The sequence below is a fragment of the Lampetra planeri genome, chromosome 40, assembly GCF_965212315.1.
Source record: "Lampetra planeri chromosome 40, kcLamPlan1.2.h2, whole genome shotgun sequence".
NCBI classification, from domain to species: Eukaryota; Metazoa; Chordata; class Hyperoartia; order Petromyzontiformes; family Petromyzontidae; genus Lampetra; species Lampetra planeri.
The window spans coordinates 3,557,584-3,629,672 of NC_136146.1; the positions used below are offsets into that span (position 1 = coordinate 3,557,584).

Here is a 72,089-nt window from a genome sequence, read left to right on the forward strand (position 1 = left end):
GGTCAAGCAACCCTCTCGTGACCGACACGGAAAGATTGCTGATAGAAGCTTGCAGCACGGCGCACGGCGGATGACTTCGCAGTGCGACTCGCGACCTCCTCTCGATGCCAAGATCCAGGACGGTCACCGGCTACGCCATCCCCTCTGCACATTGGCAGCATCGCCTTCATCGTCTTCTTCAAGAGACACTTCAAAAGTCAACTCTGCGACCCGACTTTCGAGTGACTCCAAACTTGGCTCCGCGCCTCTGAGTTGCGGCCGTTCTGTCCGCAAATTTGCGCCCGTTACAAATTGCATTATCGTCATTATTGTTGTTATTGACCTCACCGCGATTTGTTTTGCTGCTGTGGTGAACGTAGTGGCCTTCACACGAGCCAATAGCAGAACAATAACGACACGAAGGCATCGGTATTGCAGAGAATGAGCACAAAATAAGACTCAACAGTAGAATGCTCACTGGTGTTGTATATGTCGGATTATGAAATTTTGATAATAATAATTAAAAATGTAATAAAGATTGAAAAATGCGTAAATCGCGGAACTTATGCTAATTTATGTAAGTATATGCATTTATATGCATACATTATGATAATCATTGAGATACTCGTATTAATTTATGCACAGTAGGGCTGAATGATCTGGGGGAAATATCTAATTGCGATTTTTCTGACATTGCGATTTGATTTGCGATTAAATGTTTTAAAATTCAAGCTTCAGTTCAATATTCACTGTGCAATAGATTTAAAACATGTGATGGAGCATTTCCACATGATACCATCAAAATATGAACTGCTCTATATATTCTGATGCAAGGACAAGAACTTCAAAGATATTAATTGCTTCCAACATGTATTTATTAAAAAGTGTAATTAAAATAGAACAATCACACGTAGAACAATTGTAAAGTTAAATAAGTAAATGTTATAATAATAATAATAAAAAATAAAACTATTCCAATAATAAAGTAACCGGACTTTGCAAATCGCAGCCTTTGCGATTTGATAATCGCATTGTTTCAAATTACGATTTCGATTTGAAATCGATTAATCGTTCAGCCCTCGTGCACAGTCTGCCTCTGGCAACTATATACACAGTTCCCACTGCAACACTATCGGGCACATCTTTCCGCCACGATGGGTTTTGTTTCTCTCTCCTCATCTACAGATTGAATGAATTCATTCACAGATGACGGGGCGGTCCAAACTGCTCGTCTGGCTCGCATCTAATGCGATTCACAGCTCTGAGCTTTGGTGACGTAGGCAAGTGTGTAATGTTTAATAGATTTCTTGCGTGTGTATGTGTACGCTTCAAAGTAAGGTACACGTGACGGGCCTATGAGTGTGTTCACCTAGTATGCGTCGGTTTAAATAATTTAAGAGGCCGTCCATAAATGACGTCACGCACATAGGCGGGGGGGAGGTCAGACATTTGTGACGAAGTGTGACGAGGGGGGGGGGTGAGAAATGTGACGTCACATCAAAATGCGCAACTTTAAATAAATATAGACAACACGTTCTACTTAGTTAAATTTACTTTTTTATATAAATGTTTTCTCCTACAACATCAGAGTGCAGCACCACATTAAATACGCACTACAATGACAATAGTTTAAAGCGATTTGTAGCATGTTTTTTTTTTTTTGGGGGGGGCAAGTCTAACACGCTTACATAACACACCGCGTATTTGTCAATGTTCACTTGTGCTGTGCTGTAAAAAAAAATTGAAGTGCCTTGCGACAATTTCCTTGTGGAGGGAGCGAGGATACCGACCGAAGGTCAACCGATTGGTGCCTCTCTCCCGTCTACGTTCTCAAGGTGCTGCTCAGTTCCTCGTGATGCAGCCGTCTCGTCCATCCCCCCTCCCGTGGACGGCGCAGTTTGGTGCCGGTGGCTTGGTGGCTTGGTGTCTTTGGGATCGGTCTCTTTGGGTCTGTGGGATTGGAGTCTTTGGGATCGGTGTCTTTGTGTCTTTGGGATTGGGCTTAGCAACTGTTACAAATCAAAAAACACACACACACACAAAGTTGGCAGTTGTTGTTGCGTGCGCAAAGAATTGACTTAAAGCTTTCGTGACTGCAGGAATTCATATTCGTGGGTCTTTCGGTAAAGTCACGTAGATATGTTCAAAGAAAATAATACAAAATAAACCAAAACTACGACGTTTCGATCGCAACGTAAGCGGTCGTATTCTGCAAAAATATGCGCAAAGAATTGTGTCCAGTTTTTTTAAAATATAAAATATGAAGAAATAAAAAGACTCAAAGTGCAATTGTCAAAAAAACAATGCGGCCTTAAAAAGGGGGAAAAACAATTGTGGAGAGGCGACGTTACCGGCAATGTCCCTTCTTCGTAGCACACGCACTGACCCTCACGTTGCCAAGTATAGATTTTCCCTTTTAAGGCCCACAGTGTCATTGGCGAGCGTGTTGAGTTGTTAGTTTGGCAAGTCTCGTGCCTTGCGCGCCACGGCCAACGCAGCAAACAGCATCGCCAAAAGAAGTGTTCACGTTTTTAAGTAGACTGGCGTGTAGACTGGCGTGCCGCACCACATATTGTAGATGTTCAATGTCAGACAGCGTTCAGTGGTATCACGATCATCGACTTTCTATCTCTCTCTCTCTCTGCGAGCGTCGCTTCCTCGCTAAGTTCATCGCACTAATTATACACACGCTGCTCCTGCCCCATCCGGAAGCGTCCATCAGCAGATACCTCAAATTCCGACACCCCACACCCACAGCAGGAACTTAACGCGTGCTCTATTCGAACGCGTCTGAGACTATATTTAACGCCTTATGTAATGTATACCAACATCCGCTCGGCTTTTAAGTCACCGGGGCGGCAACCCCTAATAGGGACTCCCCCCCACTCTCGCCCCAGCCCCCCCAAACATCACAAGTCTACAAACTTCAGGGCTTCCAGTGCGCCTGCTGTTTAGACTGCACGCCTAATCCCTTTAGAAGGTGTCACAGTAGCTCGCTTCGTAGTCCCTGACATCATCTCTCCATTCTATTTAAACTATATTTTTTTTTCTAGATTTGAAGCTTTCGTGACTGCAAGGATTCATCCTCTTAGTTTTTTCGGTAAAGTCACGTAGGTAAAAAATGAAATTAGAATTAATAAAAGTAATAATAGAAATAAAACAATATTTTTTTTTCACCATTGGAACCTCATTTGTGCGCCTTTTGGCGTCATCTGGTCCAACACCATGTGAGACTAGGCTCTAAAGAAAGCTGTCTCGGGTGTGGACCAATCAATTTCAAGGACAGTGCATACATTATCAGAGTTGTGTTGTTTTTTGTTTGCATTCCGACTGCAGGTATTGTGGTCAATGCAAACATGACTCCTTGTAAAAAGGGTATCAGTTTTGTTGCCAGATAAAAGGGTAAAGAAACAATTATCATGTCCACTACATATATACAAAATAATCATTAGTGTCGTTGTGGAGAATGTAACTATTTTAACTATTTGTATTTTACCAGGTAAGGCCCACTGAGCTGTATAGCTAATTCAGAAGCAGTGGATTAAACCATGAAACCGGAGTGTACACCATTGCATGTTGGGCCAGCGATAGCTTGTTTTGCCCCTTGTTGAAGAGGTTCACGGTTCGAATCCCACAGGCAGCCCTGGTAATCCGTGAACCACGTGCCATCTGCTTTTTAGCAGAACGTTAAAGATCCCCTGATATCATTGGACACGATTTCGGCCAGCGTCATCTTGCAAAATTCTGCAGGCAACGTCTGTGACACATAGCACCTCCAATTAGCACGGTTGGCTACGTATGATGCAGCATAAGTTCAACATATATACACACGCGCCGCGCCTTCACCACAGCCTTGCGGCTATAATAATGGAGCGAGTACAACACGTGCCAAAATTATTCCTTATTAGCTCCTGCAAATCGCACGAAATAATCTGCAAAATGTATCGTACATTCGTTTGCCTTGCGCGCTTGGTCGTGTTATATCTTTGTAACAATACTCCATGCACTATATTCTTAGTTTTTTTTCGGTAAAGTCACGTAGGTAAAAAAAATGTAAATTAAAATTAATAAAAGTAAAATAAAATAAAATTAATAAAAGTAAAATAAAATAAAAATCACACTCTCGCTCGGCGACTTCTCCCCGCGTCTTTACCCCAACGCCAAATGGGATCGATTGGCCCGAGGCAGCGGTCCTCACTGCAAGGCCCAGCGGGCCACTGTCTGGCCCTGGTGGCCTTTAGTGTGGCCCCTGTCGTGCAGCCCCCCCCCCACCCCATCACCGTGCTGCTGTCAAACCCCCAATGGTCTTCAAACGCGCGGCGACCCTCACACTGATGATGTCTTATCCATGGGTGGAAGAAACCCGATTTTTTTTCCAGCGGCAGGCATCGGGTTTTTTTCTTTAATACAATTGAACCCGATTTCGGGGAATTAAAACCTGGTTTAATGAATACGAAACTCTGATCCAAGGCTTAGGCTGCTTCCTCGTCGGTGCTGCTATCATCGTACTCGGGGGGCCGTCGGGCACGGGGTAGTCGTAGAATGCGGCGGGCAGGTTGGTCGTGATGAACACGAGCTTCTCCTCCACAATCGTGGGCGCCAGTGAGTTCCTTCGCTTGGAATGGATGAAGCCCATCGTTGAAAAGTGCGGTTCTGCAATTAGAACCAATTAAACCGGATTTCTCCCAATCTCAGATGATCGGGTTTAATATAAAAAGACAATTAAACCCGATTGTAAAAAAAACCGACTGTGCCACCCTTGGTCTTATCGGCGAAAGTAACCCCCCCCCCATCTCTCTCTCTAAAAACGAGTGCACAACACTTCCCTAATGGGCTCTCGCCTCGTCTGAATGAATGTCACCTGTCCACAGAGCCACCTCTCGGGTGTTTGTACGAGAAATGAAGTCGGCTTTCGGCAAACTTCACTAAACTGTCTCAAGAACATTTGTTGGGATTTTCAAGAGTACACGGAGCATTGTGCGCGTGACGAACAATGGCTCTTGTTTGCGCAACGAACGTCTCTTGTTTGCGTGTACGTATGCCAAAAGGAAGCCTCGTTCCTTTTATTTTCGTGGCTTTGGTTTATATATTAATATGGTGCCAATGGACGGCGACGGAATGACCTTCCCGGTGTACGATAGCAGGAAAGTGAAACCTTCAATATTTTATGAGCGGTGAGAGCAATCAATCTCCCCTCAGGGCGGGCATTCAGAGTAGGCAGGATGCTTGCACAATAGGACAGTTTTTAGTGATCAGTTGAATCTGTTAATGCAGAATTCAATTCCCATATTGATTAAAGAAAGCTACAAATCAGAGGGATCCATTAAAGGGTGAATTATTTATCGTGTCCTCTGCTGCTGTTGTAAAAAAAATGTTGCATGACGTCATCCTCAGCTGACATTCTCCATCCGTAGCTGAATGATAAACAACCTCCTTAGTGCTTACGCAGGGCGTGGGAATTCTTCAAAGTGTTAACTGTTAGGTTTGGGGCAGTTTTGTCCAGGAAAAGGGCCTTATTGCCTCGTAAACTATTACAGAATTATCATGAAGCACTAGAAGCCCTCCGAAGTTTTCATAAAAAACATTACCACGTGATTTTTGTTCAGAGTCACTTCATGGAATGATATTAAAGATACAGAAATTCCAATAAATAAGCAGTCTATTTATCGTACAAGCCAAGATTAAAATTTAATCCAAAATCAACAATACTTCATGGGTTTCATGACATTAAAACAATGTGAGCATTCATATTCCTCCGTGATCGTAACATGCCACGTGTCATTCCACTGCTGGATGAAGGCCTAGCGATCTAACCCCCCAAAAAAATCTTGATTTAAAGCTTTCGTGACAGAAGGAATCCATACTCTTTTGTTCTTTCGATGAAGTCACGGAAGTAGAAATACAATAAAATAAAACAAATCACGACGTTGTTTTAATTTTCGATTCAAAGCTTTCGTGACTGCAGGGATTCATCTTCTTGGTTCTTTCGGTAAAGTCACGTAGAAGGGAAATAATAAAATAATAAATAAAGACAGCGTCTTTCAGACAGACCTGTTCTTCACCTGAGGACGGCTGCTTGCGTTGTGGCCGAAACGTCGTGATAATTATTATATTATGTTTTATTTTTATTATTTTATTATTTCCCTTCTACGTGACTTTACCGAAAGAACCAAAGAGTTTGAACCCCTGTGTTATGGACGAAGATCTCCCTCATGCTGGTTCAGTCATCGTGGTTTGTTTGACCGCACTGGTGCAGTGTGGGTGAGTGAATCACGTTGAGGTTTGAGAAAGGCTTCAGATACCAATCCGCCACTGATGTAAAGCCACGAACGGTAATCCAACTCAGGCCGCCAGCTTCATAGCGCGGTGCCCTAGTCTCGAGGTCAGCATCCCACCCTACCGTGTTAAAATCAATGTCGTGAAGAGCGCTACCGTGTGTTTTGTCTTATTTGTTTGCATGTGAACTCAATAATGAAACAATGAAAGGGTAATGCAACTAATCAGAAGGTTAAATTTCGATTTAAAGCTTTCGTGACTGCAGGGATTCATCTTCTTGGTTATTTCGGTAAAGTCACGTAGAAGGGAAATAATAAAATAAAATAAATAAAACATATTAAAATGAAATAATTATGTTTTATTTGTATTATTTTATTATTTCCCTTCCACGTGACTTTACCGAAAGAACCAAGAAGATAATTAGAAGGTTGCTTATGCGAAACGAACGCTCGTACTCGCAAACATGTATTGTATTCCTTCTTCTGAAATCAGACACTTTAGAATCAATGCCTGCAGAAGGGTGACGTGGTGGTCAGTCACTAATGGTGCGCGCTGCTGGACTCTGAGCTCAATTTGACCTCTATTGGGAATAGAATTGCGTAGACCGGTGAGATAATGGATTAAGTGGCATAAAAAAACTGCTTTAAAAGCTTTTCAAAAGGCAATATATAAAATAAACCTCCAAACTAAGATAACCATTACAGCTTCTCAAAATGCCACACAACATTGCGGCATAAATCACATAACTGCTTGGCGCGCTGAGCACTGCTTTAATTTTATCTGGTGTTTTACTAAATTGCATTTTTAAAATAACCATTCCTACACTTACACACGTGTCCTTGTCTGCGGCTCAAATAACGACAATTGATCTTTGGAAATATATTTTATTTTTTAAATCACAGTAGGCCAAGCAGAGCCCAGATACATTATTAGTCAAAGTGGCCAGTAACCATGTCGCGTTCAAAAAGGACGGAACCAGACCTGATAGGTAGGAACAACAGGTTCCACACTGCCCACCAGGGATTATTTGTCTGTCTGTCTGTCGTGCATATCCGGAATTCCGCCCACCCATGCCCCTCCCCACCGAACACCGAGCTACGCCGCGATTGGTTGACGATATCGGGGAGGGTGGGGGGTGGAAGGGTAAACACGCCCACTCATCCAACTGCCCCCCCTGAACGCCGCACTGCAGAGGTGTGGACTCGAGTCATGTGACTTGGACTCGAGTCAGACTCGAGTCATGAATTTGATGACTTGCGACTCGACTTGGACTTGCATAACAATGACTTTGTCCCACCTATGAGATGTGGACTCGAGTCATGTGACTTGGACTCGAGTCAGACTCGAGTCATGAATTTGATGACTTGCGACTCGACTTGGACTTGCATAACAATGACTTTGTCCCACCTATGAGATGTGGACTCGAGTCATGTGACTTGGACTCGAGTCAGACTCGAGTCATGAATTTGATGACTTGCGACTCGACTTGGACTTGCATAACAATGACTTTGTCCCACCTATGAGATGTGGACTCGAGTCATGTGACTTGGACTCGAGTCAGACTCGAGTCATGAATTTGATGACTTGCGACTCGACTTGGACTTGCATAACAATGACTTTGTCCCACCTCTGCCGCACTGTCCAACCAAGTTCCTACCTGCCCACTCCGAAGGAACGTGTTTGAGTCGTTTTTTGTTTTGTGATGCTGGGGGGATACCGTTGTGGTGCCATGGTCAGCACACTGGACTTGCACTGCAGAGGTAGCCGGTTTGATTTGATCTCCAGGCGCGGCAGTTAAATCTCCACCCCCCACCCCCCATCGCACCTCTGTCCACGAAGCAACATCAAATTGGTGCAACAGCAGCTAGTCGATCGGCAGGTGAGGTGGGTGGAGTAAATTGTGGGAACCTCCGATTGTCACGGTTGGCTACATACCGTGCGTAAGAAGTTGAAAGCACCATTGGAACCTCATTTGCCATTAAAAAATATGAGAATTGGTTTTTTAACCTTTTATCTGGCAACAAAACTGACACCCTTTTTTACAAGGAGTCATGTTTGCATAGACCACAATACCTGCAGTCATAATGCAAACAAAAAACATAACTCTGATAATGTATGCACTGTCCTTGAAGTTGATTGGTCCACACCAGAGACAGCTTTACTTAGAGCCTAGTCTCACATGGTGTTGGACCAGATGACGCCAAAAGGCGCACAACTCAAAGACAATGCACCATCAGAGTATGAGAGCTCGGGGTAAGCATTTACACCATTGGAACCTCATTTGCCAGTAAAAAATATGATAATTAGTTTTTTACCCTTTAATCTGGCAACAAAACTGACACCTTCTTTTTACAAGGAGTCATGTTTGCATAGACCACAATACCTGCGGTCGGAATGCAAACAAAAAACATAACTCTGATAATGATATGCACTGTCCTTGAAGTTGATTGGTCCACACCCGAGACCAGCTTTCCTTAGAGCTTAGTTTTTTGTTTGCATTATGACTGCAGGTATTGTGGTCATCAATTCTAAACAGGTGACTTTCAATCTAGATGATTTGAAAGTGCATAGTTCTCCGGGAGCTTCCTGAAGGAAGGAGCGTTCCAGACGGCCGCAGAAGCGCATCCGAAGGCGCCACGTCTTGATGCTGTGGACGTCTCGGTTCGACGGCTCGCCAAAAGGCCGCACGCTGCGATGATGACCGACGTTTTGCGTGATGGTTTATGCTCCTTGACGAGATCGCACATGGCACACGTGCTCATTGTGTCGATTATTTGACCCGTGAAAGGACAAATGGAGGACGACGATGCCTTTTGTTCAATGCTTTTCAAACACCTTGATGGAAAGTAGACGTCGGCACACCCTGCGAATGCGAGTCGAGCGGTGACCGAGAGATTCTACGTCCACCTGTGGCTACAATGTCATTTGTAAATAAACCAGGAACGTGCGTGTGAATTAAGAGGCATCAATACGCAACTATGCAAATAACCACGTGTGTATGTATATCAACTGCTGAGTGTGATGTTTAAATATCAGCATGCGCACTGATGAATCATCCACGATTCAGAGCGTAACATCTTGTACCTTCGAAGGCGAGCTGTTTTAATTCCGGGTGTTCTGATGATGCCGCTGCTATTGATGTTAATTATGACAATAATTGTCTCTTTGTTTCCTGATGCCCATTGGGCATATTTTAGCACCAAAACAAATCAACAGTGTTCTGTTTTACTGCCTTATTAAAACAAAAGTGGGTTTAGATTCCTTATTTGGTGCTGCATTTTCCCTCCACACTGACATTCCACGCTGTAATGGGGTGACCTATCCATGATGTTAGAACACGGTCCAGCACTTCTGTGTCCAATCGAAACTCTCACAGAGAAGTACAATCAGCCCTTGTTAGAGAACGTCTGACAGAAGCAGCTCTCACAGAACTGCTTCTGAGACCTATTCGCGATGTTTTAAAGTGTTTTATTTCCACTAGAGGGTGCTGCACTTTCCCACAATGCCCTGCTTCAGATAAATGTTCGTCACTCAGGTTTTTGTTTAAATTATCAGGGCTGGAATCTGTCCAAATTATGTTAAACCCCCAATATATTATGCTATAGTTTTCAGTGCAGTTGTTACGACTGGCTCAGAACAACATCTCACGATAATTGAGACATCAGTTCAATCAATGGCAGCTACAACCCAGAATCAGAATCAAAATATGCATTTATACCGGACGAATCCGATGAGTTATAAAGCTATGTTTCATAGATGTCCAGTAGGGATAGGTCAGAAAGTTACAACAACAAACAACACAAAAACACGATAAGAGCGCAAAGTATATCAAAGGTAAGGAAATCAGTAAAAAAATTAAAGTTTTTTTTTTACCAGGTAAAACCCACGGAGCTATTAGGTTGTTTTTCAGGAGTGCTCTGGCCACAAATTATAGATAAACGAAGTGTCTTATCACGTGGATATGTATAGCAGCCAAACAAATCTAAACAATATAAACGTGTGTTTGTAAATGTAGAGGGGGGGGGGGTGAATCTATATTCGAACTTAGCAACTCAAAGGCTCCAGCCACAACTGCTCCGATGCCTGATCCACCCGGTCATCTGCCAGACTCAGATCTTGATGACATCTCTGACACATCTCACCCTGGGACCTCCCTTGCCAGTATCATAATATAAGAATACGTTTTACCCGTTATGGCAATAACACAGGTGCTAAGATGTTAAAACACCAAACTGAAACCTTTTGCAAGGAATCATGTCTGCATTAACCACCACATACTTGTGGGGAACATGATGTAGCTACTCACCCCGAGCTCTCAATGTCCTGATAGTGGCATGGTCTTTGTGCTGTTCGCCTTTTGGCGTCCTCTGGTCTAACGCTGTTTGAGACGAGGCTCTAAAGAAAGCTGTCTCTGGTGTGGACCAATCAGTTTCAAAGGCAATGCATATACTACCAGAACATGATTATTTTTGTTTGTATGTTCACCACAAGTATATGTGGTTAATGCAGACATGATTCCTTGCAAAAGGTTTCAGTTTTGTATTTTAACATCTTAGCGCAATTGTTTTGTTGCCAGAGAGGGTAAAACCTATTCTTCTACATGTCACCTTGGCCGTTTGCAGCATTGTTGGTTGAGGTGCCGGGCAAATCATCATCATCATCATCATGTTTTACGCCAAACTGGAGAAAAAGTTGTCGTCTCCGACGCATGCATTGGGTGCAGCGTGTTTACGAACACGCGTGTGCGCGGATGCTGACAAGCCGCTGCAGGCGTTAATGCCACGTGTGTACACTCAGTGTCTATGGAAGAAGAAAACAAGTATAACCCGTAAAAACAAAGTTTTTCACTATAAATCCTTTAGATGCGTGGCGGCTAGAGTCCTCTCGTCCTCTGGCTTGAGATGGCTGCCACCTATGGGTCAGATGATTGCATTGCACCATTAAGCAATTGGTAATTAAATAAAATATTTTTGTCCTAAAAAGTGTAACATTTTGGAAAAAAAATTTCACGAACATTAATTGTCACGCACAACGAGTCTGTGTGGAAATGTCAGCTCTATTGGATCACGGGAAGTGGGTTAAAAAACGACCGAAAGATTTGCACGGTCGTAAGCAAGCAAGCGAACTTAATATAAAGGATTTAAAAACCCCGTAGCAATTCACACATAAAAATGTATTTACCTGTTTCTCCTAGAACCATTCATTTACTAATATCATCGCAGACCTCGCCATTAAGCACCCACCATTGTTGAGTTAACTTTAGCACAAATCCTGAAAATTAAGATTATAAAAATCCTTAAACCATTGCGTATTAACAATGCCCACTACGCATTGGAATTCTTGACACTTTTATATTGAATCATTCGAGGCGAGCCCAGAAGACTTAGTCTAATCCCATCTCATAAAGCTTTTACCTGCGGCCGTAATCCTAACCATTACATTAACTTTATTAAATAAACTGATTGATTTCAAGGCATAGGTGGTTGGTGGTCACTCAACCCACAGCAGTTGGTTCTCAGGGGCAGGTCAGGCTGGGGGATGTGCAACAAAAACAATAATGGGGTTGCCGTGGTGTAATGGTGAAAAATAGCTTCATAGCTCATCGGATTCCTCCAATATAAATAAATGTTCTGATGGACTTGCACTGCAGAGTTTCACCGGTTCGATAACATCTCCGGGCGCGGCAGTTGAAACAACGGTGCAGATTGAAAACTCCTTTCTTAAGAACTGCGTTTTGTGCTTAGTTTGTTGTGTCCTTCGCCCCGCACCTCCGCTTAGCATCGTTGGCAACGTACGGTGCGAACGAAGTTCAGCATACATACATCCAGCAGTGTAAAGTGTTGCACCAAAGTTAAGTCGACTGGCAGATCGCGTGTGGTGGGGTAAAGTGTGGGTACTCTGGCCTCTTCCAAGACGCATGTCCACAGTGGAAGAGTAGGCCAAAACACCCTCTAGCGGAGGCCCTTCTGCCTTCAGTGGCGTGAGCAAGCAATTGCAGCGCTCCCCCTAATAATATCGTAATGTGTATTTGATTAGTTTTTGTGACAGGACGCTATACAAAAGAAATAGTATTATAATGTGACTGTGTCACTCAGGGGGAATCATAATGGCTGTGTCAGAGCACTCAGCCAGCGCTGATTAATCCTGGTCCAGGATCTGGGTTTCAACACGAATATTTAAACTAGGTTCTCATAAATTGATCTCAGCCCAGTCGATAATTACTGAAATAAGCGTATAAATGCAGTATTTTAATTTAGTTTTTTACTTAATATCCCAAATTTTCGGGGTGAAAAAAAAACTATAATCGCATAATAATGGTTGATCGACATTCATGAAATAAAAAATAATCTTCACAAAGTACGGAGGAGCGTCGTCGTGCGATGTTGTTGGAGCCCTTTTGTAGTGAATCCAGCAGCGTTTCCGTGGTTTGATTTTCTCGGTAAGGTCCACGGGCACATGATACAATGTTCTATCGCCTTTGGAAATATCATAAGAGTCTTTTTGGTTCTTTCGGTAAAGTCACGTAGAAGGGAAGTAATAAAATAATAAAAATAAGACATAATAAAATAATTCTCACGACGTTTCGGCCACAACGCAAGCAGCCGTCCGTTTATTACTTCCCTTCTACGTGACTTTACCGAAAGAACCAAGAAGATGAATCCCTGTAGTCACGAAAGCTCTAAATCGAAATATCATAAGAATGTTTCATCATCTCATAACGCAAATATGACAGCACAGTGTTTGACACAGTTTACGATTAATACGTGTAGCATATGTAAACGTATTGATTCGTATAAAACTACATATTTATATTTTGGGAGGTTTTAACTACGTTAGTGCACAAGGAGGAGTGGTGGCACAGTGGTTAGCGCACTGCACCGCTGTCACCAATGGCAAGTGATGTGTATATATAAAACAGAGAAACATAACCCGTCCTTCAACAACTCACACTGACCATCATGGTGATGTATAATCAAACAACCCCAAGCGTGACCAACACCACATAGGGAGGCCTTCATCCAGCAGTGGATTTACAAAGGGTTGTGCATTTTTATTATTAATGAACAATCACAGTATGCGTTGGTTCGTAATGGCCTGGTTGTGCAGGCTGCGTTGACGGATGTACTAAGAGATCAACAACTTTAACAGGCGCATCGGACAGCAGTCTGTGAGCGGATGCTGTGTCGTGCTACCGCTCGGCATAAAGAGTGTGAAATGAGGCTTATTATAATTATATTATTATAATTATATTATTATAATCGAGGAATCAGGGGGCGACTGAGCTGCTGAAATACACCCACTGCCTTTTTGTTAATGATCCCACAGCTGCTCGAATTTATTACATATTATTTCCATGAAATATTTTTTGTTTTTTTTTACATGCATTTGCATGATGATGATGTTTCCTCAATTGTAATTGCTAATGAGATGTTACTCGTGTTATGAATGATATTTCACAACGTGCTTTTTTCCATTATACCTGTGCTGCATATGTGTAGACCATACAATTATGCATTTGTATCGACGTTCAGGCGTTACATATTTCGATGTCGTTCGGTATTATCATGTTAGGTTATCGTAAAATGAGGGTGGAAATACTCTGTTGATTAGAGACAAGAAAATATTGCATCTCTCAAATGTACGAAGGTGACGTTATACGGATGATCATCGATTATCCGGCTGCTTCAAACATTATCCGGTGGTCCTGAGCCGATTCCGGCGAAACCGGCGAAACCGCTCCAAGGGCTTGGGACACATTCCGGCGATCGGCGCCACATGCGTGACAAAAGAAGTAGCTTGGAATTTCTCTCACTTGATACAGCAATCGTGCTGTGACGGTTCCACCTGAAGACGGAAGCTTGTGTTGCCTCCGAAACGTCGTGATTTTTATTTTATTTTAATTGTACTTTTATTTATTTGTATTTTTATGTTTTACCTACGTGACTTTACCGAAAAAACCTAAGAATAAAAAAGAAGTAACCACGCTTCATTTCAGTGTCAAATATTGTATGGAGTGCATTATACACTACATACAACAACTCAGACAACGCGTATACATTTGTAATGACTAATCAAAGCACAAAATATATGCAATCGTCCAACACAAATTGTTGAAACAAGAGCAGTAGTCGTACATACATCACCCCATGTTCTTTCCTATTTGGATGTTTTTTATTCCAATTTCATATCGTTAAATAATTAACTAATTAAACATATACACAACACCTAAAACACAATGTTATGCAAGAATGTTACAGAAATAATCAGAAATAGTTTAAACAATTATTTTATTATCCGGTGTTTTTGAAGCCGCGGGATAATCGATTATCTACTGTATTTGGTAAATATCGTGCTCTATAGGTGTGCAAATTGTTACATAGCATTGAATGAAATGTGAAAGTTGTAAACTCTGCCCGGTTTCTCTGGGCTTCAGAATCACAATCTACGTGAGGGAATTCGTTCACATATTGTGGGGGATCACACATATATGTGTTGGCGAATAGCACGGCACTTGAAGCAATTTACAGCTTTAGGCTGACCATACCCTAAATGTACTGGAAAACCAATCAACTTCTAGGAAAGACCCAAATAATATGAATTCCTGCAGTCACGAAAGCTTTAAGTCAAGATGTAACTTGTAGGATGTATTTTTTGGGCCTACCTTTGACTATTTTGGTTTTTGGATTGTTATAAATGTAAGCATGCACTATACTACACAGTCTTTGTGTCAAGTATACGCTTGCCAGCTCCGGAATAAACATCAGGCATTCAATAACAATTGTCTATATATGGACAACATTGGAAGGGATGATGCATTGATGTAATGATTACCACACGCACTTAAAATCCTGAGGTCTCAAATAATTGGCACGTTTCTTAAATCCATCCCCCACCTCCCATTCCTCTTATCCACTCAGGAGTATAAATGGGTACAAGCAGAGCTATTCAATCTGCAGGTCACGTGAAGTGGGATAGAGTGTAGGTAACTCTCCCACGGCTGGCGAGTGTGGAATAGTAGGCAATACTACATCTAGAGGGCATCTCTAGACCTCGTCCACAAGTATTATTTTGTTGAGCAAACAATTTCTAGGCTGCACCTTTACCTTCGTCTTAAAATTAAAGATAATATGGGTCTCCAGACTGAATGTGAATGGTTGCAAATAGCCTATATTTTATCATGCTATGGAACGTAACGTCAAATCTGTTTCAGAGGTGGGAGCAGCGGAGGAGAATGAATGACCTCCCGTTGTGCGCAGAACGATGGAGGGTTGAGAGAGTAGGCGTGCGTGTGGGCATTGTTGGCCATGATTGGATTATGGAAAATGTTGCACCCTATGTAAAATGCTCGAGCTTTATAAACACCGATACAAAAAAAAAACTGTGAGCCTTGGATAAGGTCAGGGTTAGCGCTCGGGGTCCGTGAGTCATGGGTAAATCTGCCAATGAATGACTGCGAGGCCACCGTGTCAAATTCTATTTGTGCGTTTTTTTTCTTTCGATAATGAAGCTGTAATTTAAAGACGACTGTGATATGAATCAATTAGGGGGCCAAATGCGTACCGAAGCAGAAATTGTTGTTGTTGTTGTACTCGACAGATTCATGAATGACATTGCCTTTAAATGGAAAAATAGGTGACGTTATCGCTAAAGTCCCCTCTTAAAAGCAATGTGCAGCACTGCCAATGCGATATCACAAATCGTGTAAGTTACATTCTAAATGCTGACATTTGCTTCATGCTATCACTTTTGGATTGGGAGGGGCTGCTAATGTTGATGCAGTATATTAGTAACTGATTTAAATGTCACGTTTCTGATTCTGACCTATTCTAGATATGATTCTGTAACGTGGCAGTCAATTGGCCAGATTCATGAGTTTTTGTATGCATTTGTTCGTGAAAACGTTGTATGAGAGTTACAAATTACCAGTAAGCATATATAAATCAAATTGTAAGTTCGCTTCTTAGGTCTGATATTCATCAATGGGCCATCATTATGAGAGTAAAATGCGATCGGAATTGTAAGACTCCAACTCCAAATGTAAATGATCATGCTTCAAATGATGTGATAGTGCCACCTGCTGTCCGACTTTGAGCGCTGCATTCAATAGATGAGGCTTGATCACCACAAGCAAATTCCCACTTTCACAAATTCACGCCGTCACCGTCTCTCGCGGTCCAGTGCCGCACATGAATTGATCCATTTGCTCCAATTCCGCTGTTGGTCGTCTCGATCATCTGCTGTGTACGTGTGTGTGTTGAACTTCTTTCACACCGTACGTAGCCAACCGCGCCAGTTGAAGGTGCGGTGGAAGGACACGCGAAAACACAAAAGGTCACCCTCCCATCTAGCGGCGTGTAAATGCCCTATCCAGCCCGATGTATTATTCTTGAACAGCGAACGATGTCTCTTTCACTTGCGTATCTTCTCTAATCCACGTATTCCTCTCTCTGGCTCTCAGTGTAATTCCCAGCATTCGCATTCACTCCCCACGCTTCTGTTCTACAGCAGGCACCTTCCTCCATCAATGTCCATGATTCTGATCTATCTTCTTGGTTTTTTCGGTAAAGTCACGTAGAAGGGAAATAGTAAAATAATAAAAATAAAACATCATAAAATACAATTCTCACGACGTTTCGGCCACAACGCAAGCATCCGTCCTCAGGTGAAGAACATGTCTGTCGGAAAGACAGCGTCTGAATGAACACCACCAAGCTTGGCAGCGTATATTTAAGCTGGGTTAGGGGAGGAAGGGCGCCTTGACAAAGGAATTTGCATATCAACAGAGGAATTTAGCATATTTATGGAAAATGCTGCTTGCGTTGTGGCCGAAACGTCGTGAGAATTGTATTTTATTATGTTTTATTTTTATTATTTTATTATTTCCCTTCTACGTGACTTTACCGAAAGAACCAAGAAGATGAATCCCTGCAATCACGAAAGCTTTAAATCGGAAGATTCTGATCTAATACCAATCCACTGCTGTACGAGGCCCTCCCCCACGCCAATTGGGATAGTGGTGGTTGATTTGACCATACTTCACCGGGCTGGTCAGTGCAGGATGGTGAAGGCGTGGGGGGGGGGGGACCACTGCCCTTCCTCTGCTGAGCATCCACCGACCTTCACCAGCCACCTGGCTCTCGCTGACCGTCGTGGGGAAGTATGGCGAAATAGCCCCACACGTCTGATCAACCACAACGGGATGGGGAGGCTCTCACACGCAGCCGTGGAATGACAGCTGTATTGAGTGACTATTGATTGTCATGAGGTCTTTTGTATGTGTATGATGTAGAACTTCTTTCGCACCGTACGTTAGGAAAAAAGTGCTTATCGGAGGTGCGTGGGATGGACAGTGAACTTAGCGTAAAAAGCAGTTCTAAAGAAATTAGTTTTCAATCTACGTGTACGCACACTCGCACATATTTACATCCCGAAATTAACCCAGCTGCTGAAATTATGCACTCCCAATCATATATATTAAAATTATAGCTATGGTCTGGGGTATGAAGACCGAACGGGTTTATTTACTTCCACTTACCTTCTCTCTGTGATGATAATTTTCTTCGATTTGCTAAGTATTGTGGGGGGTTTTCTATTTACAAAATCTGTGTAAGGGACTTCCTAATTAATATGCAGCGTTGTGGGATGCAATTGCTGGTGTCAACTCCCTTTCATCAATCCTCTGTGTTGTTGTGTCCCTGAGTCATTTTGCTAATAAAAAATAAAAATACTTTCAGAAGAAAAAAAAGACGGCGGCGTTTGATTGACATCTCGCTTTGTTCTTTAGCCCTCCCCTATGTTGACTCAGCCTTAAATGCGTACCCGGTGCCAACACCAGTGGAGAGGGATATCTGAAACGGTGTTGGGCCTCGGTCAACTCAGCCTTCGACGAGTATCTCATACCTGTCGACCTCTGATCAGTGGCGAGCTAATTACACACCAATTCAGACCTTACTGGTCACCCCGTGGCCCTAATAAATCTCAACGTTCATCCTACAAAGTCCCATCACAAGGGAGACACACAAACAATTATACAACAAAAGTTTTTTGTTGCCCCGATTCAAACGTCTGTACGCCGCATGGAACTGAAACCTCAATTCCCCACGGTACAAGAATCCGGGGTGTAAACGGCACGGGTTTGACAGCCTGGTACATTTCACATTTATATATTGTTCATACTCTGTTTCTTAGGTTTTTTCGGTAAAGTCACGTAGGTAAAACATTAAAATTAATGAAAGTAAAATAAAACAAAATAAAAAATCACGACGTTTCGGAGGCAACACAAGTCTCCGTCATCAGGTGGGACCGTCACAGCCTGTTGCCTCCGAAACGTCGTGATTTTTATTTTTTATTTTGTCTTATTTTACTTTCATTAATTTTAATGTTTTAGCTACGTGACTTTACCGAAAAAACCTAATAATATGAATCATTGCAGTCACGAAAGCTTCAAATCTAGAATTCATACTCTTTGTTTTTTTTTCGGTAAAGTCACGTAGGTAAAAAATAAAATAAAATAAATGATAACAACTTCTTGGTTCTTTCGGTAAAGTCACGTAGAAGGGAAGTAATAAAATAATAAAAATAAAACATAATAAAACAATTCTCACGACGTTTCGGCCACAACGCAAGCAGCCGTCCTCAGGCGAAGAATGAGAACATTATCAAGCTAGGAGCTTATATAGGTGTAGCGAGGAGGAGCGCCTTAACAAAAGAATGTGCATATGCAGAGGAATTTAGCATACCAATGGACAATGCGTAGGGGGTGGGCGGAGGGGTTTCAAAGTCCCATTATGCCCATGCATTATGCAGGATCAACAGCACCACGGGGGTTGCGCAAGGAACAGCGTTAATAAAGGACAGGAATGTTAGTGATATGTAGCTGCATTTACCAAACAACCACGTAGAAAACCGAAGTGAAAACTACATAAAAAAAAAACTAAAATATAAACTGATACTTACTATACTCTACAATAAGCTGAGTTACTAACAACAAATAATAAAATTACAATTCTACGTCGTAAGAAGTATATAATATACTTCCATCTAAACTTTATTCTCTTAGCATATACAGTACTATATACTGCCATAGATAAACCCAACATTAAATTATATACTGTATTGCTGTAAACCACCCTATACTTTATACATTTTAATATAACACTATGTATTATTCAACTCACCCTAATGTGTATCGAAATGGTTTATTACGTCCTTCCAATGATTGCTAAGCCTGAATCCATCTTCTCGGTTAAAATTGTCTCTGTGTTTGTATATGTGGATCGCCTCATGAACGAATCTCTCATGATAGCCAGATGGCTTGCAGAGAACCTCCGTCTTGGAGAAGTCAATGTCATGTGAGCCCACTGAGTTGTAACAGTGGTCTGCCACGGCTGAGGTGTTTGTCCTACCGTGTTTTAGATCAGCTTTATGTTCACGAATGCGGTCTGAGACGTGTCGTTTGGTTTCCCCAATGTAACTGCTACCACAGAGGCAACTTAGTTTGTAGACTCCAAGACGGAGGTTCTCTGCAAGCCATCTGGCTATCATGAGAGATTCGTTCATGAGGCGATCCACATATACAAACACAGAGACAATTTTAACCGAGAAGATGGATTCAGGCTTAGCAATCATTGGAAGGACGTAATAAACCATTTCGATACACATTAGGGTGAGTTGAATAATACATAGTGTTATATTAAAATGTATAAAGTATAGGGTGGTTTACAGCAATACAGTATATAATTTAATGTTGGGTTTATCTATGGCAGTATATAGTACTGTATATGCTAAGAGAATAAAGTTTAGATGGAAGTATATTATATACTTCTTACGACGTAGAATTGTAATTGTATTATTTGTTGTTAGTAACTCAGCTTATTGTAGAGTATAGTAAGTATCAGTTTATATTTTAGTTTTTTTTTATGTAGTTTTCACTTCGGTTTTCTACGTGGTTGTTTGGTAATTGCAGCTACATATCACTAACATTCCTGTCCTTTATTAACGCTGTTCCTTGCGCCCCCCCGTGGTGCTGTTGATCCTGCATAATGCATGGGCATAATGGGACTTTGAAACCCCTCCGCCCACCCCCTACGCATTGTCCATTGGTATGCTAAATTCCTCTTCATATGCACATTCTTTTGTTAAGGCGCTCCTCCTCGCTACACCTATATAAGCTCCTAGCTTGATAATGTTCTCATTCTTCGCCTGAGGACGGCTGCTTGCGTTGTGGCCGAAACGTCGTGAGAATTGTTTTATTATGTTTTATTTTTATTATTTTATTACTTCCCTTCTACGTGACTTTACCGAAAGAACCAAGAAGATGAATCCCTGAAGTCAGGAAAGCTTTAAATCGAAATGATAACAACTAAAACATTTATTTTATTAGATTTTTTTTCCTACGTGACTTTACCGAAAAAACCCAAAGAGTATGAATCCTTGCAGTCACTAAAACTTAAAATCTATATTTATATATTGATCCACTAGAGTCGCTGTTTTTAAAATCGCGTTTTTTCATTTACCATTCTCTCCACCCCACCTCCACGTCGCTCGCCGTAGCCTCCCCGAACCGCCCCACAGTGCACCGCGGCGGCGTCTTCTCCTTTCTCTTCCGGCTTGCGAGCACGGTGAGTGGCGTCCGCGTTGAGCTCTCACCGCCTCGGCGCGTTGCAATCCGCCGGCATCGAAGCCTTTCCAGCGAAACATTTCCCCTCATTTGGCCGTCTTCGTCATCGCCGCGACCTCCACAACCACCACCACCAACCGTCTCGCGCCGTCAAGAAGGCGCGAGCGCGTTTTGCGGTAGTGTAGTTGCGGGGTCGCTCACGGCCATCACCGGTGGCGATTATCTGAGCCGGTCCTGGGCCTCCCCTAGGTCGGCTCTGCCTTGAAACGAGTACCCGGTGTGGTGGAGGAGTAAAACATCGCCACCCACCTCCCTCGTGCGTCGTGTCGGTCTTCGTTGTTGCACGCGAGCAGAACTTGCCCCAATATTCTTTAAGGGCTACGTGGGGGATCTTTGCTGGCCTAAACAGGGGCCATTCTATGTATGGGGGCTTGCTAATACCATACGGATCGCGTTTTTTTTATGTTTAAAAAGGGCCTACAGGTACGAATGAAAACTTTTAACTATCGTCAATAACGCTGCCATTACAAGAGGAGATATCCAGCAGGCGACGTTTCGGGCAATGGCCCTTTATTGGCATTGGATGCCTTACCTGTAACGTGAAAAAGTTAACGGGGATTCCACAGTTAAAAGTGAGCTATCCCACCATGTTTAATGAACACATCAAAGGTTACAGGTGGATAACCACCCACCACAAGCTGATTTGTTGTTAACGTGAGCAATTCGCTGAACTGAAATCGCCTGCAATGTTGTTTGCTTAGACTTCTGAGCCTTTGGCTTCGAAGAATCCAGCATGGCCAAGTCAAAGAACCACACCAACCACAACCAGTGTAAGTCTCCGCCGCACATCTCCATGAAGAGCAATGGACGTGTTGTCTTCAAAGACAACTTTTTCTGCATATTAATACGTTTCCGATGACCAAATAACGCAAAATGTGCGCCCAGATATGGGAAGTTAAGTTGGCATTGCTCCGGGCTTGTGCCACGAAAGTGCCTGGATGGGTGTCCACAATGAGCCCAAGACAGGTGGTTCATTATTGGCTTATTTTGGGTTATATCGTTAATTTTAGAGCCAATCATATCAAGTGGTCACATTGGCTGATGCCGCCGATTGATTGGGTGATCGGTTAAATCGCTTTTTCTGATCCGGTCCTTTTTTATATGTATAAGATAGTTTATATTCCCACATCCTCACAATCACACATTGCAACATCCTGACATTCTAGACAATTTACCAAGAGCATCGACAGTACCAGGCACAGCGGACTCTTATCTGAGCAGGGGGAGGAAGGGATTTTCTCTGGGTGGGGGATTGGAAAAGTCCACGCCGTTCTGGGCTCAGGTGTTTAAGATTGTTCTAAGGTTTAGGAATGGAACCCATGCACGTGCTGTGTTCTTCTTCCTTGTCTTTGAGCTCATAGCTCAGATGCTTTAGTGCTGAGATTGGGCCCTAATGAATACAGCTATTGAGTATGGGATGGGGGGGGTTACTGATTTCGCCACGTACTCAATATTGTTTATCTGGCTGCTGTATTGAAAGTGCTTAAGAAAATGTTCTCTTCTTGAGTCAGCCCCGCTCCTCTTAGGCCCCAGAGTAGTTTCCACACATTTTTACGATTGTATTACATCTTATTGATTACCCAGGTTATATCTTGATTTGATTAGATTTTTTCCGCCTGAGGACGACCGCTTGTGTTGCGATCGAAACGTGATTTATTTTATTTTATACCTAAGTAACTTTACCCAAAGAACCAAGGAGTATGGGCCACCGTTATGTTCATAGAACTCGGCAATAGGCCGATCCGGGTCCTTAAGTGGGGTGTCATGATGTCAGTGAAAATAGGCTTTACATTAGTGTTTTATGGTGTGTTCTGTTCGTAATAAAGCTGGAGTTATGCTAATGTGAGTCTTCTTAAGCATTGATTGGTTAATAGCCATGAGTTAAATTATGAGGAATTCGTGCAGGTTTGATTGAAAAGGTTTGTGTTACATATATAATAGGCTTACCTTCATATAATTAGATTCACTTCATTGCACTAATGCTGCCTGCCAATAACAACCAAATCAACCAGCAGGCAACTATAATTATTCAAATGGTTCACTTGCACGGCTGTACTGATGACATTGCACCTACCTTTAGAACCCAGACGATGAAGCTCTTTCACGCGAGAGCTGAGATTTCGTTTGCACCTGATGCTGCTCGTTGTATTATACTGCAAAACGTCGTACACATTTGTCAAAATATTTATTTTCATCATTTGGTATACCGAATCAATTGGAATATACATGACAACTTGATTTTATTGCCTCTGTTAGGTGGTGGTAGCTTATGATTAAACATTCACATTCCTACACGATCTTACCCAGTATCAACTAATTATGAATCATGTTGGCCATGAAAGCAGACATTTGTAAAATTGTGTAATGGTGTGTTGTAGATAATAATTGCACTCATAAGAGCAGTGCAGCAAAATCCATTTCGAACCTCCCCCCACCTTCAAACCACAGTCCCCAGCATGAAATAAGGTCATCTGTTAAAATGGGCTGTTGTCTTTGGGAAATAAACAGTGGTTAACTTACATGTAAATAAATATCGCTATCATCTAAATGTGAAGTTTGCAGGTCATAATCAATAGATTGTAATGACATATAAGCTGTATGTTATGAAGGGAACTTTAAGAGACAAAAATAACAGTTGTATTTAAATTTGTGCTGAAAAAGCCCACATGAATTTGGTGGCAAAGTCTTTTAATGACACTTTTTAAGCATTCCCTTTACATTGTCAGTGCAGACTAACTTCCTTTTGGCTGAGACTTCCGACTCATTCTTGAAATTAAATTGCTTCCACAATCGGTGACAAATTAATTCAGTTGATGAATGATGAGAATGAACGTGTTCTTTACCATTCTGTGTGGTGCAGCGCGCAAGTGGCACCGTAACGGCATCAAGAAACCAAAGACAAACCGTTTCGAGTCATTCAAGGGGGTGAGTGGCTCGTTGCTTGTCGCTGCTGTTCTATGATGAGAATGTTAATGCGACCGACACATTTGCTCTCTTTGGTGCAACGAGCTCTGCCATTCTCTTAAAGCCCACATGGGGTTAAGTAAGGAGGGCAGTGTTTCTGTAATACTGCAGGGGTCATCCTTGTGTTGGTATTATTTTCTCCGTTGCCCTGCTTGAATGTTTTATCTTTCTTGCTGGGAATCTGCATTGCTTTATCACGTAACTCGTGTCTTTTATCCTTGAAAAAAATCCTGAAGTCATACATTTGTATATGTTGCATGACTATATTTGTTTTCATTCTAATTTACATTCAATTTATTTTGTTTGCCATTTGTTTTGAACATGTTTGCCCCAATATTGTTCTATGATAATTTACCATAACTCACTTTTCATTATCTAACCTCAACATGTGAAAGCTGCATTAACAGCTTGGGGCAGGCAACTCAATCCTGACCCAGAAGTTTTCCAGTGGGAAATGTTAAGTAGCCACTGAAAGCACCTTCGTTTGTACACCTGAGAGAGGGATCATCTTTGTACCCATCTCATGAAGTAATCGTAAAAGCTGGGTCTCTGTCAAATACAAAATTACATTTCTTACAATATGGTCATTTATGATTGGCCAGAGACTAACATCTTGCTACATTCCAGAGCCCTGTTTAATCATACATTCGAGGGGCCTTGTGTCTTTTATTTGAATGGGGGCCCAGGATCTGAACCCAGGAGGTCTCAGCGGCACCGGCTCATTGCTCCAAAGCAATTGCTAAATGTAGCCTGCTCAGCCGTGACTTGCGCTAAGTTTGTCTTAAACCAATCCGTGCCTTGCGTCTTTGCCCAGGTGGACCCCAAATTCATGCGCAACCTGCGCTTCGCAAAGAAACACAACATCAAGGGCAGGAAAAAGATGCTGATCAACAACCAGAAGCACGCAGCAGCAAGGGTGGCAGCGGCTGCCCCAGTTCCCGCACCCGCCAAGAAGTGAACGGGAGACGCGCACATTGCGGGACGGGCAGGCGGTGCGGCGTGGATGCTGCGTTGCTCTTGCCTGCGTTCTTGCAATTAAACATGGACTCGATTGCACCGCGCTGTCGTGGATTCCAACGCAAGGGACGGGTTTGTGTCTTGGATGGTGTGCGTCAATAAACATCTTCATACGTTGTACACTCTTTTTTGCGTCGTCTGTTTTTGTGAGCGACGTCAGCTTAAATCTAATGGGCACAGATGTTTCGCCTGGAGGTATCGACGCAGATGAAAATGTTAATACGAGAATCGTGGCAAATGAGCAGCGTATAAATACAGGTGCTCCTGTTTATCTGCGGTTCAAATTTTCCGTGACACATTTGGGGCTGCGGAAATAAGTACATTTGGTGCCTATAGTCCATTGGCTAATTGTACTTTTGACTCATTCGATATCCTTAGGCCCAGAGGTCGGCAACCTGCAGCTCGCGGCTCTGTAAGGACTGCTTCGTGACGTTCTCAAGTACCACGGTCTAATATTCACCTCGCATTGCGGCTCTAAATATTGAGTTTTGCCGAATACCAAAAAAAATGCCCCTTGTTATTTTGGTTACCGAACCCCTTGCCTTGAGGCATTCAAGCAAAATCAAAGCGTTTGTCAGTTTCAGGTCGTGAGTCAAGCGTAGACAATTTATAACTCCCCCTTTTACTGTCGCATGTTTAATTTCCTGCACCGTTTTACAGTTTTTCTCCACAACATCTGCATGTCACGTACGTGTTAATATTTATCAAGAAATACTGCTCGCACTTGATTCAGGACATCGTCTACCTTCAAGCATTTAAATTTATCGATGCATGTTAAATGCCGAATGTTCTTCAAAGATTATTTTGTCCCACTGAGGGTAGGTTGCTAATTTTTACTTTATTTGCATAATTACTGTCAATGCCTCTGGTAGAAAGGTTGCCACTTTTCAACCCTTCCCCTTGCCAACCAACGCCAATGATCAATTTTATTTCGTTTCTGTCTCCAGTCTCCATCATTGTTGAATATTGTAAATGTGCAAAACTGGAAGTGTTCGTATCAAGTGTTTGTCTGAAAGGCCATCGGCAGAAAAACTATCGATGGCTATAAATAAAAGTTACCAATATTCAACGGTTGCTTGAAATACAATTCCACTTGTAACCCGAGAAACTAAAAGTTACTTGTGGCTGAATAGTTTGTCAAAAATATATAGATTTCTCCAAAGAAATAAAAAGTCCTTTTCAAATAGACCTGTCCTGGAGAGTGGGTAAATGTCTGTTTCAACCAGATACATATAAAGCGCGAGGATGATCCTTGATATCTTAGGCGGTCATGAGATACTGCCAAAGCCACCGTCTCATCCAGCATGGCGACTACGGGCTTCTGGGAATTCACGACACTTTAATTACGCTGCATCTCGCAACGTAATTAAGATGGTCAATTGTGTGCAATCGTTTTTTTTTGTAAAATGTAAATACGGGAGGCGGAGTGAATTGCAGAATTTTGTATGCAAGTTTGTTTGGCAGTTGTATTACGTTGAACTCTCTCACACCGTACGTAGTCAACTGCACTAATCGGATGTGCGGATAATTACATTAACAAAAAAGATATTTGTCCCTGGGTAGTAAGTGTTATTTCCCAATTGTTTATGCCTCAAAAGTACAGCAAATGCCTATTATTCCCCACAAACTTTGTTTTTGTAACCAGGGCACAAAAGCAAAGTTAATTATCCACTCCATTAATAACAGTAACAAATATTTTTTTTGTTCCTGGGTATTAAGTGTTAATTCCGAATTGCTTATGCCTCAAAAGTACAGAAAATGGCTATTCCTACAAACTTTGCTTTTGTGACCAGGACAATTGTATTTTGCAATTGACCTATTTTCAATGAGGAAACGTGTGCATTTGTGTCATTCCTTCACGTAAAGTCCTGGTCACAAAAGCAAAGTTTATGGGGAATAATAGCCATTTCGCTATACATTTTAGGCATAAGCAATACAAAATTAACACTACCCAGGGGGACAAAAATCGTGTTACACCGTGTTATCAGTTGTGCCCAAATGAGCGATTCGAAGTGAACGAGCACGCACGAAGCTTTGGCCAGCAGGCGGCAGTGTGGCACAAGGTCCGGCATTCCTGTGGACATTTGTTGATGATCTTGATGGTGGAGGAAGCGGTGGTGTAGCGGTTAGTGCTGCGCTACGAACCCGGCGACCCGAGTTCAATTCTCGCTCACGGCCAACACCGGTGACGATTTATCTGAACCGGTCCTGGGCCTCCTCTAGGTCGACTCAGCCTCAAATGAGTATCTGGTGCGGTGTGTAAACATCGCCACTGGGGGGACAACGGCGACCGGGCGTGGTGCTGGCCACTCATCTTCGTGTGCCTTGCCGGCCTTGATAGGTGCTCGCTAACATCACACGGGGGATATTTGTCTTTTGGTGGTGGACGTGTACAGTACAGCAGCTGAGAACAAAAAAATCTCAACGCATTAGGTCAATAGCACGGACTTAAACATCTATATACAATAATCCCTCGCCAACCGCGGGGGTTAGGTTCCCATCCCTGTCAACCCCTTATCAGTGCCCTACCTTATTACAGACCAATTCAGACCTTATTGGTCACCCCGTGCACCTTATTAATCTCAACGTTCATCCTGCAAAGTCCCATCACTTGGGAGAAACACAAACAAATAGACATTTTTTTCTGTGTTTTACTCAATTTCCATATACAAGAATACGGAGTAACCCGTGTGGGGTGACAGGTTTGCGTTCCTGAAAATTGCCGTGGTTGGCAAAAACCGCGGTTGGCAAGACTAAGAAGGCCTTGTGGGAAATATGGGGTGCGAGCAAGTTCAAGTTCATTTATTAGGTATAGCCCTGTGAGCCATTCGGCTCTTGAATCGGGTGCAACCGCAACAAACAAAAAACAAAAACATGAACAAGAAAACATCTTAATGTGACTGCGCAAACAGAAAATCCAAGGAAAGACAGCAAACTATTGCAGAAAAATCACTGTACACCAACGCTGTGTGCAAAAATCCCAGTGGGATGCAAGTCAAACAACAACAACCACAAGACAACTTAGATTAAGGCCATCAGTCTAACTCCGTACTACAACAAACACATGGCCAAGCGCAGTCGCACTCGTCAACACCGAATTAAGTTGCCTGTTTCTTCACTGAACACAACATGCACAATAACAAAATAACTTAAAATACACAACATAACAAAAAATTATAAATGTTCAAGTAACAAAAACAATACAATCGTGTTATTTACCTTTAAGTTCATGGCGATGACGATAACGTTGATGAGGATAAGGTGATGGGGTTGTTCGATGGTGGTGGTGGTGGGAAGGGAGCGGTGGTGGGAGCTGGCACATGGGACGACGATGATACACGGAGGGAATGGAGATGCGGTGTGTGTCTTGGAAGTCACGTGCCGGTCGCCCTGCTAAACCGCGGATACACAAAACTTCGTACTGCGGTTCGCAAATTGGTGTGTCGAAGGAAACCCGTGGATATGTAGACACCGCGGATGTCCTCAAAAATGCGTTTCGTGATGGATTGCCGCACCTCCGAATGGTACGGTGGGCTACGTACGGTGCGAAAGAAGTTCAACATACGTATCATGGGCAATAGCCCGTCTGCATGTGTGCTATGAATACGGACCATAGCCCGAAATGCTGCCTATTGTATACGTTTTATTTTAAGGTGACAGTGTTGTTGATGTATGGATTGGTTTTTATTCCTGAGCACGATCACGTTGCACACTGCAATGTGGCAATGCTATAATATAAGTTCCACGGTAAATTGTATCTGCTTTGCTAAATATCGTGTCCCATCAGAGTTACGCGTGTTGTATTGGGGTAGCTGAGCCGAGCAGTCCGCATGTTCCACCAGAGTATGCGTGTTGTACTAGGCAGTCATTGGTATGCCCCTGATGATGTGCACCTCGCAAAGATCCCCCGTATAGCATAAACAGATGCCTGGCCGGCTTTATCTCCCAAGTGGCGATGTTTACACATCGCACCGGGTACTGATTTGTGGCTGAGTCGACCTAGGGAGGCCCAGTACCGGTTCAGATAATCGTCACCGGTGTTGGCCGTGAGCGGGAATTGAACTCGTGATGATGGTTACAAACTGAGTAATCATTGGAAAGATGTGATTAACCATGCAAAAAAAGATTTAACTACACTTATTTGGCCAATCTTATTTGACAGACAACTATTACAGGTTATTGATAGACAGCCAGGCTTGTTTTACCATATTTAGTTGTTTCTTCTTTTTTCACACTATTGTTATGTAGGCCAGGTTTAGTCACAAACCGTACCTCTCCATAACAAAGGCTCACCCTCTTAAGCCTCACCTTACCATATTAATAAAAAGTGTGCCGTACTTGGTCCTTCCCCCCTCTCCAACCATTATATATACGGAGTGGTAGCTCTTGCAATCTCTCATTTACTTGATACAGCTGTCGTGGCTGTGACGGTTCCACCTGAAGACGGAAGCTTGTGTTGCCTCCGAAACGTCGTGATTTTTATTTTATTTTACTTTTATTAATTTTAATGTTTTACCTACGTGACTTTACCGAAAAAACCTAAGAATATGAACTCGGGTCTCCAGGTACACGCCCGCTTCCCCCTCTGACAGCATCACACATAGTTCGCTGCATCCTTAACTGAATGCTTACCAATGCTGTCATTCCTTCCAGTGCTAAATTGCATTTGAAACGGTGAGATTCCTGTAAAGAAAGAAAACGACTCTTGCAGTAGTTTATTGGAAACGATGCAGTCATTTTTATTCAGCTCACTTGCGTTTTCCTGAGGCTCCAAATGACATTTGGCAGGAAGTGTAAGAGCATGCTATACTTGCAATGGAAATGAATATGCACTGACCTTAAGTCTACTACCTCCATTACACCACTCTCCGTTGCCAACTTGATATAAGTTCCATCATGGACACATTACATCCAAGTGTAGCACATTTGTTCAGAAGTATATAAAATAAAGTTAGTCAATTGGAGTCCATCGTACGACTAATAACGTCTTAATATTAGCCGTATTTGCAGCATACCTGGGCTCCCGTTCCTCGTTCGTTCCTGCTCCGCTTTACAGAGCAGGCACGCTGCCACGGAGTAGCGGTCAGCACACTGGACTTGTCATTCGATCTCCGGGCGCGGCCGTTGAAACAATGATCAAGTTTCTTAAATGCTTCCACCTCTGTTCACCCGTACACCTCGGCTAGTCGTAGATCGCGTGTGGTGGGGTCAAGTGTGGCGACTCCCGCTTCCTTGAAGAGACCTAAACTAATCTGATCTTCTTGGTTCTTTCGGTAAAGTCACGTAGAATGGAAATAATAAAATAATAAAATAATAAAATAAAACATTATAAAATAATTCTCACGACGTTTCGGCCACAACGCAAGCAGCCGTCCTCAGGTGAAGACCAGGTCTGTCGGGGAGACAGACGTTGTGGCCAAACGTCGCGAGAATTATTTTATTATGTTTTATTTTATTATTTCCCTTCTACGTGACTTTACCGAAATAACCAAGAAGATGAATCCCTGCAGTCACGAAAGCTTTAAATCGAAATAAACTAAACTGTTTTAAAGTATTTTTTTTACCAGCTCAAGGCCCTCTGAGCTATATAGCATCTTTATCAGAAGCGACCTTGCCACGAATGAGAGTCCAACGAAGTGGATTATGGTGCGGAAATTTAGAGCCGATACAAACTCGAAACGCGTGACGTTGATTGTAAGTGTGGAGGGAACAACCGGAGGACCCGGAGAAGAAATCCATGCGACCACGGGGAGAACACGCGAACTTTAAATACACAACAAGCGTCAGGGTCGGAATCTAGCCCACGACCTCCTGTATAGCAGGTGAGGTAGTTAACATCTCGCTACCGTGGCACCCCTCGCCAGCGTGGAAGAGTTGGCAAATTACCCTCTGGTTCCCTGCGAGTGGAGACCCTTCTGCCAGTCGTGGTGTCAACAAGTCATTGCAGGGGCTGCATTCCATCTGTACCTATTCACAGGGTTGATTGTGTTTGCTTACTTAGGTTTAAAACAAAGAGTTATCTGCACCGGTTTCTCTGCTTTTAATGTTTCCCCCCCCCCCCCTCAGAAATTGTATCCCTGTATAACCTAGGGCTGCGTTCAGAAATATCCAAAGTTGTACTGTACTACAATGCTCCCATCGTTTGATTGTCGGTGGTGTCTGGATCAACACTCGACTCTTAAAATGTGTCCATTAATCCTTACACAGGCTCGAGCAATTGCAAACGGCAGGGGTAATTCCTAACAATGGACAAATGTTTTTGTCCTTCGGCTTGGGATTAAAATAGAATTTGTCCATTAAAGTTTTAGTGAGCCTCCAGACTTTGGGAAGGTTGACGCGCTGACACTTTTCGCACTGCTATTAACGAGTGGTAGGGGTATGGTGGGAGACTGCGAAATTGAGAAAAAAATTTCACACCCGAGGCCTTACACAGGCAGATTCAATAACACGTTTTGCTCAACGGCCAGCCTCGCGGTCCAGACGGTTAATTCCTTTCACAAATGTGAGTTTAATCCACCGACCCTCATCTCCAAACTGCTGGATTAAATGAGTCTTACACCAAGCCTGGCGAGCAGATGAATTCCTGCAGTTATTTATGTAAGAAAACAAGGTCGATTGAACAGCAGCCTTGTTGGTCTGGATAACTGCGCTTACAACACGTTCTCTGTGTTGTAGCAGTCCCGGCAAAGTTAAGACGACGTTATTTGATCGCTTTGAACGAGCACCGCAGACGCACAACACAATAACAATCAGGGATGTAACGTACGTTTATCAATGTTGTACTCAAGAGAGAGAGAGAGAAAACAGCAGCTTTCAAACGAAGCTTGGGGATGAGCGGTGTTCAAATAGTTTTTTGTTGTTATTACACTGGTCAACAAAAAAACAACATTTTTTTCTGGCCTGGACTTTTGCAGCTGTTTTAGACTAATTTCAGGGTGCTGATTCCAAATCTGATCTCAGATTTGCTCTATCACATCTCATTTTATTGCTATCGGCATACCCCATTTTCATTGATTTTACCCGAAATTAACTCTGTCACTTATGATTGCAAGTTGTTGCGAGTCAGTGACTGCTTTAGTGTTAAAATATGGTGCTGTATTTTTAGGATAGCGTGTTTATAATATCATCTTATTAATTTCCACATTTATTTAATATTTTTCTTCTGCTGTTTTTATTGAAAATGCAATATTTGATATCTCAAAAACCTGATGTGATGATATCTCAAAAACCTGATGTGATAGACAAAAACTGATGCCAGATTTGGAATCAGCACCCCAAAATCACCTTAAAACCGTTGGAATACCTTATGCCAGAAAAAGTGTGTTGACCAGTGTTATTGACGCGCTGGATTCGACTTTGCTCTCGGTGAATTGATGGCGCGGAGAGGCGCGGTAATGTGTGTTTCTCTTCCCCCCCCACCCCACACACCGTCCCCTCGTGGAGCGTGCCGACTACATCTTCGACGTCGTGAAGCAGGACGCGTCGGCCAAGTCGGCGTACGTGCGCGGGGCATTGTCGAGGAACGTTGAGAGTGGCTTTAGGAGGAGACATCCAAAAACCCCAGAGGGAACTTCTGACCAGCCGTGGGAAATAACAGCCGCCGTTATTTGGTACAGGCTCGGCCACCATCGAAAGGCACTACAAATTACTCGAGGTCACTTGTGTGCCGTGCCCATGCGTTCTTTCAACCGATTTTAATTTTTTTCTGGAATTTAAGTTTGTTTTAGATGAATATCCTGCATCGTGTTTTATTCCCAAGTGTCTGACAAGGTGGTGCTGTCTTAATTTTGGAGCTTTCGTGACTGCCGGAATTATTCTTTGGTTCTTTCGGTAAAGTCACGTATAAAGATAAAATAATAAATTAAATAATAGCATACTACGACGTTTCGATTGCAACACAAGCAATCATCATCAGGTATAAAAGAAATAGCAACACAAATCTAACCAGAAAACTATAGACAGACATATAAGCAGACAGATATCACAAAGATACACAGAGAGAGAACACGTATAGTTTTTTGGTTAGATTTTTGTTGCTATTTCTTTTATACCTGATGATGATTGCTTGTGTTGCAATCGAAACGTCGTAGTATGCTATTATTTAATTTATTATTTTATCTTTATACGTGACTTTACCGAAAGAACCAAAGAATAAAGTGGTGCTGTGCCTAGAGTGCTTGACTCAGGGTTTACATTGTGCACGTTCAAACCCTGGTTAGGGGTTTGAACCCATCGTTCCTCTGTGATCGACAACACGAGTACTAAATCTTGACTTAAAGCTTTCGTGACTGCAGGAATTCATATTCTTTGGGTCTTTCGGTAAATTCACGTAGATAGGTTCAATGAAAATTAACAAAAACTACGACGTTTCGATTGCAACACAAGACGATCGCTTGTGATCGAGACGTCGTAGTTTTTGTTTTAAATTTTCTTTGAACCTATCTACGTGATTTTACCGAAAGACTCAAAGAACATGAGTACTGTTCTGCGTGTGATGTCACCAGCGGTTGGCACGTGTGGTAATTTGGCCCCAACCATAGGAATGTGGAATTTCTATCACTGGCTCATGACTATGGAAAACGTGTCTTGATTTCGTTGTTTTCTGGAACCATTGTTACATCATATGTTGTGATTTTTGCGTGTTTTTTATATAGTTATATAGGATCTATAGACTAGTTTGTAGCAAGCATTTTTTTCCAAGGTGGTACATTGAAACCAATTTGATCGGGATTAAATTGAATCCGTGAATATCACGTAGGCAATGATTCTGATCCATGCCTGTTAATTTCACACAAGAATACTATCAGTCCAAACAATCGCAATGGGAAACGAACACCGATAGGAACGTCATATTTAGATGAGAAGACCATCATTTTCCAGTGTTGGACACATTTATGTAATTTATGTAATGTCCTGCAGTTACAAAGCAATTACCATTAATTGTATTGGTCTGTGCCTTACACAAATTGCTCATGTGTATAAAGTAATTTATTTTTAGCAAATGGTGCCCTAAATTTAACAACAATGTGAGGCTCTATCTGTGAGGCCCTCGTTAGGGTTTGTCTGAACCCATCATCCCTCCGGGGTTGGTGAAATCGGTTCAGTACCACTTTTTTACGGAGACGTCGTCAGCAGTTGTCTCGTGAATAGTCTCGGCCCGTCATAGGAATGTGGAACGTCCACCACTGGCTCAAGGCTGTAAGCAAGAGATGAGCACCTCCGATTAGCACGGTCGGCTACGTACGGTGCGAAAGAAGTTCAACATACATACATACGTACATTTGAGTGGGAACTCACTTTGACTTTTCTACTTATCAAATTCACAAAGCAATTGCCGGTTTGCTCTTCTATTATGGTACCGAAGAAGAATTGTCTACATTTGTACTTGTGTGTTTATTTGTATTCGAACGAGAGGCAATTCCACGGTGAGGTTTTTGGCATCGAACGCAATTCAGATGAGCGAGATTGCTAAATGTGGCACAATTTGGCCAATGCTGTGGTCACCCTCCCCCACCCCCCCCCCCCCCCCCGAATAAAAAAAAAACTAAATACGCATTTCTGTTAAGTGATAAAAGTTTCTGGAGCAATGTAATATTTCCTCATCCCTTTTGGAAAGAATAGTCGTGTGAAGTAAATGAAAAATAAACGTCATTCTCATAGAAATGTAACGGGTTTTTGCGAAGGTCATTGGAAATGTTTACGATGCTGTTCCAACAAAGTAGATTTTTTTTAAACGATTATTTCAAATGCCAAACACTTAGCGGTGTTTTTTGTGCACATGATATCGTAGTGTCTACGTTCATTTCATATAAAGAAATCCCTACTATTCTTTGGGTCTTTTGGTAAAGTCACGTATAAAAAAAGAAAAAAAAATAATAGCAATAAAATCATAAAAAATAAATTTCGATTTGAAGCTTTCGTGACTGCAGGGATTAATCTTCTTGGTTCTTTCGGTAAAGTCACGTAGAAGGGAAATAATAAGATAATAAATGCTTTATTTTTATTATTTCCCTTCTACGTGACTTTACCGAAAGAACCAAGAAAATAAAAATAAAGTGAATAAAATAATAATAAAAATAATAATAAAATTATCACGACGTTTCGATCGCAACACAAGCACTAACACAGCCGCCGTTGCTCGTGTCCTCGATGTGGTGGCGAATCTTACATTGACATGCTAATCTCTCACAATACAATGGCCACCTTCGCGCCCTCGTCGTGGAGGTCACTCTGCGATCTTACATTGACATGCAAATTTATCACATTAACATAACTAGCCCCACCCACTTCGTTCATGACCCTTGGGCTCCACCCATTTCAAACCTTTTAAACAGCCTGCGTCAGCAGCTTTCCCCCTCTTTTTAAATCCTTTATATTAAGTTCACTTGCTTGCTTGCGCGCTTACGACCGTGCAAGTCTTTTGGTAGTTTTTTAATCCACTTCCCGTGATCCGATCGAGCTGACATTTTGCACACAGACTCGTTGTGCGTGACAATTTATTTTCGTGAAAAAAAATTTCCATAACTTTACACTTTTTAGGAAAAAAGAAAATTATATTTAATTACCAATTGCTTAATGGTGGCAGGCAATCATCTGACCCATAGGTGGCAGCCATCTCAAGCCAGAGGACGAGAGGACTCTAGCCGCCACGCATATAAAGGATTTACAGTGAAAAACTTTGTTTTTACAGGTTAATTTTTTTCTCCTGATGACGATCGCTTGTGTTGCGATCGAATGTCGTGATATTTTTTTTAATTTTTATTAGTTTTTATTCACTTTTTTAATCTATGTGACTTTATCGAAAGACCCAAAGAATATGAATTCCTGCTTTCACGAAAGCTTTAAGTCAAGAAGAAATCCCTACTGTTGGACGTTATGTATTTTGACATTTTCCAAGTTGCAAAACTTGTTTTCATGAATACACAACACTTAATCATTAAACATGCACAGGAGGCAAACGTTGAGATACACAATTAGGAAACGAAAAGAAATGAACAAAAAATGTACCAACATTTTCCCAGTCTTGATCCTGTATTAATACTGCACAAGTTGCCATGCGCTCCAATTAAAACGTATGAATGATCATCAGCAGTGATCTATCCACTGTTGAACAGAGGTCCCACCGTATTGCAGAGGTCGCAACTGGGTACCCGATACCCGTACCCTACCCGATACCCGGCTACCCATACCCGGCCAGGTACGGGTACGTTTGCGACCCTGGTGCGGCCGGGTACGGGTACGGGTAGGCCGTGAGTCACTGGTGAGTAACCGTTTGTCACTCATTTCAGGTAGGGTACGGATAGGGTACGGGTTACCCATTTGCGACCCTGGTACGGGTAAAAAATCAAAACGCGTTTGCGACCTCTGCCGTATTGTCAGACTCCCTCGCGGTCCTGCCGTGCAACGCCCCTGCACATCAGCTGACCTCACTGCTCCCTCTCTGCTCAGTGGTCATCCACTCAGGCGCGTGTGCCTCCATTGGCTGTTGTGTAGTGTATTCTTAGGTTTTTTCGGTAAAGTCACGTAGGTAAAACATCAAAATTAATGATGCAGCTAATTCGGCTGTGACGGTCCCACCTGATGACGGAGACTTGTGTTGCCTCCGAAACGTCGTGATTTTTGTTTTATTTTATTTTATTTTCATTAATTTTGATGTTTTACCTACGTGACTTTACCGAAAAAACCTAAGAATATGAATCCTTGCAGTCACGAAAGCTTCAAATCTAGAATGTTGTGTAGTGTGTCGGTTGGCGCCCTGCGCTACGAACCCGGCGACCCGAGTTCGATTCCCGCTCTGGGCCAACACCGGTGACGATTATCTGAACCTGGTGTGATGTGTAAACATCGCCACTGGGGAGACAAAGGCGGCCCGGCGTGGTGTTGGCCACCCACCCTCTCGTGTGCTGTATAGGTGCTCGCTAACAGCCCCTGCCTCAACAGTCTCTTCAGGCTATACGGGGGATCTTTGTTTCGTGATACCATGATCAATGTCGTTCATCAGCCATCATCTCTGCTGGCGATGTGTTCTGGCCCAAGCTAACCAATGTTTCTTAACTTCAAAATGAAACAAACGAATTGGCGATTTTCACCGTGTTGTCAGTGCTCATCAAGCACCAAAAAAAAACCAACTCAAAACAATCGTCAAGAACGCTGTGAACTTAAAAGTTAGGCGACGTTTCGGGCATCGATCCTTGAACGTGCTCAGAAGACGGGCAATTTGCCTAAAATGTCTATTATATACTTTTAAGGCAGAGTTTTTCTCTCTTTTACAAATGTGTTGAGTTTGTTTGGGATCTGCGTTTATCCCAACTCGCCGTTGTGATGTCGCTGATTTGCACGTTGGCTGTCATATCAATTAGTGCCGGCGTAAAATAAGTGATCATACTCAACTAAACTGTGAACTATTTTGATTTTTAATATAACCAGGTCAGACCCCCCCCCCCCCCCCGATCTATACAGCTCTGTTCCAGAAGCGACCTAGCCTGAAGTGATCGCTCAACAAAAGTGGCTCACCGTGTGGGAATCTTTCGCAGCCAAAAACTCTAAAACGCTCGTTGCTAAATGTGGGAGAGAAAAAAAACCACGCGACCACGGGGAAAGAGATAGATGCAAACTCCAAATATACGACAGGCGTCAAGGGTCGCGATCGAACTCACGACCTCCTGCATACCGGGCGAGGTAGTTAACATCTCGCCAACGCACACACAACATCGATGACGGCGTCCAGGCGGCACGTATAGAACTGCAGTCGATGACGTCGGTGTTGCGTCATAGGTCGTGTGTGACGTCAGGTTCCCATCGTTCAGTAAGCGCCTGGAAAGCGTGTGCTTGTGACACATAGTGTGTTGCTGTCACAAGTCTGTACGAGGAGCAGGAAACAAACACATTCCTGCGGAGGGAGCTGGTAGGAACGTTGGTTGCTCGGTCAATGGCCATGGTCAACGGACACAAGCCGGCGTGAGTAGGTTAAACGTTGAGTTGTATAAGGGCACCACGAGGTGACTAGCCCCTCACCACCCAGCCCCACCCCTCCCACCCCCCACCCAGTCCCACCCTCCCCACCCAGCCCCTCCCCAACCTCCCCACCCACACTCACCCCTCCCACCCCCCACCCTCCCCACCCATCCCCTCCCCACCCTCCCCACCCAGCCTCTCCCCACCCTCCCCACCCAGCCCCTCCCCACCCACCCTCCCCACCCAGCCCCTCCCCACCCTCCCCTCTCCATACCAGCCCCTCCCTCCCCACCCAGCCCCTCCCTGCACGACGGACACAATAATCCCCTGTGGGCTGATGTAACCTGGAGGTTCCTACCAGTAAAAGGACTTGACTTACACGAGGGTGTCTGTAGTGTTCCAAGTGCATCGCACCTCAAGGGCTGCGAGATGGCCAGTGGATGTCAGAAGAGCAAATAGCTTTCTTAAATCTATCCGTGCGGAGCTATTTGAATGTTACCTCCTCAGCCCGTGTCATCACACGTCTGCCCAAACACCTTGGGCGAGAATCGGTCAAACGTCTTGATTGGTCAGAGACTTTAATGTAACAGAAATGGTCAAACATCTTACTGTGTCAAGACTCGTGGAAACGTATTGACACTCTGTGAGACTTTTATTCTTTAGAAAAAGGACATCACAATTATTTCGATTTAAAGCTTTCGTGACTGCAGGGATTCATCTTCTTGGTTCTTTCGGTAAAGTCACGTAGAATGGAAATAATCAAATAAAAAAAACATAATTATTTTATTATTTCCATTCTACGTGACTTTACCGAAAGAACCAAGAAGATGAATCACAATTATTATTATTGCTGTATTTCACACAAGTTCCCCCCGTTGGCTTCTGTGGTGCAAACCGTGACATGTCCTTTTGTTGCTCTAGTAAACAGTGCCACCGCGCACTTTTTTCCTTCGTCTTCTGCGCGAAATGTTCTGGGCGGCCTGCGCTGAGAGATTTGTTCAAACGCGTCTGCGCCGCCTACATCAACGACTGACAGTTCGACTCCTGCTGTAGCCGAGAGCCGGCAGTAATTTACGTGACCGATCGCCCAAGTTCCACGGTGCAACAAAAAAGAGAGCAATCTTGTGCCGGCGTCAAACCAAATTGAAAGTCTAAAATGTAAAATAAATCTCAAAGCCGCCACGATCATGACTCTGACCCTCAGCCAAAAACCCATTACCCTATCTTCCCCTACCCGATCCTACCTTACCCTCCACCAATCCCGCCTACCCAAACGGACACATTCTAGGGAATAATCAAAAGGAGACCGTTCTCTATGATGTCTGCAGGTGTATTGGTTCTGCTGTTACATTATTTAGAGAGAGAAAATCACTTAAACCATGACACGAACTGTAGTCATCCTCGCAGCGGCTTTGGCTATTCATCAAACAAAGACGGCCACCGCATCGCGCGCTTTCAGATGCGCTTCTGCGGCCGTCTGGAATGCTCTTCTGACATAGGAAGCTACGCAGTTTCAAATCTAGATTGAAAACTAATTTTTTTCTAACTGCTTTTTGTGTTTAGTTTGTTCTATTTCCCCCACTTCTCTCATTAGCACGGTTGGCTACGTACGACGTGAGAAAAGTTCAACATGCATGGCCTCTTAGAGGCGCCTTCTAGACCTCCTTCATCCCTCCAGCCGTGGCGTGAGCAAGCAAGCAATTGCAGGGCTGCACCTTTAACCTTTCAAATATGTTTGAAGTGTTCCAGAAAAGATTGGTTTGAAATAAAATATGCGAGCAGATAATTCGACCAAACATATATACGGCGGGAGTATTTTACCCACAGTTATAAAGCATCTTAAAATGCAGCCACATTTATGCGGTTTATAGACACAATCTACATCTTATAGATAATCTTACATAATAATAATCATCATAATGCCCTCCATTGATCGAGGAATGCCTCACTTAGTTTAAAGACCTTCTCAGGAGAGTTATGCATTGGGATGTTTGGACAAATTCCATTAATGAGTGTTTGGCATGTGGGAAGAAACTAAAGGACTTGGTAGAAAACCCGTGGAATACGAGGACGCAACACTCAAAGCTCCACACAGATAGGTTCACGAATCCAATTCTGTATTCCCACTTGGCCACCTCATATCACAAATGGCATCAATTGAAATGCATTTTTTTTTGCCATGTTTTTGCCCCGATGGACACCAACATTTTATCACCTCCAAACTCTAAATGGTCTTGGCTAGATGCTGTAGTTTAATGCTCCTGCGGATGTATTCATCTGGCGGGGCCCACGAGCTGTCTCAGAAAGTTGGTCTTGTCGTCTTATCGCAATCTAAACAGCCGCCAAAAATACACCAGCCGCCTCTTGGGATTTAGCAGATACGAACGCTGCCGGTTTAACCCACACCCACCGCTACCTCTCTCTGCCAAGCTTTATTTTTTGCCGGCGACCACCAATTTGCGAGGAGTCAAGTGGTTGTCGTACAGCGATACTGGGCTCCAACCCAGGAACGTGGAATGACCATCGTTATTTTGGGCTTATCCAGTACTCCGCAGGTTTAATCCACGCCCACCGTTACCGATCTCTGCCCACGCAGAGGTCGCAACCGGGTACCCGATACCCGTACCTTACCCGATACCCGGCTACGGGTACCCGTTTGCGACCCTGGTGCGGCCGGGTACGGGTAGGCCGTGAGTCACTGGTGAGTAACCGTTTGTCACTCATTTCCCAACGTCTTGTCTCTTCTCACAATTCAAGTTCCTAGAATCAACCCACCCGCGCCTGCAACATGGCTTCATCCCAGAGGTGGCAATCAGGTACCCGATACCCGTACCCTACCCGTACCCGGCCGGGTACGGATAGGGTACGGGTACGGCCGGGTCCTGTACCCGTTTGCGACCCTGGTGCAGCCGGGTACGGGTAAGGAATCAAAACCCGTTTGCGACCTCTGCTGCTCACGCCGCAATGTTTATTTGCCGGCGACCACCAATTTGCAACAAAGCCACCAGCGGTGGTCGTTGTACGGCGATACCGAGCCCCAATCCAGGAATGTGGAATGGCCATTTGCTGGTTTGACCTTCGGGGCTGCCAAAGCAGACGAGTGCTGTCCCACGCTCCCTTGAGCGTAGGAGGAGACGCTTCTGAGAGCTATTGCGTCCTTGCACTTCATCGCTCGGTGCTCACCCATGCACGCCAGGCTGTGATGGCTATTGGGAGGAATGGGTAAATGGGAGGCTGTGTGTGTGTGTGTGTGATTGTGATTTGACGTGGGTGGTTGTGGATGAGAGTTAAGGTGACTGGAGCGAGGGAAAGGGCCACGTGAGGTTGCTGCAAGAGTGGCTGAAATGTTTGATGATCTCAAGGGCAGTTTTCTTGATTTTTTTTTATTTGTGCCACTACCTGCTGTGCCGGAGCTTTTGTCTCGGCTTAAAAAAACACGAAATAAATATCGCCAAACAACTTTCTGTGAATGAAACGCAATATGTGTCATTGCTGTTATCCGTTGAGCTCCCGTGATGCGATTCTGCAAGTCGCAAAGTGAGAGAAATATTTTCAATTTAAGCCGGGCGTGTGCTTTTCGACGAGCAAAGTCAGTCATTTGTATGCCACGCAACTCCACATGTGCTGAGTCTATCGACGTCAATTCAAACTGATTGCACGCCAGCTTCCTTCAAACTTGCCGGTGCGTTTAATGCATCATGCTGTAAACTGCAGACACCAAACTGTAAGCCACTGTATCATTCTGACCTCCTTCTGCCTCTGCCAACGATGCGACTCCCTATCGTAAGACGCACTATTCTTTTCCCTGTATTTTAAATATAAAATTGGGGGGTGTTGTACGTCTTATAATCGGCAGATTGCATTGCCTTGTGGAAGACGCGTTCTCATATTCTCCATCGTGATCGGTGACCGCCCAGAGGGCAGACGAAAAATCAGCTACAAGACATCTCTCCGCTTTTTGAAAGAGCTCGCTCCGTTATCATCTTCTTAAAAGATGGCTCTACGGTAATAATACATTGTCTTCAACGTGACGTGCTTTCATCTCTTTGTTCGCAACAATCATGCAGAGGGCGTTTCTCCCCATTTTTAAACTGTGCGTTCATAATCATCTGCTCGATAACGGATCTCCATACTAACCAGTTACCGTTTACAATACGCTTGTTTTCAAAATGACCCCAGAGGATATGCTATGCAGACAGGTTTCTGATCATGAGAGGATGTTCATGATACAAATGGTGTGTGCCATGGTTTGTGCATGTGCACTGCTTCCATTGCCAGTTTCTTCATGTATTACTTTCAAATATTTTTTACAGATTTTTTTCGCTGGAGTTTTTTTTTTCTTTCTCAGATTTTATCACCAGTCTAACCCCATTTCCTCTGATAAAATTACCCGGAATTTACCCAATCCGATTTGGATCCCATAAGCTAAGCCGGTTTGAGCCTGGATAGTTTTCAGGCAGATAACTACTGTGGATCACAGAGTCGTTATAAGCCGTGGAACTGTAGGTGCGTCCGTAATACCAAGTCAGATTGTAGGAGGCTGCAGGAGGGGTCTTGAAGGTCGAATGTCGATTTTACAAGGAGGAGAGACGCTCTGGTGAGGTGTTTTAGCATTAGTCACGATGACCACTTTAATTTGTTACAAGGCCGAACAAATGTCCCTTCTACATCGCAGTCGGTTGAGCCTCATGTTTCACAAAAGGGAACGACCCCGACATTAATCCCCTTAATAAAAAAAAGGTTTGCAGTTGAATCTATCTGATGCAGTTGGCAAAATTAAATTATATCTGACAAAACATGTTCATGGCATCAACGATGGCACTGATAGAAAAAAAGACAAAATAATATATTTTGGTGGCATACTCATTAATTATCTTAACAAAAGGCCAGTCATTTTGGCATGTTTTGATGTTGTAAATTAGCTGATGCAATGGAATTGTATGGACTAACAGTGTGCAATTTAACAGTAAAAAAATGTAAGGGGACACAATGGCTGTGAGTGAGCTGCCGAGACATTGGAGGCAATGCCAGGCAAGCAGTTGCAACCAGCTGCAACCAGCTGCAACCAGTTGCGAGTTAACTGTGTATAATATGTACAAAATTACTGTGTATATATATAAAAAAAACACTAATTTAAGTCGCGAATTTAAGTCTGCATTTCTTAAGAGTTGAACAAATGTATAACTTTTTAAGGAATTAATCCTGACAAAATTACCATCACAACTTGCTAATCTCGCCAGGTTAAACATCCCTCATTTTATACTTTTTGGTTCTTTCGGTAAAGTCACAAAATAATAGATCACGACGTTTCGATCGCAACACAATCAATCGTCATCAGGTGGGACAACCACAGCAAGAAAAAAACACTTCGGCAGTTGACGATTGCTTGTGTTGCGATCGAAACGTCGTGATCTATTATTTTGTGACTTTACCGAAAGAACCAAAGAGTATGGATTGCTGCAGTCACGAAAGCTTCAAATCAAGATCCGTCGTTTTAGCAGACCATAACTGCAAACTAAAATCACCAACTTTTGTCACAAATTTATGTATTTTGTGGGTTAAATCGTGTAAATATAAATGTGTCGTGAAACACGCCACCACCCGACACAGCCAATTAGTACGTTTTTCACGTTAACAAAACGTATCAATGAGTTACTCCTTCAGCACACCGCTGTGTAGGAGAGTAAACCCACAACATTCCAACACACCGCTGTGTAGGAGAGTAAACACACAACATTCCAACACACCGCTGTGTAGGAGAGTAAACCCACAACATTCCAACACACCGCTGTGTAGGAGAGTAAACCCACAACATTCCAACACACCGCTGTGTAGGAGAGTAAACCCACAACATTCCAACACACCGGTGTGCCGAACTAGTAACTAATTGGTACGTTTTGTTAACGTGACAAACCTTACTAATTGGCTGTGTCGGGTGGTGGCGGGTTAAATGACACATTTATATTTACACATTAGAAGCTCCCTCGCCCCACAAAAAAACCCATTTAATGTGGATAATATTGTTTGCGAAAGCCTATGTGTTAAACTTTCACCACACATGCACGTCTGCATTCCTTGAGAGTTGAACAATCTATACAGTAGAGTACTTATTTTTTTTTTAAGAAATGAACCCTGGCAAAAAATTTTACCATCGCAACAAAATTCCCGCAAGCTTAAACACCCCCCAACCTCTCCGCGCTAATTTGACCAGAAAATGTGTTTGCTCAGAGGTTCCCAACGCAACAGCCTCGGCTCATTGCCGCCACGGTCACCGAAACCACAATGTGGGTGCCAACACAGCCACCCAAAACCACACACACCCCTTCCATTACAGTGGGGGAACACGGTGGAAGAACGGGGCTACCCGCCACCACCACCACCACTTACTCTCCTCCCTTCCTTGAACACCGCCAACAATATCGTTAAACAGCAGCAGCGGCAGCGGGCTCTGGCGAGCATTGGGTAAGCACGGCCCATGAACATACGCCGAGCCCAGATAAGAAAAAAGGGTCCGTGGTGGGTGTCGGGGGTGGTGCAGGGGGTGGGTGGATGGCGACTGCTATCAGCTGTGGGTAAAAAAGTCGCACAACCTCTAAACATTGCTGAGGACGAGGGTGCGAGTGAGTGAGTGAGAGGAGGGACTGGGGGTGCGGGGACATTTCTTTGTTACTGTGTGCTCGCCAAACGAACGTCGTTGTTTTGATTCGATTCATTTGTTTGTTTGGTCGCCCTGAATGGATCGGTGGGGCCGGATTTTGTAGCGAGGAGGCATTTGAATGAGTTCCCTCGATTTTTTAAAGGAGGAATTCTGTTAAGGCTTCAGGTAAGAATGTTTTTGTTGTTGTTGTGTGGATCGAATTTGTCGTGTGTTTTTAATTCTCAGTTTACAGTGTGTTGAGTAGCTGCTTTAACACGTAAAAAGCGTTCGTTAAACAAAAAATATTCAAAGTACTTTGAAGCTGTAGCAAAGGCAAAGAGTGTATCTTGTAAAATATAACTAGAATTTATGTTGATTAAACATGTTATTTTATGTAGAAATGTATACACATCAATGACGTGTACTACACACAAATGCGAAACATTTACAACATAATTGGCAAAGTTGTGTTTGTGTGTGATGAATCTATAAATATAGTGCAAATCTATCAGTGAATATCGGTTGAACAACCATGTGTACTGAAAGGATAGATAGTTGAAAGTTAACAAAATCCATGTAGATATATATTTTTTTATGAACACGGAAGGCTAGTTGTTGGCTTTATGCTTTCTTATGCCACCTGCAAATGCAACGCCACTTCAACATACACTGAGAATGCAGAAAACTACGAGGTATATTCTTTGGGTCTTTCGGTAAAGTCACGTAGTTAGGTTTAAAGAAAATAACAAAAAACTACGACGTTTCGATCACAACACAAGCGATCGTCATCAGGAGGAGACGATAAAACTGCGTGACTTTAGCGAAAGACCCACAGAATATGAATTCCTGCAGTCACGAAAGCTTTAAGTCAAGATTACGAGATGTATTTACTTTACTATGTTTTACACCGTAACGTTTTGAAAATCCATATATATTTTTAACTGACATTATGAATGAATACTAATAGGTTCTTAGGGGCCGTCTCTACAGCTATCCGATGGGATTCCGGGTTGCGCCTCGTGTCCTTCAGCACAATGTCCGACGTTTCAGTGCTATGCATAACCGAGTTGACAAAGTGAGCTGCTCAATTCAGTTCCTGAAGTAGGTTCCAGCACGTGGAGCAGAAACGTCTGACACCTTTGCCGAACGAAACGTGGTACAGCCATATAACCTTTTGGGGATTAGCATGTGACCACTTTTCCACTGATCGACGCTGGGTACAGGACCAACATTTGTCAGTGAGTTTTTTTTTATGATTATGATATTGTCGGTTACGTTTGAACAAAACTACGTGTCTCCCTGCCCAAATGAGCATTGGGGGTGGCACTCATTATTGTGGGCTTGGGCCAGTGGTGGAGATTCCACATTCCATTGGAAGGACCCCGTCTATGAATAACGATTACTTGTTGACTTCCCTGCGAAAAGACAGAGAGAGATATTTATGAAAGTAAAAAAAATCGAACATCAAAATAACAAACGAATTGCTGTTTGCCGAACGCGTTAGCCCATTACGTGTACGCAATTTCTCATCCTTTGCGATGTGAGAAAAAAAAAGAAGGGGGCATTACGCCCGCAACTCTTAGTTTAATATTTATGTGTCAATTACGAGGCGGCGTTCGTTATTAATGGCAATGCTGGCGAAGGTGTTCTCAGCCTGTGCTGCAACGGGAGGGGGAGAGGGGACACACACACACACACACCGGGCAAGCTCCCAGAAATCTCATTAGATATCCGCATTGAAATACACGTAGCGTGCAAACTAATACCGACTCCCCGCGTTATCGCCCTTGACACTTTCGTTGTGCTGCATTATCGGGGAACCTGCGCCGCGCTAAGGCCCGCGGTTAGAATTATTTAGCGTGTCTTCTTCTTTTTCTCTCTGTTCCGCACCCCCCCACCCCCCCGTTCTCTCTTTCGGCAGCGTCTAAATTAAATGTCACAACCGGACAACTCTGAACAACGGCTCCGCACCACAAACAGCAATTTTATCATTGTTTAAGAGGAAGCGCTCTCTCTTTTTTCCCTCCAAGGGTTCCGATTGAGTTAGCGCGCGAACGCGGCCGTTGTGAATATTTCAAGAGCCGCCGCGTAAAATAACCGCGTCGTTTGAGCAATTGCGACGTCTTGTAACTCCACGATCCTTTCATTTGCTCGCGACCGTTAACCGAGACGTGCGTTCCAAAGGCATCGACGCTCTATATGTAGACAAATATATTTTTAAACGGCGCTCCTTTTATCGCGCGGACATCAAATTTGTTTCTGAAATCCACGACGAGGATTTACGTTGTATCGGTATTCACGTCCGCCCATGAGCTACGAGTTTGCGTCTGTAGTCGGCTCTATGACAACTACCGAAGTGAAATGTTGACATTAGTTTGCGATGTGAATCGGTAGCGAACTAAGCGGGAAATGTCACTTCAATGAACGGCTGGCGTCGTTTTGGCCGCTGGCGTCGCAAAGTTCACGTTACGACATTTCAGTAGCGGTGTTAGGGTAAGCAACTTGGGAATGTGATCGGGCCCGAGAAAGTGATTATGGGTGGGACACGTGTGCAGGATGCAGGATGAGAAGTTACCAGGGTGGGCATCGGGATGGCAGTCAACGACCAATGGGGAAAACCTAAAGTCAGGTCGTAAGATACGTTAAGAGCAGATGTTTGGTGGGCGAGGAGTAGACTGAGAAACATCGGTAGGATCTAGTAGTGGCCAAGTGAGGTGTGGTGGCATTAACCACAATTGTCCAGATGATATCTTGACCGTTATCTGGCAAAGCAAAACGAACGCATTGTAAACAAATTGAGACGCAAAATGCGCGTTGCGTCTTTGTGGAATATACTCTGCCCAAACGACTCGGGGAAAAATAGAATGAACTGCATCTTAGGAACTACATTGTCCTTTGTTTACCCCGAGAAAACGTGACCAATTCTGAATATTCGCTCTCAGGAGGGTCCTGTTTGGAAAGTTTGACCGGTTGCTTTGTTTGAGCCGACACTAAATGAGGAAGTTAATCCTTGCTGGATGGAGAAAACACCACACGCACGAGAGAGCAATACCCAAAAATACCCACAAACAGGTCGATGACCTACTTGCTGTGCTGCTGTCTGCTGGGAGTCTCTGCATGATCCACCAATCCCCCACCTCCAAAGGCTGAATGCACAATGGGTGATCGTCACCCATGATGGCATTTACCGTAGCTACTGGCCCCTGGTAACATCGTATTGATGTTAAGAACAGTTAAGTGGCCTTGGACAAGACGCATTGTCAGAAGGGATGACGGCTGCTGGTAAAGGCTAATGACGGAATGGCAGCTTTACCTAGTAAAATACAAACAAAGTTTAGTTTTTTTATAGTTTTCTCTATGTATATTTAATTATATGTATATATATATTAAGACGCCCTGTTGACACGACCAGTCCATGGGTGCTTGCTCCTTCTCTGTCGCTCCTAGACTTCACAAGCCCCTTCACTGTTTGTATCCACACTCCACCATCGTCCCACCGTTCATCGCAACATTTTTTTTGTCTTTTCCCCAAATTGTTTTGTTAATGTATATCATTTTACGCGATGTCTGTATTTATGATTAGTAATATATTGTTATTTTGTTTGGGTCACATCGCCACGTATGTAATACGCGTGTCGTAAAACCCCTCCGCCACCCGACACGGCCAATTAACGAAGCCGCTACGCGATGAACAAACGTGGCCAATGTATTACCGCATCAGCTGCAGCGCAAGCCGGTGTTGTTGGAGAGCCATCACAGGTGGTTACGAATACTCCGCAAATACAGTAGTTGCAACCAGCATCGCCAGGCAGCTGCCATGAATCTGCTTTGTTTACGAGAAAAAATACGCCCGAGAACCCGGTCGAATGTATGTATGTTGAACTTCTTTTGCACCGTACGTAACCAGCCGTGCTAATTGGAGGTGCGCACGTGCCCGAAATTCGGATTGTAACCAAGGTTTCTCAGCGATACCAGCACAGCGCTGTGTGTATGTTGAAGAAGTTCAACATGAATTTCAATTTAAAGCTTTCGTGACTGCAGGGATTCGTCTTCTTGGTTCTTTCGGTAAAGTCACGTAGAAGGGAAGTAATAAAATAATAAAAATAAAACATAATAAAATAATTCTCACGACGTTTTGGCCAAAACGCTGTCTCCCCGACAGACCTGGTCTTCACCTGAGGACGGCTGCTTGCGTTGTGGCTGAAACGTGGTGAGAATTATTTTATTATGTTTTATTTTTATTATTTTATTACTTCCCTTCTACGTGACTTTACCGAAAGAACCAAGAAGATGAAGTTCAACATGCGTACAGCGCTCTACCCCGAAACATCTCCATTCCCATGTTTGAGTCCACGCCCTCAAGGCCCTGCTCATCCCCCCCCCCACCTACGATCGACTGCCTCGCCATCCACCGTGTCCTTTGCCGTTGTCACTGCACCGTAGCCTCCTCCCTCCCCTCCCCGTACCTGCCATACCATTGTCCCACCCTCCCTCCCTCTCTCGTCGTCATCCACCGCTGTCCCAGGATCGGGCCACGAAGCACCGTTTAATTATATTGCTTTTGTTCAATTGTTTTATTTTTTTTCTCTTAATTGCATCTGCGTGAACTCAACGTGGATTTATTTTCACTCTTGTCTCTGTTATAAAACAACGTTTTTAGCCATGTACTCCATGATGGTGTTCTTCACTGCAAGGCCCACATGCCACTCGTGGCCCATCGTGGCCTTCAGTGCGGCTCCTGACGTGCGCCCCCCCCCCCCCGACAATACACAACACGTGACAACAACACCCCCCGTCATCGTGCTGCTGTCAAACCCCGATGGTTTCAAATGTGTGGCTGCCCTCACACTGAAGTCCTATTGGCGAAAGTGCCCCCCACCCCACTCTGGAAAGTGAGTGAAGACACACTGCTCGATGGCAACGTTCGTCTGATTTTTCAGTTGCCGGCGACGCACCAAATGGAAAGCGCAACTCCTGACGAGGCTCGAGACTCGGGCGTGTCCTTGTTTTAGTTTAATTCCAGGCCACCCGCAGCCCAGATTGTGACCTTTCTCTTCTCTTGTACCCGCAGACGACAGCTTCGTCTCGCCGCCGCGATGGCGTCGGTGAAGCCGTCGGTCGCGCTGGCGCTGCTCGTTTGCTGCGCTACGGCAGTCGGTGCGCTGCCAACTGGCTGCACATATGAATCAACAGACAGGCCGACCACTGCCACCTGCACAGAGTTCTCATACCCCTCAGAGCTGCCCTATACTATTACGCACCTGACTCTGCACAACAGCCTAACCAACGTCCCCGTGGGCTCTCTGGACAAACTGTTAGGCAGTCTCAGCAGCCTCACGGAGCTAACCATCGAGATGAATTTAACGTGCGACTGCAACACAATGTACCTGAGGAGGCTGGCGCAAGACAACTTGAAAATCAACGGAGCAAATTGCAAGTTCCTGGGCGGGCAAAAAGACGTGACTTCTCTGACAGGAAACGAGTTTCCGGATGTGTGTGCCACGGCCCCGCCGCACTGCTCCGAGATGCTGCTGCGCGACTCGGGCCTTCACATCGCCTACCTGGTGTTCCTGGTGCCGCTCGTCTACAGCTACCTTGGCCTGCGGCCCCTCGTGAGCCATCGCCGCGACGGACGCCACAAGGGTGGGGAGGCTGAGTACTCGCGCATGAGTAACAAATCGTCGTCCGCTCCGTCGGCTCCGTCCGCTCCGCAAGATGAGAAGATTTACGAGGATCTGGATACGAAGCTGTGATGAGCGGTGGGCCCTCAAGAGGCGGTGGATGGGAGGGACCGGTGTTGTGGGTCAGGGTCGGGAGCATGCGGGAGAGGTCGGAGGTCGTGATCGCCGGGAGAGGTTGGCAGCGGTGCTGTGATGTGGACGAAATTTGGCGATGAAAATGTATTGGGTGTGTTTTTATTATTATTATAATATATGTTTTATTTTAGTCAATGATTACGATAAGTGGATGGGGAATAGAGAAGTTGGAAGCAGTGATATTTCCTTTTTTACTTAATCATGGGTGAAAATATTCATAATTGTTAAAAAAATATATATATTTTAGTCAACGGTGACTATGACCGGGATAAAGTATTCAAGCATGGCTATGACTACCACTGCCCACAACACACGTAGGCATGACTGACTGTGACCAGGCGACATTTACTGGTCTAAATGAAGATGCAGATTAAGATAATTTAGTAACGCTATTAGAGAACCTCAGACTATGACTCAAATAAGAAAAGAATGTGACTAAATTCACACTCGCTGGAAGCAAATGGTAGGGAATGAAGGTAGGTGGATATTTGGATCGAGGTATTTGGAACACATTGTTTTTAATGAATGGTTTGGAAAGATTGCATGGCCATGAGAGGTTTTTTTTCCGTTAGATCGTGTAAATATAAAATGCGTCATTACACCCGACACGACCCGGCACAGCCAATTAGTACACGCATTTATATTTACGCAATCTCTCCCAAAAAAAATCTCTTATGGACAATATTGGTCGCGAAAGCCTACGTGTTAAGATGACATGGAGAAGATAGAATAGGGGTTTGGGATGGGAGATTGGGAAATATATAGGAAATGCTTTTGGACGAAACAAATAATATATGGTTCAACATACTAAAGCACAGCGCCACATTTGTCTTGAGCCATTGAAAGTCCTCTGGGTAAGCAGCGTTCAGCTTGAGAGGGCCACCTTGGAGTCCCACGGGTTGGGAATTAAGGAATGGGGGACACGAGGATATTGAGAGATTGGGGAGATCAATGAATGGATTTGAAAGTGAGGCGTCCGAGATAAATGCGATGAAAAGTTGGGAATGGCAGATTGGTTGTGAATGGATGGGAATGAGAGTTGTGGATCAGCATATCAGTGTTTTGGAATGAAGGCATTGACAGGATGAATGAATGACTGGGAAAGGGAATTTACGTTTTGGAAAAAGAGTTTATGTGAATGAATAGTTGGGAAATGCAATCTGGGAATGAGAACGTGAACCTTGGTCAGGAATTTTGGCCACGTAATGGAAACGTTCAGTGCAGTGTCCCTTTTAAGTGGGCAGGTAAGTTCTCATAAAATGTCATTCAATATCCCTCTGGACATTCCAAAGAGGTAATAAGCCTCATTGTTTAAAACTCAATTCAGTCAGTATTTAAGTCGTTATTTCTTTGTCACTGCTCAATTTGAGTCTGACGTACTTTATTTGATACACTTTGAAATTTTTGACTGAATGGAAGTCGCAGATGATTACATAAAAAGAGGGGAAGATGTTTGTTAAATGCAATATTATCCTGAATCTCTGTGAATAATTGGTATAACCTCTATTTTGACTTTTATAATCATTATATTATTGATGTGTACATTATTTCGTGGCATATTGTACGGTAAGCTTTTTTTTTTGTGTGTTTTATATTTGGCTTTCGTATTTTTACTTGAACGATAAACATGGCAATGGTTAAAAAAAAACACGTTCCATCAGGAGAACGACGCTTGCTCTCAGTCTGCCCTTATCGGACGCATGCAGACGATTGTGACTAAGCCAGTAACCGGTGGAAACTAGGACTGTGATCTGGAAGGGCGAGAGAGAGAGACATTTTGGCACAAATATAGCAGAGTTTATGCTTACAACCAGAGAACGTTTTAAATTGTGATACTTGAATTTGACCGCCCCAAAGGATGGCCTAGAGACTGCAAATGTCACGATACGCAACCGACAAAAATACGACCTCTATTATCAGTGAGGCAACGTAATTCACCTCTCGTGGAGTGCGACACTAAAGTCAAGAGAGCGGGCAGCGATGGAGGAGGGCAGGCGACCGAGACGGTCACCGGAGTGGGCCCCAGAAGTTGGTGACCAAGAGGAAGGCCTAAAGGCGGATTGTGTTGGATCGTAGATACGTCTCCTCCGCTGGCGTATTCCAGCTGTATCAGCGCGGTGACTTTAGTACCGTGCTGAGCCAGAACGAACCCGTGAAACGTTGGCCTCCAAAGACATCTGGTCCAAGAGCAGGGCTAACGAATGACTCGTTCGTTGGGACGACAGGGCGGACCTTCGTGTGTCGTCTGCTCGCGTCTCAACCCGTTGTTCATTTCGCGTGAAGTCGGTGGCACGGCTCGGCTCGGCTTTCACAGTGGAAAAGAAACAACCTGGTACCTCCTGAGCCGCCGCCGCCGAGTTGGCATGGGGCGCAGCTCCGACGCGGCTCTGAGTGTGCAGTGGAACAAGGGAGAGAGGTATTATAATAATAAGAGTGGCCCCTTGAGGTCGGGCGTCAACCGTGCAACAATTGCAGAATCCGGCCGAAGGAAACGACGAGCAAGCGTCGTGAACGTGAGCAGCTGTCGGTCTCTCCGAATGGGACGAAACAATTCTCTGCGGACCGAGGACGGGGGGGCTTCTGAGCTGCAATGCCATTGCCATGGTTTATTTAACAAGGGGTTTCCAGCAAATCGCAATAACGCTTCATGAAATGCATTTCCGAGAGGAGCAAGTGGGGGGTGAGGTGGGTGGGAGGGTGTGGGGGTGTGTGTGGGGGGGGGTGCACAATGTTGGTTTGTTATTCACCGTTTGTGCGTCGGGCACACATCGAGCTCCCCGTGTCGTTCGCGCTGTGCCTGCAACACGCACACACGCCGCACTTTTTAACCCTCTTCGTCTTAACGCGTCGGTTTATCCGCCAACAAACACCGCGATTCGTACGTCAAGTTTCCAGGGGGTCGAGGCAAATGGTGTGCACATCGCCAACCGTGCTAATCGCGGGTGTGCGGGGGAAGGACAGCCAGCGTGGTTGTGTACCCTCCTCCGCCTGATACGGACAAACACAATTCTAAGTTGTCCGCGTGGTGGGGGATGTTGGTGCAAACGCGTCTGTCGAGGAACGCTTCGTGTACTACTCGCCACTCACACGAGTCGAACTTGCGTGCTTCGGTGAACGGTAAAACGTTTCACGTGGTCAATCTTCAGACACAGCGAAGGAAAGTTCCTTTAATTGCGGCCTCTTTGGTGTCGGGCGACAAACACGCACGGCCACTCGAAAGTGGAAAGCAGTAGCGACATTATTCTTGCAGTCTCATCTTCTTTTTTTGACATTGTAGGTATGCACAGCGCTTCCTTTTACGCAATTACTGCTTAACGACCGGTTTATTTCGTGAAAACCTATAGCGCGGCAGTCAAAATCCAGCACTGGAGGCGAGGATTGGTGGATCAAACAGCTGTTGTGAAACTCCCTTCCCGTGGGCGTTGAGGAGGCGCATTGCCCTGGCTCGCCAGGAGAAGGTGCTGATGTAAAATGTGGACTCCACCTGGGATAGAGTGTTACTCCCTCACGTGCGTGGCGTTTTATCCAGGTGCTCCAGTCACCTCCCGCATGTCCTCACTCGTTAATTGGCCGATAACTCGGCGCACGCGAGGGCCGCAGAGCCTTGGGCAGTGGTCGGCACATTCTCGCTTGCCCGCGGTTCCTCGCGGCTCCGAGTCGTTCCCTCTCTACGAGACTCAACACGTAGCGCGAGCGCTAGGAGTCAAAATTGTGTGTCGTTATACGTTTGGAGTATGAGCATGAATCGATCGGCCGAGAACGCCTTAATATAGAGAGGACCACAGAGCTGGGGGGGGGGTGAGTGTGTGGGGATGTGGGCTTGGGGTTGGGTGGGGGGGGTAGAATTTGCCTGCCTTTTCCGCTTTGCCTGTGCTTCCTCCTCGCGAGCCTCTGAGTTGTTTCCCACCGCGGCGTTACAGTCGCGATCGTTGTTTACGATTCGCTTTCCTTAAACGCGCCGAGTCGCGACCGTCAAAGACCTGTGAGGTTTTTGTTGTTCTTTTTTTTCCAGATGACATCCACGCGGCGCTCCGCTACCGCGCGTTGCGGTTTCGGCGATCGTCGCGCTCGCTTCGAGTGCGGAACCCCCCCCGCGATCGTTTTGGCCGCACCGAACACGGCCGCTTGAAATCGCAATAAAAGAGAGATTTGTGAAGGTCGGTCCTGCGGTGCGCGTGGCTTCCTCGCTATTCACCTAATTGGCTGAGATAGTTGAGTTACGCGTGACTTGGGTTTTTTTCCCCTCCTCTGGAGGGCGTCCCCGCTTTTGACGTCTGGCCAATTCCGTGCCGAGCACCTTTGCGCGTGGGAAGATAGCGGATCGCGAAGCGGAAACCCACTCGCGCGCGCGCGCTTATCGTTTGCCCACCTGTCAAGTTATGCTACGGAATCGGCACAGGCTGCTGTAGGCCTCTTGATCGTCGTGGTCGTTTCATGTCAACGCGTCCTCCGTTCGGATACACAAGTTACGATCTGCCTTCTTAAATGCGCCTTCGCGGCAGTGAGTGATGGGTTCCGGCGACTGCAGCGACCGCAACATTTCTTGTTTGTGAGAAAGAGAAAAAAGAAGAGGGAAAAGGGGATTAACGAAGAAGAAAAATGGAAGAAGAAAAAAGGGAAAAACTAAAAAAGGGGGGAAAATGATAGAAAGAAAGAAATAAACAGGAAGAAGAAAATAAAAAAGGGGAAAAAAATAAAAACGAGGAAAAATTTTAAAGGAAAGATTTTTTTTTGGAAAAAGGAAGAAAAAGGGAAAAATAAAAAGGGGGAAAAGGGAAAGAAAATACGAATTAAAAAGAAAAGAAAATGAAGAAGAAAATTTAAAAAAGGAAAAGTGTGAAAAAAAGAAAAAGGGGGGAAATACACAAAAATGAAAAAAGGAGGAAAAAGAAACAAAAAGGAATAAAAGGAAAGAAAAAAATAAAAGGATGGAGGAGAAAATCTCCTATCCGTGAAAGAATTCAATTTGCACAAACGATCCTATTCCCCCCGCCGCACTTAGCGATCGCCTTCGTCCGCCGGGCTGTCCGTCCGTCGGCCGAAATCAACACGCGCGTGGACACGGGCCCCCCCCCCCCTCGTGCGTTTCCTACGGGAGATGGGAGGCACGAAAAGTCGTCAATGTGAATGTCAAACACGCTGCTCTGGTCTCAGCAGCTCTCACAACCGTTGCAACAAATGTCCTGGGCACCCCCCCCCCACCTCTCTCCCCTACCCTGCTCCCCCTCCACCTCACCACGTACTCTACACAATCTCTCCTCTGTAAAAGGGAGAAGAAAGTGCAAACAAAAAAGAAACGAACACAACAGCTGGAAACGGCGATTTAAATGGCACGGGGGCTGTTGGAGTCAGATAAAAACGCCCGCGGTTTTATGTTCTGCGGGTGGGATTGGGGTGGGAGGTGGGGGGTGGGGGAGGTTTTGGGGGCGATGGGGGGGATTTGCCCACCACGGTGAATGGTGAGTGCTGAAAAATGTTTTTTTGTGCGCCTACCACCCAAACTTTTTTGGCAAATTGTCGGAGACAACTACAATGCACTGCGCTCGAATAAAAAGGGCAGTTCGTGGTAGCGGTGACGGGGGTGAGGCCGAAGAAGAATATGAAGAGAAAGAAGAGGAATAAGGGGAAGAAGAACTGCTGGCCACGTGGGTTTCGAAGGCTCGTAATTACCCCGTCAGAGACGCTGCGTCCAGCACTGCCAAGAGGCTGGGTCCCAAAACCAGCTTCTTGACGATGAACCTCGCTCTCAAAACGGTTGGATTTGCCCTACCGACAAACAAAGACGCATGCACAAAAATCGAGCCCCACCAAATATGGATAAGAGTCCACTATGCAGTGACTCCAGGCTTGATGAATAAATAAATAAAAATTGTGACATCGTCATCGAAAAAAAAGAGTTGACTCACTGCCTGCTGCTGTGAGCGAACTTACAATGGAAATATCTGCGTTTTATTCAATTGCAGCAAAAGCCCATTTGGTACAAGAGCGATGACGAATTAATTCTCTCCGATGTGCGGTTCAGGTTGCAACACGCGTTGTTGGTGGGAAGGATGTGCGACGTTTCGCTCCTAATCCTGGGAACTTGTTCAGGTATTACCGAGAAATGCATGTTAGAGCTGCACAGCACAACCGCGTAGGTCAGCGCAGCAGTAAGGAAATCGATGATCACAAAATGATAATTGTGGCTTACTTCCAATGATTCTGCTATGCTAGCAGTGGAAACGGAACATTCTTATGCCAAAAGGCCATTCTCAATAATCGCATACATTGCGCGTAATTGCAATACTTATATTCTAATAATCACTATGTTCCCGTAAGATATGCGACTGAGATCTCTGCATATTAGTACGGAGAACATTGTATTTTTCCCTCCAATTATATTTCTCATTTGGCAGATTTCGCACTTCCATTCAAGTTCTATTAACGCCTGCATATTTTTGTGGTTCGCCCACCCCCCTCACACACAATAGCACATTATCACACGTCGATGGAGTCTTGTTTAAATATAGAATTTGCCTTGCAAGTGGCAAGATGTATTTGTAACGAATACTATTCTTACACACGCAACACTGTAAAACCTTACTCGTTTGTTCTTTCGGTAAAGTCACGTCGGTTACCGAAAGAACCAAAGAGTATGGATTTCTGCAGTCGCGAAAGCTTCAAATCAAGATCACAAAACCTAATTCTAGATTTGAAGCTTTAGTGACTGCAATGATTCATATTCTTAGGTTGTTTCAGTAAAGTCACGTAGGTAAAAAATAAAAAATAAAATTAATAAAAGTAAAATAAAAATAAAATTAAAATCACGATGTTTCGGAGGCAACACAAGTCTCCTTCATCAGGTGGGACCGTCACAGCCAGATTTGATGTATCAAGTGAACAGCAAATCTAGCTGTGACGGTCCCACCTGATGACGGAGACTTGAGTTGCCTCCGAAACGTCGTGATTTTTATTTTATTTTACTTTTATTAATTTTAATTAAAATTTTTTACCTACGTCACTTTACCGAAAAAAACTAAGAATATAAATATCACAAAACCTGCTCACGCCACTACTGGCAGAAGGGCCTCCACCAGACGGAGCTCTAGAGGCAGCCCCTCTACGTGGGTACCTTGGCCTACTCTTTCGTGCCGGCCAGACGTCTTTGATGAGGTGGAACAACCCACACTTTTACCACACCACACACGGCCTGCCAATCATCTCGCCGTTATGAAGCAGATTTAAACTGCCAGCTGGAAGAGACGACGGAGGTAGTTACGAATTGTGCGTCATTGGAAAACACATTTTTAAATGCATTTATTTTAGATGTGACGGCACAAACGAGAGTTGAGCTTAAATTGGCTTTAACATTGTTCGGTTGTTGTCGCATGGGTAGGTTGTCGTTGGCAAGAAAACGTGTAAATTATTCTGCAGTGTGCGCGATGTCTCCGTGGATATTTTGTGACAGAATGTTCGCTAGAACAGGGAGTCCGGATGATTGGTGTCAGTTTGAATGTGCCGCTGATGATGCTACTCACGATTTAATTCAGTTGTGCATCGAGCAGTTTGGTGTACGAGCTCCAGGACCAGGCTCGAGCGAGCAGTACTTTGCCACTGAGTAACTATCTATTTTATTTGCCAGGTAAGGCCCATTAAAGCTCTATAGCTCTTGTTCAAAAGTGATCTGGCAACAAGTGATAATTAATCATTAACGATGTGGCTTATCATGTGGAGCCAAATACTCGAAATGCGTGTTGATTACAAATGTGGTGGGAAAAGCCGGAGGACCCGGAGAAAAATCCACACGACTACGGGGAGAGAGTGCATGCAAACTCCAAATATACCGCAGGCATCAGGGTCGGCATCGAACCTACAACCTCCTGTGTACCGGGCGAGGTAGTTAACATCTGGCCACCACGGCACCCCGGTGATAGGGCAGTAGTTTGCAGTGCATTAAGTGAGACGCCCCAAGTCATTCCTGCAAGTTTCGGTAACAGGCCGAATCCTGATTTGGTCAGAATACGGTAGCAGTGGTGATAATAATAATAATTGGCTGCTGGATCCTGCATTTGACCTCAGGACCTCAGCAGTGCCTGTTCTAGAGTCTGCAACACAGCGCGAGCCCCTGCGATTCACCTTGCCCCCACCCCTCCCACCCCTCCGTGCCAACACCACAGGCCAACCACAACACAACCTCGCTGCGGCCACCAATTACCAGGCGCGCACGCGAGAGAGAATAGAGAGAGGAGAGAGACTTTTGACTTTTAAAAACAACTTTTATTGCCGCCAGCAGCAACAGCACTGGAGGTGATTCCGATACGAAATACAGTCACCAGCAAACAAATAACAAACACTATAAATCCGCGCGCTGTGGCGTTAAATGCACCGCGCACAACACGAAATAAAAGTCACGTGGTGGTGGTCATCGCGCACGCCACGGCGACGAGCGAGCACTTCAGAAGGTGAACACGAGGGTGCTGTCCACGGTGGTAAAGAGGGCTTTTCCGGCCCCCCAGCATTCGAAGAGAACGCGCACATCACCGACATGTGTGTGGTATGCGTGCTCCAGCCGGAGCCGCGCCTTGAGCAGGCCCTTGAACACTGGAAGCGCAGAGCAGCCGTCAGTGTCACCTTCCAGCATAATTTTTCCTCATTCTGTACACCGCCATCTTCGCTTGAGCACAGGCAAAGTTGGCGAGGTCATGGCGCTTGTTAGCCAGGTAAGGAACCCCATATACGAAGCTGCTGTTCTAGAAGGGCACCCCCAGTTTCCTGAAGATGTCACTCGAAAGGCAGAACATTGCTTTGAGCCGCTGGCAGCGTAAGTACTGGTGGGGCAGATCCACCCTGGCACCGCAAGAAATGCACAAGTCTGTTAACCCCTTGCGAGATTCGGCTGAGCCACATGGCTGATGGCAACGTGCAGTGTGCCAATCTTCACTGGAGGTCACCGCAGCATTTGCCTACGGGAGACTTGTACATTTTTTTCCACTGGGGGGCGGCCACAATGAGGGGAGAGAAATGGTCTCTCCATTTTGTGTCCGGTAGATCGGCCAGGTCCCGGGGAGAGAGGGAGAGGAGAGAGAGAGAAGAGAGAGAGAGAGTGTGTGTGCCATCCTGCACCCTTGCCCGGCCGTTTGGCTCTCCGCACCGCCGCCGCGACTAATCAAGGGAATGGCTCCTTCGCGCTCCGCGAGGGTTGAACAATTTGTCGAGGCGGCTCAAGACGCCGACGGGAGGGTGGGGGCGGTGGGGGGGGGATGCCTGCTGACGATCTTTAATGCGGAGTTTGACCTCGAAAAGGGGAATTGAAGGGAGGGATGACGAGGGAAATGAGAGGATCTGCGTGGACGCGGACGTGTTTTTTGTATTTTTTTCTTTCTTTCTTTCGGTTGTCGCCCATGTTATAGCGCGACAGTCACGGGGGCGCTGTGATTTGCAATCCAGATTTAACACGTAGGCTTTCAAGATCAATATTATTCTAAATAAAGGCTTTTTTTTAGGGTTAGATCGTGCACATATCAATGTGTTCGTTAACCCACCACCACCAGACACAGCCAATTGGTAAGGTTTGTCACGTGAACAAAATGTGCCAAATAGCTATTACTTCAGCACATCGGTATGATGGCCACTTCTGGCAAATCGCCTGATGAAGCTGGTTGTAATCACCAGCGAAACGTCAAACTCAATTGTAAATGTTGTAGGTTTACTCACCATCACACCCATTAGCACGGTTGGCTCCGTCCGGTGCGAAAGAAGTTCAACATTCACACTTGGTTGAGCTTTCATTTGTGGCCAGGTAAATTTCGATTTAAAGCTTTCGTGACTGCAGGGATTCATCTTCTTGGTTCTTTCGGTAAAGTCACGTAGAAGGGAAGTAATAAAATAATAAAAATAAAACATAATAAAATAAAATAATTCTCACGACGTTTTGGCTACAATGCAAGCAGCCGTCTTCTACGTGACTTTACCGAAAGAACCAAGAACCAAGAAGATGTGGCCAGGTAATTTCTTAAGAAGAGCTACATAGCTCAGTGGGCCTTACCTAGTAATATAAAAATAAAAACCTTCAGTTTTCTTGAGTGCTTCTGCTGCTCTTCAATGCAATTGCAACGTCTGCTATTCATCTCCGCTTGTGGCAACTTTTCGCTTTTTGGAGGTCGATTCAATAACTCTGAATTGAGAGGGATCGGCGAATTAAATCATTAATTACATTTGCGTGTCTCGTCGTCCATTGGAACTTGGTGCACTGAGTTTGCGGTACAGCCACCGATTCAGTGTCGTCGTCATCATGAGCATTGCCGTCATCATCATCATCGTCCACACCTCTTATGCATTAACGTAATCAGCATTAAACCACGTATTCTTATAAGATATCTGAATCATGGTTGAGTTTAGCAGTACCATACACGGATGGGAGACTGCCTAGTGAATACCAGGTGCTATAGGCTTGGGTTTTGTGGTGGCCAGGAGATAGGCAGGCCATCAAGAGTTTATTGAATCTGTCTGTGTAGGGGTTTGAGTATGCACGAGTTTCCTGCAGGTGCCCCGGTTTCCACGTCACATGTCCACATGATAATCAAGTCAAGTTTATTGAGGTCTAACCCGGTCAGAACTCAAGAGACCAGGACGGAGTCTCGTTTGCAAGAGTGTCCGGGGTCTCCAAATGACAACACGCAAACAAATAACGTCTTGAGACACAATGAAGCTGCTCTGGTACTGGTAGGAACCTCCTGGTTCCACCAGCCCACAGGGGATTATTGTGTCCGTCCGTCGTGCATCCAAAAATGGGAGGGGTGGGGCTGGGTGGAGAGGGTAGGGTGGGGAGGGGCTGGGTGGGGAGGGTGGAGCTGGGTGGGGAGGGTGGGGAGGGTGGGGAGGGTGGAGCTGGGTGGGGAGGGGAGGGTGGGGAGGGGCTGGGTGGGGAGGGTGGAGCTGGGTGGGGAGGGGAGGGTGGGGAGGGGCTGGTCACCCCGTGGTGCCCTTATAAAACTCAACGTTTAACCTACTCACGCCGGCTTGTGCCCGCCCTCACAGTCGGGCATATTTGCGGAATACACCACGCCGCCGTTGATCCTGGCCATTGACCGAGCAACCCAACGTTCCTACCAGCTCCCTCCGCAGGACAATGTGTTTAAATCAAGATCATGCTTTCTAATGATCTCCTTTCCATCTCTTCCCAGCATCCCTCAAATTAAAACTTATTTTAACTTATGTTTTAACTTCTGTATTCCAAGCATCTCGGTGTGCATGTTCCACACTGCCACACACCTCCGTATCGCTCTTCTATTGTTACGACGATGGTTTACTGTTCCCACAGACTCCCACGCCTTGTCTTCTGCTCCATGTGTTGAGGAGCCGGTCAACCAGACTCGTCCACACTGTGTTCAACTCCCACACGCTGCAAATCAAAACAAAACAACGACAAAGATCCCCCCCCCGTATAGCCTTAACAGACTGTTGGGGCAAGTGCTGTTAGCGAGCACCTATGAAGGCCGGCACAGCACACGAGGGTGTGGTTGGCCAGCGCCATGCCCGACCGCCTTTGTCTTCCCAGCGGTGATGTTTACCCACTGCACTGGGTACTCATTTGAGGCTGAGTCGAAGGAGAGGCCCAGGACCGGTTCAGATAATCGTAACTGGTGTAGGCCATGAGTGGGGATCGAACTCGGGTCGCCGGGTTTGTAGCGCAGTGCACTAGCCACGACCCCACCGCTCCCCCATAGGTCAAAACACTCACTGGCACACTCAACCACCCACGCACTCTCGCCACACGGCAGGTCACGACGCTTCTCTCCATGGCCAATCTCTCACGCTGCTCGGATTTGGAATTCCCTCCCAGCGGTTCTTACAATAAAACAACCTCGCTCACTTCACGGAACTTAATTAACTCTCATCTACGACGCCTTCCATTGTGCTGTTTGTTGCAGGGCCGCGTGTCATTTCGGGCCCCTTGAGCCTGTGCTCGGCAACTGTGCTTATAAACAAAAGTAAAGATATTCAATATTCTCAAGATGTAATCAACCACCGTAACAAGCTCGATCGTTGATGTTGTTTTTCTCCTCCGCCTCCTCCTCTGATCCATTTATTCCGGATTTATTATTCTGCTCGTTAAGATGCATTATGCAGCTGTTGTGGATGCAAGGGTTCCAGCGAGACTCCTGAGATGGATTTGAACAATCGCGACTGATTACATGTCGGGATGGAATCCCATTTCAGATTAAAAACAAAATCTAATTAAAAAAAAAAGTAATTGACCAAATATCCCCAACGCAGCACTGTCCCGAAATTTCGGTCTTGAATGTTTTTTCGAGATGGTTCTCTTGAGATATATCGAAAATAATTAAACGAATATTGAAATGGGCGCAAAGAAGCATGGCGAGATGCACGCTTGGAATTAACATCGATAAACAGAAAGAGGAGCACGTGGCTTGGAGGAGAACACACGCAGAATCTGTGAAAAAAAACAATTATTTTTATTTTACCAGGTAAGGCCCACTGAGCAATACAGATCTTTTTCAGCATTGACCTGGCTATCACAGATGATAGCTCAACGAAGTGGCTTATCACATGGACATTTATAGCAGCCAACAACTCTAAACGTGTGACGTTCATTCTTAATGTGGAGGGGAAAAATCGGAGGACCTGGAGAAAACTCCACGCGTCCACGGGGCGAGAGAGAGAGAGAGAGACACGCAAACTCCAAATAGACAGCAGGCGTCAGGGTCGGGATTGAACCACGACGTCATGCATACCAGGCGAGGGAGTTAACACTGTGGCGAAATGACGTCATCTACAAGTAAGGGGGCTTGTACAGGACGCGTGGCGGCTATAACGAACGATGGGTCAACAATAATACCAGAGCGGTAGCCGAGGAACGGAACGCGACCGAGAGGACATCTACGAAGAAGATGGAGCGATGAAATCAGATGTTGCGGCAGGTGCTGCGTGGATCGGATTATTTGCATGGCAGAACCATGAGAGTGTGGTGATGGATTGGGGGTGGTTGCTTCATCCAGCAGTAGATTGACTATGCCTGCTGCTGATGTCTACACAAAGAAACATGCCCGTATGTGCATGTTCTCAGCAGTGGTATGAAAGTTCGAGCGCTTCCCTGAAATCTCGGCACCCTGAGTTCGATTCCCCGCTACGCTCAATGTCAATAACGAGCGATATCTGACTCCGCTTTGTGTCTCCTCCAAGTTGACTCAGCCTTAAAGAATTAAACTCCCCTTGCAGTCTGCGAAAATCAGCATTTATTGGGGAGACAAAGGTGGCGAGGCGTGGTGCGGACCACACCACCCTCTCATGTGCAGTTCCGGCCTCGAAGGATGCTGGATATTCTTGGTTCTTTCAGTAAAGTCACGTAGAAGGAAAATAATAAAATAATAAAAAATAAACAATTAAAGTCTCGCGACGTTTCGATTGCAACACAAGCAATCATCATCATCATCAGGTGTGAAAACCACAGCAAGAAAATGTTATTGCTGTGACTTTACCGAAAGAACCAAGAATATGAATCCCTGCAGTCACGAAAGCTTTAAATCGGATGCTGGATAGCTAAGGGCACTTTGACCCTGCAGTCCATGCGGCTATACGAGTCATCTTTAGCTGCTTTTTTTTTTAACGCGGCGTGATGGAACTAAATTCTGGAATAATTGTGACATTCATTAAACATGAGCGCAATTGAAATGCAAGCCACGGGAACGGTGGAAGGAGCCCTCTTCTTGATGTTGGACGACTCAAGAGGCAGGCTGAGAGTCTTAAAACGCGAAGCGCACCTTTGTGGGTAGCTGAGGACTCTTCTAACCATTGATATTCAATCCCAGCACGGAGGAAGAGCGTTGCAAATGAAAATGACCGAAACAATGGATGCGTTTATTCGCTAACCACATGCGCGTATTTACATACACACACACACGTGTTTACGCACACACACACGCGTTCGGGTGGAGTGGTGGCCCAATGGTTAGCGCACTGTGCTGTGAGCCCAAGCGATCTGAATTCGATTCCCAAACATGGCGAACATCACTGCCCACTGATGTCTCAACCGATAATGGACAGCCCCCCCCAATTTCACCAACTGGCACTGCCCGGCTTGGTGAAGTATGATCAGACGTGGACAATTTAGGAGGCTTTTATACAAAGGGATGTCAATTCTAATTATTTTTACATTTTAACACGCAGTCTTTCGCGAACAATATTATCCATGATTAAAGGTTTTTAGGTTAAATCGCGTAAAAATAAATGTGTCGTTAAGCCCGCCACCACCAGACACAGCCAATTAGTAAGGTTTTTAACGTAAGCAAAACATGGCAATTCGTTACTAGTGTAGTGGCATAGCGCTGGCTGCTGGCAGAAAAGTGTAACTGCGGTGTACGGCAGTACCCACGTCAACAGACCACGACACATACGAGAGGGGGTCATCGATGGGAAAGGTCACGGAAGGGGCCCATCGAGAAGCCCTGGGAACCCGCTGGTAGGTTCCAGAGGGCCCTGTGTGGGACCTCGTGGCTGTGGCTGGAAGTGCGATCCCCGTCGTGCCGTTCAAGATCGTCGTCGTTACCATCTCGTCGCCATCGTCATTGCCGTCTTCGCTCGATGTCGCGCTGCTGGATGGTTGTTGGCGGTGTCCGTCAGCGCCGTCGGTGTTAGACGGCTAGAGTTGTGTATAGGCAGGCAACAGCGTGATAGTGTGTACCCACGTGGTGTTGTGTGTAGGCTAGCAACAGTAATAGTGTGTACCCACGTGGTGTTGTGTGTAGGCTAGCAACAGTAATAGTGTGTACCCACGTGGTGTTGTGTGTAGGCTAGCAACAGTAATAGTGTGTACCCACGTGGTGTTGTGTGTAGGCTAGCAACAGTGACAGTGTGTACCCACGTGGTGTTGTGTGTAGGCTAGCAACAGTAATAGTGTGTACCCACGTGGTGTTGTGTGTAGGCTAGCAACAGTAATAGTGTGTACCCACGTGGTGTTGTGTGTAGGCTAGCAACAGTGACAGTGTGTACCCACGTGGTGTTGTGTGTAGGCTAGCAACAGTGACAGTGTGTACCACGTGGTGTTGTGTGTAGGTTAGCAACAGTGATAGTGTGTACCCACGTGGTGTTGTGTGTAGGCTAGCAACAGTGACAGTGTGTACCCACGTGGTGCTGTGTATAGGCTAGCAACAGTGATAGTGTGTACCCACGTGGTGTTGTGTGTAGGCTAGCAACAGTGACAGTGTGTACCCACGTGGTGTTGTGTGTAGGCTAGCAACAGTGATAGTGTGTACCCACGTGGTGTTGTGTGTAGGCAAGCAACAGTGACAGTGTGTACCCACGTGGTGTTGTGTGTAGGCTAGCAACAGTGACAGTGTGTACCACGTGGTGTTGTGTGTAGGCTAGCAACAGTAACAGTGTGTACCCACGTGGTGTTGTGTGTTATCCCAATGGTGCTCGTTAATTTAAAGAAATCCCTCCAAGTCTTACTGTCTCCGAGTTGAGTAACTACACCGGTACAGCACACTGGCGCGTTTAAGAGTAAACCCACAACATTTACAAGTCGAGAACGACGTGTCGCCAATAATTATTTTTACAAATAATAAACACGTTTCCCTCCCACAACGTTGTACTCATTTTATCAATCTTCGAGGGGTAATGATGATGATGGGTTGAGTTTAGCACGTAGGCTTTCGCGACCAATATCATCCATAATTCAAATGCATATTTAACTATACATTCACGCGATCGAACCCAAAAACCTGGACGATGAGTTGAGTTGACCACGAACCAGGCATTGAACTAATACCCATCTCATTGCGCGCTCCACCCTATAAACCCTAGAGCTGAGATTTGCAACAACGATTTCCCGCGGCCACCCTCTTCCAGCCATCCGCAAATCAATAAACGCTGCGGTCCCTCCAGTGGATGCAGCGCTCAAGCGAACGGCATTGCCACATTTCTAACAAAAGCGAACCCAAAGTATATTTCCCCAGTCAGCACCAGCTCTGTGAACCATGCACAATCTATGGTAATGAAGTGCAACGCAATATCGGTATCAAGATCTCAGTGCCAACCAAATCCTGGCAACCGAGCACAGACACCAATTACTGGACTGCCCCGGTAAAACATGGGCAGGTTATCACCCTACCTCTAAGTAAACCCATTACATACAACATCTATAACTGAACTGACACGTTGATTCTTGGACACGCGGTTTCGATGCATGCGCTGTGAGCTTGAGAGTAACGGACATCCGTCAATTATTCAATGCAGCCCTACCCCTGTACTCACCACATACCACCCGGCCAGACGTACGTAATGGACAGGTTGTAATAAGCAGGTTAGAGCTATAATTGACAACTTAATAATAATTTTCGATGTAAAGCTTTCGTGACTGCAGGGATTCATCTTCTTGGTTCTTTCGGTAAAGTCACGTAGAAGGGAAAAAATAAAATAATAAAAATAAAACATAATAAAATACAATTCTTACGACGTTTCGACCACATCGAAAGCAGCCGTCCTCAGGTGAAGAACAGAGCTGTCGGAAAGACAGCGTCTGAACGAACACCACCAAGCTTGGCAGCGTATATTTAAGCTGGGTTAGAGGAGGAGGGAGCCTTGACAAAGGAATTTGCATATCAACAGAGGAATTTAGCATGTTTATGGAAAATGCAGATATGGGATTAGTCACTACTTGTGGAATGTGTAGGTGGTGGGGGGGGGGTTTCAAAGTCATATTATGCTCGTGTAACTTAATAATAATTTAAAAATATATATCTTTTACCAAACCCACGTAAAAAAGTCATTTTGCAAAAGCCCAGACGGGTTTGACGTCAATCTTGACGCCGACTGTTTACGTATTGGGGATTGCGTGTTCTCCCCGTGGTCACGTGGCGTTTTCTCCAGGTCCTCCAGTTTTTCCCTTCACATTTAGAATCAACGTGCGCTCAGAGTATGTGGCTGCTATGGACGTGCACGTGATAAGCCTCTCCGTTGTACTGTCTCATTGTTGGTCAGATAGCTTCTGACAATGAGCTGCTAATAGCTCAGTGGGCCTTACGTGGTTAAAGAAAACATTGTTGAGTTTACTTTGACGCGCTGGGAACTTCTTCAGGAATTGAAGTTCAGAGAAAGTTTCAGGAACAACCAAAACACCCACGAGAGAACAATTGTTTGAAGCGATTTCGCACGTGGCGATATCACCCTTGAATGACCACCGATCTCTTCACAAGTTAAGCAGGTTGAGCCTGGTTAGTGTATGGATGGCATATCACGTGTCACATGTCGGCTTGGGGCTGTGAGGTGAAGAGAGGAGATGGCAACATGGGAATTGATTCTTGAATCCACGTGTGTGGAGCTTTGAATGTTATTTCCTCGTGCCAGTAAGCCTGACAAGCGTGGGGGCAGGGGCTGCTCTGACCCCCCCCCCCCCCCACTGGTAGTCAAAGCCACGAGTTAGAGCCCCATTGACAGCCTCCATGAGATGTGTTTTTAACGGCATTTGGGCTCCACCTGATCGATTTCCACACCCCTGAGCTGATGGTGCCGTTACTACGCCTCTGTCTTGTACGGGTGGCCTTTCTCCAGGTTCTCCGCGCTCCTCGTGAAATGGAAATGGACAAACATACCGAATGCAGGACCCTCCTATGAAAAAAATGGTTTCGTGAAATAAGCGTGTGTTTTCCGAGATAAATTAGGACTTGATGATGATGTTTGTACTCATAACAAAACCGTTGCTGTGATGGCAGCTACATTGTACTTCAACTGACAATTCTATTCGCCTATAAGTCTAACGGATGGCACAGCTGGTGATATAACGGAGAGTGGTGGTTCAATCTTGATTTGAAGCTTTCGTGATTTGCAAGAATCCATACTCTTTGGTTCTTTCGGTAAAGTCACGTATGTAGAACATGAATAGATCACGACGTTTCGATCGCAACACAAGCAACCGTCATCAGGTGAAACAAACACAGCAGGAGATCTGCTGAGGTAGGAGAGCCTGATGACGCTTGCTTGTGTTGCGATCGAAACGTCGTGATCTATTAATTTTCTATCAACGTTACTTTACCGAAAGAATCAAAGAGTATAGACAGTGAGGGTTGAAAGGCGTTGTTTATGCCGACAGAAATAAAATTTATTCTGCTGAGAACTGTACATTGATTATAATAATAATGCCCTTTTATTTAATGATGCCCTTTATCCAGGAAAAAAACATGAACATTCATTTTAAAATGTAAATGTTGTGGCTTGGCTCTCCAACACACTGGTGTGCTGTACTAGTGACGAATTGGCACGTTCTGTTGACGTGACAACCCTTACTAGTTGGCTGTGTCGGGTGGTGGCGGGTTTAACGACACACTTATATATTTACGCGATCTAACCCTCCAAAAAACCTCTATTATGGATACACATTCATGTTTAGGATGGTGCTGCTAAATTTGGATATTTGGCCGATTCCAAAACTGAATGTTTGGCTTTGTGTGTTTAGGAAACCGGAATTCCTTGAGAAAACCAATCACACTTATGCAGAGGCAACACTCAAAGCTCCACATAGTTATATAAAAACATGCCATGCTGTACTGTGCATCCCCTCGCCGCAGCTCAAGCCTATAGCGCTTAGTTATCCCCGGGCAGTTACCAACACCAAACACGAACCAGGCTAAACTCCGACGGGCCTCAGTGAGATGAATAGATACGGGCACATTCAGCGTGTGTTTTGGTCGTAGTTCGTGGATAATCAGAGTCATGAATCTTTCCTTACCCTCGAGAAATCCGACGAGCCCATGAAGCTCTTTATTCACAAATGTACAATTAGGGGCGGGTCAGAAAGTTACAACAACAATAACAAACAATGCAACAACAACAACAACAACAAAACAACAGCAGTGCAATGTATAGGAAAGGTAAGAACATCACCAAAAATAAATGAACAAAATGTTAACTAATTTAAAGGGGTTGCTGACGGCTTGACATGCGGTACCATTTCTCCGCGATGACCTCTTCTTCCCGACTGGAGACAGCGACTTCCAACTGCGGTTGTGCAATTTCACACGTCGTCACTGGACCGAAGATGACAGAGGAACGATACGATCTTGATAAATAGACGTGATCTTGAGAAACAGGGTAGTGTGTGTGTGTGGCTTAAGGCGTGTGGGGTTGCGGGCCATAATTCACATCGGGAGGCCATCTGCGGTGCAGGGGACGGAAAAGATTCACGGTTGAGTCCTGGGGCTCTGTTCACTGCTACAGAAATTTGGAGCGCACGGACACATCCGGGTGCTGTTTGGTCAGCATTTCATAGCCGCCTTTGTTGTGTTGTTGAAATCTCCCCCCCCCCCAATCCTCCCCACGCACACAACCTCCCTTCACGTGTTTCTAGAATCCATCTGCGCAATTGGCATTTGAGCCAAAAGCCACCACAGGAGCGCACAGCTTTCCCGAAATGATGTGCGAAGATCCGAGAGGGCAAATGGAATGAAAAAAAAAGACAATATTTGCAACGTTGTGTTTAGAAAGCTTGCCAGGGGTTTGCACCATTGGAACCTCATTTGCCAGTAAAATATATGATAATTGTTTTTTTTACCCTTCTATCTGGCAACAAAACTGACACCTTTTTTACAAGGAGTCATGTTTGCATAGACCACAATACCTGCAGCCATAATGCAAACAAAAAACATAACTCTGATAATATATGCACTGTCTTTTGGCGTCATCTGGTCCAACCCATGTGAGACTAGGCTCTAAGGAGAGCTGTCTCGGGTGTGGACCAATCAACTTCAAGGACAGTGCATATATGATCGGAGTTATGTTTTTTGTTTGCATTATGGCTGCAGGTATTGTGGTCTATGCAAACATGACTCCTTGTAAAAAAGGTGCCAGCTTTGTTGCCAGATAGAAGGGTAAAAAAACAATTATCACTTGCCAGGAGTGTTTTATGCCAACTGTTCCTGATTCGACTGCAGCGCCACAATTGTACGAGTGGGGAGGAACACTGGGTGAGGGGTAAGGGAGGGGGCTTTGGACCACTGTGTAAGGGGCCGATGCAAGGCGGCCGATGTTACGTTGGAGCTGTCGCCGAAGGGGATAAAGGACACGCGGCAGCTTAACGTATAATACAAATGACCTGGGATGGAATCCACCCCTCCATTGATCGATGCCGTTCTTAAACGTTAGCAATTTATACTGCATTGCGTGCTTAATATACCACAGATCTTTCGAGTTGGGGGTATACAGACCCATTACGCCCCCCCCCCCCTCTCTCACACACACACATCTCCTTCCAACTCCCCCACACCCCCCAAATCCATCATCCTGGTAATTGTGACAGTACAGCAAGTAGGTTGACGACCTATTTGCGACGGGCGGCTTTGAGGATTACGTCCACTCAGACGCGTGGCTTTTCTCCGGGGCACCTCTCGTCTCCTCCCGCACAGGGAATCACACCGAGAGCCACGAGCCAAATGGCCCGTGCAATTAATTGTCCACGAGTCAACGGTGGACATTCCACGTTCCCATGCAGGTGATCGTCTCTTTGTAGAACGACACAGGTTATGTTGTGGTGTTGTTGCTGCTGCTGCTGCTGCATTAGCAGTGGTGCACAAGCACACTGAACACGCAAAAAACACGAATTCAATGCATGCGTTCCTGACACTGATATGAAAAAGGGCCATTGCATGAACCGTCGTGCATTATATACCCAGTATTGGATTTTAAAGTCCACTGCTATTGATGAACGTGTTGTGATTTTCCTCGAAAATAATTACCTCTGCCGCGTGTTTCACAAAGTGGCGTTCGTGCTATTGATATTCCAGAGGGACTGTAGGTAGATACCATAAACTCATTACCGTAAGTTTACCATGAGTATTAAACCTTCCCAGGGTCCCTTGTTTTTCCTGCACAACGCTCAGATATGTCGAAAGATTTGTCCTTTCGAGTGCTAGTCATTGGAAATTACCATACGGGGGCGTGACTTTTCAGAATTAAATTTTCTCCATGAGCTATGAATTACTGAAATACTATAACACATTAAAACAAGAAATCTCCCAGTTAGAAGGTCATGCATGAAATGTGTTAACAGCAGGGGCGTGGCGATCAGTCGTAAAATCCGCGCGCGTGTCACCAGAGGAAAGTCTGCCCACAGGCCCAGGCGTTCTTTGAAGTGGTCGGGTGCGCGTTTTAGGGCAGTGTGACCATCGATCATTTGGCACGAGAGCAGAGGCCGCACGCAGAAGGTCTCTCGCACGTGTGGATGCGTAAATTCGCTCGCGAGCTCACGTGCGTGTGCGCACTAAACGTATACACACACACGCACGTATACACACACCTTGCACGCACGTATACACACACCTGCAAACACACGCACGTATACACACCTGCACACACACACACGTAAATACACCTGCACACACACGCACGTATACACACACCTGCACACACACGCACGTATACACACACCTGCATACACACGATCGTATAGGCTCACAGTACCCTCATGTACGTGACCATTTTTGATCAGCCATGGTCAATCGACTGTGACATTTCGTACGGACAATCAATGCAAAGGTGAAATCCCCCGCATAGCAGTTAATTGACTTGCAGCAAGTGCTGTTAGCGAGCACCTATTAAGGCCAACGCGAGGGGGTCGGTGGACAGTACCACGCCCGACCGCCTTTGTCTCCCCACTGGTGATGTTTACACACCATACCAGGTACACATTTAAGGCTGAGTGGACCTAGGGGAGGCCCAGGACCGGTTCAGATAATCGTCACTGGTGTTGGCCGTGAGCAGGATCGAACTCGGGTCGCTG

The 72,089-nt window shown here is 44.9% G+C and overlaps 2 protein-coding genes across 6 annotated transcripts; both read left to right on the forward strand.

Moving 5' to 3' along the window:
* The first annotated feature begins 20,755 nt into the window (after positions 1-20,755).
* RPL29 (ribosomal protein L29) lies at positions 20,756-25,041 on the forward strand. 5 transcript variants are annotated; one of them, XM_078612937.1, is made up of 4 exons: positions 20,756-20,876; positions 21,637-21,705; positions 23,796-23,860; positions 24,714-25,041. In XM_078612937.1, exons 2-4 carry the CDS (start codon positions 21,669-21,671, stop codon positions 24,855-24,857), a joined length of 246 nt encoding a protein of 81 aa, XP_078469063.1. In that variant the 5' UTR covers positions 20,756-20,876; positions 21,637-21,668; the 3' UTR covers positions 24,858-25,041. The 5 variants fall into 5 exon arrangements, with proteins under 5 accessions (XP_078469063.1, XP_078469064.1, XP_078469065.1 ...); XM_078612938.1 differs by having other exon boundaries at positions 20,856-21,051; XM_078612939.1 differs by having other exon boundaries at positions 20,868-21,191.
* Positions 25,042-44,476: 19,435 nt separating this feature from the next.
* Positions 44,477-52,272, forward strand: LOC144731734 (uncharacterized). Its single transcript, XM_078612936.1, has 2 exons — positions 44,477-44,494; positions 49,579-52,272. The coding sequence occupies exon 2, from the start codon at positions 49,604-49,606 to the stop codon at positions 50,258-50,260; it is 657 nt and encodes a 218-aa protein (XP_078469062.1). The 5' UTR covers positions 44,477-44,494; positions 49,579-49,603; the 3' UTR covers positions 50,261-52,272.
* The last annotated feature ends 19,817 nt before the right edge of the window (positions 52,273-72,089 follow it).

Bases quoted from the DNA above. Each gene is read 5' to 3' on its own strand.
- LOC144731734 (XM_078612936.1), top strand. From the start codon at position 49,604: ATGGCGTCGGTGAAGCCGTCGGTCGCGCTGGCGCTGCTCGTTTGCTGC.
- RPL29 (XM_078612937.1), top strand. From the start codon at position 21,669: ATGGCCAAGTCAAAGAACCACACCAACCACAACCAGT. The intron at 21,706-23,795 runs GTAAGTCTCCGC...TGTGTGGTGCAG, and splicing joins CCACACCAACCACAACCAGT to CGCGCAAGTGGCACCGTAAC. The intron at 23,861-24,713 runs GTGAGTGGCTCG...GTCTTTGCCCAG, and splicing joins GTTTCGAGTCATTCAAGGGG to GTGGACCCCAAATTCATGCG.